This window comes from Lactuca serriola, chromosome 4 (genome assembly GCF_051521515.1).
Source record: "Lactuca serriola cultivar US96UC23 chromosome 4, Lser_US96UC23_V15, whole genome shotgun sequence".
Taxonomy (NCBI): domain Eukaryota; kingdom Viridiplantae; phylum Streptophyta; class Magnoliopsida; order Asterales; family Asteraceae; genus Lactuca; species Lactuca serriola.
Genome location: NC_136411.1, coordinates 36,576,973 through 36,649,061, shown reverse-complemented (window position 1 = coordinate 36,649,061; position 72,089 = coordinate 36,576,973). Strand labels below are relative to the sequence as shown.

The window sequence follows — 72,089 nt, the reverse complement described above, 5'->3', positions numbered from 1 at the left end:
GGCCTTCAGTCGGCCTGGTCCACTCTCCGAGCCTCGGCACGTCTGGTCCGCCCTCTTAGGGTCTACAGCCTATCCGGACCGCTCGTTGGGCCTTCGGGACAACCGGTCTGCCATGGGTATCTTGGCCTACAACACAAAGCAGGACCCGCCTCAACCCAACTCCAGTCCAAACAACCATGTGCACATAAACATACAATCATATAACAATTCACAGTCAACAAGCCGATCAAAAAGATCACATAGCATATCATCATCCTAACCAGGATACCGACCTAACCGGTCACTAGCATAGCATCACCCTACATATCAGGATACCGACCTCAACCAGGTCTCTAACATACACCATCCTAGCTACCAGGATGCAAACATATCAAAGCAATAACATAACAACAATACCCGGATCTCAATTCGATAAAGGGCCGGCCTTGGTGCCTGAGACCCTGTTGATATAGTGAGGATAACTCACCTCGCACTGCCGAAACTCTGAACTGAAGAAGCAGATTCTCGAATCACCGACTCACCGAAAATCCCGAACTAGCCAACATAGCACAAATAAACATTAGGCCAAGCACAATACTCTTCTATGGGTAAATTGACCATTTTACCCCTAACTCAATCCGGCCCAACACTAGGTAAGCTCCTAAGCCCACCAATGGCCCAAAGTCTAGAAGTCCAAAACAAAGCCCATTATTGGCCCAATTTACTAAATTGGGCCCACCTCATGGCCTAAACTCATGATCCATAACAACCAATGGTCCCAAAATACTCTAACCATAATGTCCAGTCACGGCCCAAAATCCAGCAGCCCAAATAACAGCCCAATCCCTAAGGCCAAAAAATGAAAAGCCCAACAGAGGGAGTACGCTGGGCGTACACGCTGATTCGCAACAGGGGATCAGGGCACTGACTCGCTAAGCGGGGCGTACTCACTAGTTACGTGGGGGGTAACTTCACTACTCATTAAGTCCCCATAACTTCTTAATGGCTTAAGCTCTTAAGCCCAAACATCAGATCCCTAGGCCAAACATGCCTAAGATTCATAAAGTCTCAAACTTTATCACTTGGGACGTCCATAAAGCTCTTAATCCAAGGTCTTAATACATTAAGACCCACATATCTCACACATGGAACAACCACAGCCCTTGGAACCTCATTTTTCTCACTCAAGACCTCTCCAAAGGTCTGAAAGGACAAATAATCTTGACCAACTCAAAACATGCATCAAAATGAGGACTTTTGGGACAAGAATGGTGTCAAAGCTTCACAACACATAGATCTACACAATATGAATGTCAAGCAAGAAGCTTTATACCTCAAATAGGCTCCAAAGAATGATGTCTTCCCAGATCTATAAGCTCCAGCCGTTTCTCTCCTTCCTTGACAAATTCTCCTTTCTTCCTTTATGCTCTCCTTTGCTAATCCAAGCTTTCGAAGACCAAACACACCCAATCAAGGAGGTGGGACGGCTATCTTAGGGTTTCTAAGGTTAAGGGAGAGCTTATGGGGGCTAGGGTATGCACCAACATGTTCCTTATATAGTGGCTAACCCTAAATTTAGGGTTTTAGAACTTTGAGAGTACGCTGGGCGTACTCAACCTTGCACCCGCTTCACTTACCCAATTATGCTGGGCGTAATCCCAGCTTACGTTGGGCGTACTCGGCGAGTCCCCAAACTTCATACTTGGCCCTCATTAATCCACTTTTCCCACATGATGATCAAAATACCACTTCTCTTAAATCCCGGGGACTCACAATTAGGTACTATTAGGAACGGGGCGTTACAGTCTTCTGGCTGAGTTAGGCAAACTCGCTTCCATTGGAGGTCGAGTTTAAGTAACATGCCGAGTATTTGGTTGTGTTAGCCAAGTTTTACAACCATGTATGTAATACAATTTAAAGTTTTAACCTTATAAAAGGCGTCACTATTATCATATGTTCTACATAATTATGGTAATATTTATGATAAAAAAAACATTTTTTTTTACTATTTAAGATAAAAAGTTGTCTCTATTATCATATGTTGTACACAATGATAAAATTTAAGATAGATAAAAAGATGTCATTGTTATCGTATTTTATACATAATGATAATATTTAATATAAACGTTTTAATTTAATATGAAATTATTATTTAATAGATAACAATAACGATTTATTTATTTTTAAAAAAAATTTCTATTTTATTCATATAACTTTATATATGCAAAACAACTTCAAGTTCCAACCTTATCTCTTATATTATAATTCAACATAATAACAATACTAAAAATCATTTTTTTATATTTTTTATGAAATTATTGTTTAATTGTTAATAACAACGATTTATATCATTATCATCATTTCATTATCATACATACTTATAAAGCTAGCTTTTTTTCTTGAATCTTATGCATTTGAAACCCCCATTTTTTTTTAACTTTCTCAAACCACATTCATTTGAAACCCCTTTTTTTAACTAATGCAACTCAAAAGTTTTCTTAATTATGATTTAAAACTCAAAAGTTTTATAACTTTTATTATGTTTAATTAGCATTTAGTGAAAAGTTTACTATAAAAAGGTCAATCTTTTGTGTCTTTTGTGTTATATAAAATCTTACATGTAAGAATGATGTAATCACATCAATGTTTTGCTTGGAATATCTTTCAACCAAAACAAATGAAGCTTTTCTATTCTTTCTTTATATTCAGTTTCTCATTTAATCGTTATATGTGATTTGTATGTATTACTCAATCTTGAATGTGACTCTCCAAACATCAATGTTTTGCTTGGAATATCTTTCTGATTCTTCTTTTTCAAGAAAAATATTTTGATTGCAGGTTAGTGAAGAATTGTCATCAAGTTTCTATGGTTGAATGGTGTTAAATGAAGAAAGAAGATTCAGAAAACGGATATAGGTTTTTTTTGTTTGATCAAAGTTGATGAGTATTAGTTTTTTCTTTTGATTTAAATATATGTTTATGTAATATCTATATTTATTTATTCAACCACCCAATGCTCTTATTTATTTGATTATAGTTTTTCTATTCTGATTATGTTTATTTTATATTATTTATTTGTTGGGTTATCCTACACAACATATTTAAAAAATAATATTTAAAAGATAACATAACTTTTAACATTTGATATGTAATTATGATAGACTTATTATGATATATTCTTCATATGAAAGTAATTTATCCACATTACTATAACAAGAATTACATATGACATTTACAAATATATATATATATATATATATATATATATATATATATATATATATATATATATATATATATGATTTGTTTAACATGTATATGCACCTATGTATGTTATAAATTTATAATTAAATATCTTTATGTTTAATAATTGAAGAGATTAAAATGATGCATCAAAACCAATTATTTAGACGGATATAATAATAATAATAATAATAATAATAAATACACATTTCCAAGTACCATATTCATTTGAAACTCAGACTACAACTCAAGAGTTTTCTAATTTATGTATATTTATTAGTTACAACTCAAGAGTTTTTAACTTATGATTATTAATTAGTAATCACTAATAACTTTTTATTTCCATTCTTTTATAAGGTTGTAAAGTTTTGCTCATTAAAAACATTAATGTATTTGAAGAGAATTGTGATTTAAATATGAAAAGTTAATATGAATGTTATAATAGATGTTTTAGTGTTTTTATGTTATTAAAAGTTATAGTGTTTATTTTTTATATTTTTTATTATTCGTTGTATATATATCATTTTTAATACAAATGTTATAATAGATGTTTTTCTATTTTTATGTTTTTAAAAATTACAGTTCATATTTTTGTTCATACGTTTTGTTACTCGTTATATTATCATTCAATTGATATATAATTTACATAATTTTAAACGGTTTATAAAATTATCAAATAGTTGTATATATCACAATGACTTAAAAATTAAGCTATAATGTTTAATAAAACTAACATGATAACTATATGTTTGTTTTACTACTAACATTTTGTTTTAAAATAGAAATATTGAATAATAATTTGGTAAAAGTTATTATTTTAACTATATAATTATATTCTCGCGCAACGCGCGGGGATTCGCCTAGTTAGATATACTAGACAACTAATTTCAAATTTCAAATTAATATTTTCTAATTATATGTTAAATTTGAAGTAATAATAATTTTAAAATTTTGATATATCTTTTAATTAATAGTTTATTTAAAATGACTTATTTAAAATAATTGATTAATAATTATAAATTTTTATTATAATTCCTGCCGGTTATAAACTAGTTTTATTATAAAAAGATGTTCATGAGCTCAACAAAATTAACCAAGCAAATATGGACAATGGAAACGTCAAAGAGGCTCTCGTTGACATCAATTATAATATAGATGCATGGTGTTATATTTACAACCCATATGCATTCAAATACTTCAACCTAGTAGTTATTTAAATGCCGATTATAACTAAGCACGTTCATGAACAAAAATAAATATATGCATCCACTATAAGGTGAACAAGTCAAGATCTGCTCACTGCTCTCTATGCATCTATCGTTTAGCAAACAAACACAAGTTACGCGGTTTAGCACAACACTATAAATCTCTGCGACATCCCTTTTATTTCAATTCATCTCTCAATCTCATTTTTCATCAATGGCTCCCCGACATATTTCTACAACCATCTTCTTTCTACTCTTTCTCTCAGTTACTAATAATACACCCTGCAATGCACAGTTGTCTTCTAACTTCTATAAAGCTACATGTCCCAATGCACTCAGTACAATCAGAACCACCATCAGGACAGCCATCTCTCGCGAACGTCGCATGGCAGCTTCCCTCCTTCGCCTCCATTTCCATGACTGCTTCGTTCAGGGTTGCGACGCATCAATCTTGTTGGAGGATGGGCCTTCGATAGTAGGAGAAAGGAATGCGTTGCCAAATAAGGGTTCTGTAAGAGGTTACGAAGTGATAGACGCTGCCAAGTCAAAGGTTGAGAAACTATGTCCCGGAGTTGTATCTTGTGCAGACATACTCACGGTGGCTGCCCGTGATGCGTCAGAAATGGTTGGTGGTCCGTCGTGGTCGGTTAAGCTCGGAAGAAGAGATTCCACCACCGCTAGCCGTGTTCTAGCGGAGACCAGTCTTCCTAGCTTTAAAGCTCCTCTTGATTCACTTATCTCCACCTTCAAAGATAACGGACTTAGCGCCAGGGACATGGTTGCTTTATCAGGAGCTCATACAATCGGACAAGCTCAATGCTTCTTGTTTCGTGACAGAATATACAGCAATGGATCAGATATTGATGCCGGATTTGCTAGCACACGTAGACGTGGTTGCCCTATAAACGATGGAAATGGAAATCTTGCACCTCTAGATTTGGTGACACCGAATTCGTTTGATTACAACTACTTCAAGAATCTGATACAAAAGAAGGGTCTTCTTGAATCAGATCAGGTGCTTTACAGTGGTGGGTCCACAGACAGCATTGTTTCGGAATATAGCAACAATCCTTCCAAGTTCAAGTCGGATTTGCAGCAGCGATGGTGAAGATGAGTGAGATCAGGCCATTAACGGGTGAAGCAGGAGTGATAAGGAGGATTTGTGGTGCTCTTTCTTAGTGCCTTGCTACTGTTCGTCATATCGGGAGAGAATTGATTTGCGTTCCATTTTTTGATTTCTAGCAAATTGTACTTGTCATCACATCTTTTTTTGTTTATATTTTATTCACTAAAGTGTAAAATCTTGTAAACCTACTTTCGAATATTCCGGAGGGGTAACCAGCCGGTAATTAATATTTAATTTTTTATCACCACGTTGAAGGAGATTTTTAGTTATTAAAATGTTACACGATCAATGCAAATGAAAACCTTAAAGTCTCGAATACTTGTTTTCAATTGTCGATACAAACAACAAATATTGGAAATTCGATCTTTCGACCATAAATTCTAAGGATAATCAATCGGCAATGTTGAATAAATCATTGGCAATTTGTTCGTGATATATGTCAGGTTTTTTTAGAAGAAAGAGAAAGATAAATTGTATAAAATTCAATATGTTTTAAACAATTCATTTTGATATTGTATTATTAGTTAAATTATACAAAAATAAGTATTTTTAAAAAATGATTTTGATACTGTTTTATTCATTGTTACAATTTACTAACTGAGTTTATAATATTTTGCAATGTTAATCATTTGATCGGTAAAACAAGTTATCCGCTAACGTGACATGTTGGCGTATCAGTTTTTGGTGACATAATACTATTTGATACCGTGGCGCGGATATAATATGATGTTATGTCCAAATTAAAAAACATATGGCGCATAAAACAATAAATTTTCACTTTTTTTCAAGTTTGACATTGAGTTTTTTTTTGTTTGACACTTCATTTTCTTTGTTCCATTTTAAACATCATTGTTTTTAATTTCGTTCAATATTGACCATTTCCATTTTGAAACTATATATATTTTTTTACATTTAAAATTGTATAAATACATTTTTTACATTTTAAAATCATTTTTTTTATATAAATACAAGCTTTCTATATTTAAAATGTAATTTTATGTATAAATATATATTATTTATATTATAATCATATTTTTTATTAAATACAAAATTTTAAAACGATTCTAGAGGTGCAGAGAGAACACTCAAATAATTAAGTTAATGTGATCTTAGAAATACGAGGATTTAGGGGTTGCCTTCCTAGTGTGGTTCAAAAGGACATTGCCCCCAGCTAGTTCCAAGGGTCTCGCTAACATCCCAACTGTCGTGTTGGTTCCCAACAGTCACAACTTCTCCGCCCCTAAATAACCAAAAATAACTACCTTTTGTTGTATATATTCATAATTTTTGTTTCTTTAAGATACACTTCTCATTTCCTTAATGCTACTCTACAAAAAAAAATAATCTCAAAGAACATCAAACAAAACATGGTATTATGTGTTTCAGCATTTAAGATATTACATGAAATTCAAATTAAGTTTTCTTGTATTAATACCAAATATTTATCATGTTACTCCATGCAATATGATCGAAATTACAGATTTTGGAAAAAAAAAATTCACACGCGATACTTGAAATATCCAAGTTATAGTTAATATTCACAAACCTTTTCCAACATAAAATAATAATAAAATAAGGGAAATCCAATAATTTTCACAGGATATAAAATGTGAGGTTACATATATATATATATATATATATATATATATATATATATATATATATATATATATAATAATAATAATAATAATACGGAAAATTCACATGACAAATGTTGCATGAAATATGAATTTTAGGTTAAATATTATAATTTATCATAGAAATTGAATAACTTCCAACTACATATAATAAACAGCCTAACCAACTTACAACTAAACAAAAATGTAACAATGAAAAATGTAACTTTACATCTAACTATATGGTTGATTTAATTGCCAATTGCTCAACTAGTAATTAACAAGTTTCTTATCAACCATTAATTATCAAGGTCTCAATTACAAAATATATTGAAATTAATACATTTTTATGTATACATACATATTTTTATTACATTTAACCGTATATAAATACATAGTTTTTATATTTAAATATATTTTCATGTATTTATTTATATTTAAACCGTATTTTTACATTAAAATCAAATATTTATGTGTAACAATATATATTTTATATTCAAATTGCATATTTAATGAAAAATACAATTATAATATAAATAATACATAATAATACATTTTAAATATAAAAACATGTATTGATATAACAAGTGTTGGTTTTAAAAGTAAAAAATATATTTATATTGTTTCAAATGTAAAAAAAATATATATTTATATGGTTTTAAATGGAAATAGTAAACATTAAACGAAATTAGAAGACATGATGTTCCACTTAGAAAAAATGGAGTGTGAAAATTGAAAAAAAAAATGAAAATTTAGAATTAAAATTGAAAAAAGTAAAAAACTAGAGTGTCTTTTATATCATTTTTTCAATTTTGACACGTCATAATGTCACGTTAGCGCCAAATAACGAATTAGATCGCATAAACGTATGAATAAGTTGAACGGTTAAGTTGTCAACATTGCAAAAAATTTAAAAAATTAGTGACTAGATTATTAATAAAATATCATATTGTCAAAATTGTTATTTTTTATTATTTATTTATTTATTTTTTTTTTTTTTTGAAAACACGAATTTTGTACAATTTACTAAAAATAATATACTGATTTTCTTATAGTACTTTAATTCTTTAAAGATTTAAACAAAATATTAAAGATTTTTTTTAAGAAATGGTCGTGAATTTCATAGCTATAATTTGCCAAAATAGCTATTAAGCCACGGAATAGTAAATAGTTAATGAATTACAAAATAGCTATAGCCTATATATAGCCTATATGGGCTAAGAAATAGGCTTGATGGGCCAATGAGTAGTCACCCATACATAAGTAATTTGTTTATTTATTTTACCTTATATGTTTTGTAAAATATTTCTCAACCAATACTTCCTTTTATATTGCATTAGTTTATAACCAGTAAGAATCACAGTTATAAAATTAATTAAACTTTCATATAAAAAGTCAAAATTATTAATTAATTATTTTAAATAAATTATTATTTAAGAAATTTTTTTAGTTATATAAAATTATAATCGTTAATTCAAATAAATACATGAAGTTATATCATCTTATAATATGTATTAAATTTATTTTATTTTTCAATCAAATGTTATTAATTTAATATAATTAGAGTGGGAAAATTTAAAATTGGAAATTTAAATAAAAGAATCAATTATTAGTTTAATGTAATTAGAGTGAAAAAATTTAAAATTTGAAATTTGAAATTAATAATTAATAGATTGACAAGTGGCATAATAATGAATATATAACATTAATGAGGTGTTCTAATTGTATGACACTTGTCAACAGGAGATTAAACCTATTCTTTTATTAGAATAAGGAGATTCATTTCAATGTAAGTATGATCTTTGTGGATTTCTTATGCAAATAAAAAACAAACAAACACCATTTTGGACGGACAAAATATATGATTTTTTAAAAAATTAAAAAAACACACACACACAATTCCGTAAGTCCAACCTATGAAATTTCTAACTTCGTAGACCAGATGTGCAAAATTCTCTGCCAATTTATTATTATTTTTATCATACTCGAAGATTAAAACTACAATTTTTTTTTTTTTTTATGAAATGATCTTTATAGTTTCGTAACACTTTTTTTTGGCATTTTTGTAGGTAAAACTTATATGTTTTTTTTTTTTCTTTTTTATAAAACGACGTAGTTTTGGTGATTTCATATGTATATTGCCAACTTCTTTGGTAGGACCTACGAAATTGGTGGTTATTTTCAAATATGCTTAATTGTTGCTTAATAACCTAAATAGAGGTAGTTTAAAAAATGATTTAGACTATGTTTCACATTAGTTGTTAGTGAAAACTTAGCAAAGCTTGTAGCTAAGAAGTTAGGCCTTGTTCGGCAGCATAAATATGTTAGCTTATTTTAAATTAGCCTTTGGTATGACCACGAAAGCATCTTATAACCTAGTTTTTTGCAAGCTAAATAATAATTATCTTAAATGAAAATTTCTGAATCTCATAATATATTCGTAATATTATAATGGCCGAATCTCGTGATGTGATTCTGGATGGTATAATGACTAAAACTTGGTATTCAATCGACTTACAAGATGACATAAATGATTATTAATGTTTAATCAAATTATCTATATAGTATAAAAAGTTAAAAACACATGGATGTTCATGTTTAAGATAATTATTTATTTTTTACCATGTTAAAAGAGGATATCAATTTAATATGATTTAAAATAATTATTTATTTTTTATCACGTTAATTTAACTTTTTACTAACAATAAAATGAGCATCAACGGATACCCAACCAAATTTCACGAAATCATTCTGGAAACAAAAACCAAAGGTTTTTGGAACGTTATCGATATTGATCACGATGGTTGTTTTGATTTGAGAACCAATCATACACCCCAATAAAAATTGATTCTTATTACAGTTATTTATTTTTAAGGTTTTAAACTGATTGTAAGTTTAACATTTTGAAGAAACCCACATACTCTTCTTTGGTATGCCTAAAGGTTTTCCTTTGAGTTTATAAAGAAAAAGCTAGGGTAAATGGCACAAAAAACATTATTTTTACACAGAAGTTCGATTTTGACACCGTGTTATTTTTTGTGTCAATTTTGACACTGTGTTTTCTAATTCGTTACAATTCTGACCACTTGACCGGTTAACCATGTTACATGTTGACGTGGCACGATGACGTGTCAGTTTTGATGACGTGACATACTGACATGATACGCTGACGTGTCAATATTGATTTTTTTTCCACAAAAAACACTAAGTTTTCACTTTTTTTCGAATTTGACACTAAGTTTAATTTTTTATTTCAATTTTGACACTATGTTTTTTTTGTTCCAATCGAACATCATTTATCAAATTTTGTTCAATTTTGTCTATTTTCCATTTGAAACCGTATAAATATATTTTTTTATTACATTTTAAACCGTATAAACATATTTTTTTCGTTTAAAAACCACATTTTTATTTAAACTAATTGTGAAACCCGTATATTATACGGGTTAATTAAAACATAATGTTAAATAAGAGCGATTAAATGAGAAGTTTATTTGAGTTTGAAATATGAAATAAGTGAAAATTATGAAAAAAAAAACATGCAAAAAATAAATTAATTAAAATTATGTGTTTAATTGTTAGACCCGTGTACTAAATGAGTTATTATAATAAAATGTTAAATACAATGGTTTAAAGTGTAAATTTATTTGAAATTGAAATTGAAATTTCAAATTTCAAATTTGAAATTAATAGTTATTATAGTTGGTTTAATTTATGGAAACTAAATTAATGATATAGTGGAAATGAATATTGATGTAATTGACAAGTGGAAAATAAATATATTTCAAAATTATAACAAAATGACATGTGGCAAATTAAATGAGAGAATGACAAGTGGCAATAACATTTTCATTTATTAGGGTAGATACAAGGTGTTTTTTTTTCTTACATTCAAAGCATTAGTTATATCATGAGAATCAAACTAACCATAAACTTCTAATAAGAAGTAAAAATTTGATGGGTTGCAAACTTGATATCCAAATTTTGATCAACTACACGCCTATAAACCTTCAAACACATTTTAAAGTTGCATATTAATATAAAATACAATTTTTATATAGCTAATACATATTTATACATAAAAATATGGTTTGAGTGTAAAAAAAATGTATTTATACAAAACTATGGTTTTTAAATGAAAAAAAAACATATTTATACGGTTTAAATGTATTAAAAAAATATTTATACGGTTTCAAATAGAAAATTGTCAACATTGAACAAAATTGGAAAAAATGATGTTCGATTTGGAACAAAAAAACATAGTGTCAAAGTTGAAAGAAAAAATTAAACGTAGTGTCAAAATCGAAAAAAAAATAAAAACTTAGTGTTTTTTGTGAGAAAAAAATTCAATTTTGACACGTCAACATATCATGTCAGCATGCCACATCATCAAAACTGACACGTCAGCATGCAACCTGGTTAACCGGTTAAGTGGTCAGAATTGTAACAAATTGAAAAACACAGTGTCAAAATTGACACAAAAAAAAACACAGTGTCAAAATCGAATTTCTGTGTAAAAAGAATGTTTTTTGTGTCATTTATCCAAAAAACTATTGAGTTTGTTCCCTTCATCCATGGGATGGGACAATACTTGATAGAATTGTTTTTAGGCTTGGGTTTTCTACTTATACCACATGAGAGTTGAGTTGGAAATGAATAGAATAAGAAAATTTATAAAAAAAAGATTGAGGACAAGGCTTTCCACCAACACCTTTTTAACTTTTTACCAAAAAACAAACAATTAAGGTGAATAAAGTCATATTCGTTGAAAATTTACAACTTCAAATTACAATTAGTGATAGGTATCGGTAATTTACTGACTCGATAACCTTATGTGTGCCAAATTATGGAATATGTGGAATATGAAAGTGCACTTACATTGTTGTGTCTATGGTGGCTAAAATATAATAGAAATTACTATATTACAATAACTCGGGTACTTCAAAAACACTAGATACGTCAACATTACCACACCGTTTATTCTCACATAATGTACGTTTAATATAATGAGAATACTTCACAATTAGAGACGAGTATGAACGTGCATGTATACATAATGAGAATACCTCACAATTAGGGAGGAGGGAGTCGTTCCCATTGAACCCACCGAACCCACTGAACCCACTGTCACATCAACTTTTCTCTTTGATTTTTCTTCATCTTTCCGAACCCACAACACACGGAAATCCTATCTTTCTCAACCCACTCAATTAAAAAATATATATACAAAATAATCAAGGTAAAATCTTAATTAGCAATAGAGTTACCGCCGGTACCACTCCCTCTTCGGTGGGTTGTTTAATTGGTTTCACGAACCCACTTTATCCTCTCTCTCTACTTTCTCTCTCACATTTTCTCTTGTACCATATGTTTTAAGACTTGTACCTTAGTTGTTTAGTATTTTTTTTAATTGAGTGGGTTGAAAAAGATAGGATTTCCGTGTGTTGTGGGTTCGGAAAGATGAAGAAAAATCAAAGAGAAAAGCTGATGTGGCAGTGGGTTCAGTGGGAACGACTCCCTCCTCCCTTAGAGATGAAAGTATGAACGTGTCTTGAGATTTGAGAAGAGTTGTTAACAAAACGAGTTAGTGAGATTACAAAGATAGTTGCTTTTACAATTTTAGAGAGCCTCTTGTGTAGGGGTGTCAAATCTATCAACCATGTTATGCTTTTATCTAACATGACATCAACATGTATGTAACATAAATACGACACGACAGGATGTCATGTTATATTTAACTAACACAAAAATAGATCTGACAATTCGTGTATTCGTGTCATGAAAACATGTCAGCCACGAATTTGACACGATACGATTACGCGATGAGAAATAAACTTTAAGATGTATTTGTGTCGTGTATTCGTGTCGTGTCGTGTCTCTCGCAGATTCGTGTCTTCGTGTCTGAAATTGTCAGGTCTACACAAAAACATCTCAATTGGAAAACGACTAATACAACAAAGACAACATAAAAATAATCATTAGTTTATTTAACTCATATTTATTCATACAAAACCTGACAAACATATGTTAAAAACGTATCAATTTTGTATCGAATTTTGAGCATTAACACGACGAAACACAATGTCGTATTTTTTGCACTAGACATGAACACAAATTGGAATTTCAGTTTCATCATAATTTTGTTTCATGTCGTATCATCAAATGACACCCCCTACTTTCGAATGGTGTGATAAAAGCAATACATCTACACTTATTGATACGAGAGGGGAAAAAGGTAATTTTAGCCTAAAAATGGTCATCAATGGCTACAAAATAACAGAAAAACAAAATAGTATTGGACGGGATTTTTAACCCGGTTTCATAATGGATATTTTAACCGAATTTTCTTAAACTGGTTTCAACGATGATAATTTCAAATTGTGGATCGTATAAATCCAAACTCAGATCGAATTAATCCGGTTCTTTCCATACCCGGGTTCAAGAACCTACACAAGATATTTCAGTTGAACCTGTTTTTTTCTTTCCATGTTCACATCTATTACAGGGTATAGATTAACAACGACCCAACACAGTATTTTAGTTGGGTCAATTCATTACAAAAGAAGTCATGTCTCAATCCTCGAAATGTTGCACTAATGGACTCGATTGAATCGGTCCATGTGGTCTAGTATTCATCTATGGTTATGAAAATCTAAGTAAAACTTTTCCTCTATAAAATAGAATCCAAACTTTACATTAATGGAACTTTCTATGTTTTGTGATCAATTCTTTGCTCAATAAGAACAAATCATTTGCGTTTCCCTATATTTTTTATGTAAACAAATTTCTATAGTAAAACATACGTCCAATATCAAAAAATCTATTGTAAAAATATATGTACTGTAAAACATATTGATGTTCAATGTAACTAACAATAAATCTTACCAGCTTCTTTTGACCAACTTAGGAAGTCATAAATACCCGCAATAAACAACACAAAATTCCTTATCAAACTTAGAAAGTCATAAATTTTAAACATTCACTCATAACTAACAAGTCTTAAAACATAAACACATTCGTCAAATAATCCACAAGTCATCATTACCCTCTTCCTTAAATTCAACTTTCTTCACCAAATTCACTTGAATACTTTTCCTCTTCTTTGATGCTAAACTTTCACCTTCATCTTCAAGTGCCCCACTAACTCTAATTGCTCTCTTACCATTATTATCATCATCATCATTATCATTTCGATTAGCTATCTATTCATCATTAGAAGACACATTCTCAAAAATGAAACGATCATCTTCCTCTTCTTTTAGTGACTTTTTCTTCAAAAACTTATGATTCAACTTTTTATTGTACATAATGTACATCATACTATTCATTTTTTGGTTCTCAAACGGTTTCTTCTCTTTGTGTGCACTTGATTAAATCTATTCCGATTACATTCACAAACCAAATGCAGAGCACGTAAGACCCAAAAATTTGTTGCAAAAAGTATGAGTTATGGCACTTCATCTCCAAAATTATCCCACCATGTAACTATATAAAATAACAAAAATAAACAAAGTAGTAAATAATATATCTTTTATATAAAATTATTAATGTTCAGTATTTAGCAGGTGAACGTGTCAAGTATAATGTCAAAGATGATCTACATCGAAACAATCCATGTTTAGGCCGAATGGTATGGGGACATTTTGACGCGTGAAACTGAGCTGGCAAGGGGTGTTCACGCATGAACACCGCCCCATCTAGGGTGAGTGTGATGCGGAGTGGTACTGGTTACGGAGACTTACGCTCAATGTAATTGGTTATTCGTTTTTTTGATTGTTTATTCCCATTTATTGACCGTTAACATTTATTAAAAAAACAAAAACTTTTCTTTTTAAAATTAAAACTTCACCTATATATACAAACACAATACACATCAACTATTTTACAACAACTAGAAAAAAACAGTCAACAATAACAATATGAATAATTTTTTGGGTGTCATTTCTTCTATCCGATGATGATGAGTTGATTATGCTTACATTGTTGTCTACGGCACACGACTTTGTATGTTAGGAAGGCGAAAGTTCAAATGCCGAGAAGAAACGAAGAAAGTCGATCAACCGGGATCGTATCGCGGCGAACGAACTTTTGGTACGTGATTACTTTAGCCCTGATAGTTTATACGACCTATCGAAATTTGAGGATCGTTTTCGTATCAGTAGAAATTTATTTGTACGTATAGCTACAGATTTGGAAAACAATTATGAGTTTTCCAATTGAGATGGGATGCTAGAGGTAAAGGTGGTTTTACTACGTTTCAAAAATGCACAACAGCTCTTAGACAATTGCTGTATGGCATAGCCGCAGACGCTTCAGATGAATATTTGAAAATGTCTGCGAGAACCGGTCGAGAATGCACATATCTTTTTTGCGAGTATGTTATAGAGCTTTACGGTGACATATACTTGCGAAATTTGACTAGAACTGATATCGAACAGTTATATGTCGCACAATGGGTGAGCAAAAACCGAACCGATAAAAGAAAAACCGAAAAAACCGCAATAAACCGCAACCGAAAAACCGAAACCGACGCAAAAACCGATGGTGCGGATTTTCTTTTTTTGAAAAACCGAATTTATTGGTGCGGTGCGATTTTTATTCAGAAACTGGACCACCAAAACCGGACCGCACCGCAAGTTTATTAACAATAAAATAAATCACTAATTTATATTATAAAATTATACATATTATTTAAAAAAGTAATAAATTATAATTCATACATATATTATATATTGAACTTAAAGGTAATTAATAATTAAGTATTAGGTTTAATATGTGTTTGTGACTTAATGATTATGTGTAAAGTGTAAACACTATATGGGCTACAACTTGCAAGTTTGTAACTTCTAAGCACAAATTGAATAAAAAAATGAGCTTGTGAATATGGGTTGCAAATGAAGTGATCAAGTAAACAAAATAAAAAACTCAAATTTACAGCTTCTAAATGTGAGGAAACGAAATGACACCATGTCATACAATTATAAATGTTCACATGAACACCACAGTTAAAAAAATCATGTCGGTGAACATAAAAAACCACACCACATGTTTGACTCGGTTTAAAACCGACACCAAACCCATACAAATCGAAACCGCACTAAAAAACCGCAAAACCGAACCTTTGAAAAAACGCACCCAACGGTTTCTAGAATTCAAAAACCGCACCTTGCGGTTTGCGGTTCGGGTTAGCCCTAAAACCGCACCAAACCGCACCATGCTCACCCCTATCGCACATCAGGCTAAACATGGGTTTCTAAGAATGCTAGGTAGCGTTGATTGTACACATTGAGTGTGGGAAAATTGTCCCAATCCATGGCGAGGGCAATTCACTCGAGGTGATCATGGTGTGCCTACTGTTATATTAGAAGCAATTGTTTCACAAGACCTCTGGTTTTTGCATGCATTTTTTGGTATGACAAGGTCAAACAACGACATGAATGTGCTTGGAGCATCTTTGTTATTTAACGACATTTTGTAGGGTAAAGCACCAAACATGTCACACGTTGTAATGGACATGAATACAATTATGGATATTACCTTGGTGATGTGATATATCAAGAGTACGTTGCATTTGTCAAATCATACACATATCCGACTGATGAAAAGCGAAAATTGTTCAAGTTAGCACAGGAATCTGCAAGGAAGGATGTGGAGCGGGCATTCGGAGTCCTCAAACAAAAGTGACACATAATCAAACATCCAGCACGAGCATGGGATAGGGAAAATTGATGAAGGCGATGAAAGCGTGTGTTATTTACATAACATGATAATAGAAGAAGAGGGTAGGGCTATTTGTACATATACTGTGAACGATATGTTCAATCCACCTACAGTAATACAAGTCGGCAGCCTTGCATACTTTACAAGGCTTTTGAAAATACAAAACAGTGAAACACATCACAATCTACATCAAGATTTGACTAAGCACATATGGCAACGAAACTTCGAAGACAACAACGACGACGAGGAGGATGAGGATGTGGACGATGAGAACGAGGCGGTCGGTGAGGACAACGGTGATGACGAGTAGTATTTTTTTATTTCATTGTTTTATTAATGTGTTTTTTATTAGTAAAATGTATGTTGAATTTTAAAAATATTATTTTTGTTTAAGTTAATGTTTTTTATATAAGAAATATTTATGTATCTTTAATAATTGTGTTTTTTATTTAATATAATGTTTAATTTTTTTTTTAAAAGATAAATAATATGGAGTGATAACCATTTCCAAGGGCTAGTGAACATGTAATGGAGGTGATCTGGCGCATAGTAGACATCACTTTTCTAGTGAACATCGTGTGACCATACCCCTTAGCCTTATAGGTAAACTCATCAAATTCGAGATCAACTTCCAAATAAGTGTCCTCATCTTTAAATAATCTTTCAATACATCCATACAAATTGTATTATCAGAACAACTTGAATCACAATCTCTTCTCAAATTTCTCCAACAACATTATCAAGCAATTTGAACAACTTTTTGTTTTGCATTTTTCATATAATCGGATGCATCAACGCTCTTCAAGAAAATCATACCATATTGATTGTTTACAAGAAAGTTTATCATAATTTTATCTCTTATATCTGACCATCCATATGATAATAATGAAACCCATGTATGTTTCCATGTTGCTTTTTATCTCATCTATGTTGTTAGATGTTGTCTTTACTTCTTCTTTTAGGATCTAAGTCTCCATCTCATCCATCGTTGGAGATTCTAGTTCTTCTCCATAGTTTCCAATTGAATCCAACATAGTAATAAATGAAGGACTTGTTGCACAACTCAATGGAATCCCATCTTCAAATAAGAATCTTCCAATATCCAAACAAACTTCATAACGATGCTCTTTAGCACTCATTGGAGTCATATTTTCTCCCCCCATCATTCTTTCTTTTTCATCATTAAGTTTAGGGATTTCTACTCCTATTCACAGAAGTATTCGTCGAATCAATAACCTGTAATGAAGAAATACAAGCCCCACGTGATACGTGTCAATTCAATTTTGCATTTAGTAGAAACTAAAAGAAAGAAAAAAATTAAGTTGTGCATAGAAGACGTTTAAAACTTTCTTGAAATTTTCAAAATGTAGATGCTAAGATTGCAATTATAAGTCATGGAGTCATCAATTTCAAAGGAAATAGTTTAAGAGTGAAAAAATGGGTCTTACCAAAAGAAAACGGCCAGTTGTCTAAATGAACTCACAAGAACCCTAGTAGTTCACTAATTCTTGATTTCGATACTTCAGAATTTATTCATGTAGTTCTTCGTACTTGTTTCATCCTAGCAATGCATAAAATAAAAACAGTAGCACATCACGCACACAAAGATTCACAAGAAGTTAACGTTGTGGGGAGTGGTCACCACCAACCCACCGAAAAAGTGGTGTCACCTATGAGCCACGTCAACTTCACCACCAAACCACTAGACATAGGAAATGGTCACCACTCCACAATTATCTTTTTTTTTATGATTAAATTAAATAAAAATATAATTTAAAACATAATAAAATATTTTATATTAATTGAAACCACAGTACATTAATTTAAAAAACATAGAAAATTAAACCTAAAAAAATAGAAAGCTAAACTTAAATTGCTAAAAAAACATAAAAACACATAGAAAATGTGAAACATCCCAAAATACGGTTTAAAATTTTCGTTTTTAAATCATTCATAATAAAACCATAAGTCATCCATCATTATAAAGAAAACCATAAATCGTGTATGACAAAACATCGTGTCAAATATTATATCAAAATCATATGAGAAAATATCAGAGTCTAAACATCCCAGGCTGAAACTGTGGTGTGTGTCATGCGATCATCCCGAGCCCTTCCCCTTGTTAGTGGAAGTACCTGAAACCAAAACTGAAAACTGTAAGCACGAAGCTTAGTGGGTCTCCCCAAGCTACCACATACCATACACATAACATATAACATATCTTGGGCCCCGCCCCTGTTATATCGAGTCTAGCTCGACATCAGCTTTCCCGGCACCAGGCCCCGCCCGGCATCGAACCCTATTCGGCATCGGTCCCCGCCCGACATCGAGCAGATCTCGGAATACATATGCAGGAAATCTGCGAAAAAGTCCCAATATTTTAGGTCAGTTTACGATTTAGTCCCAAATTAAATTTTGTTTGCAAAAAAGGACAGATTACCGGCTAAAACTTCAGATTAACCCTTCGTGGCCGGTTTCACAGATTTAGCCGATATCTTGTCTTTTTTCGTTAATTAATCCAAATTTTGGGGCTTTTTTCATTAATTAATCAAAATTTTAGGGCTTTTTCATTATTTATTACCAATAAACCAAACTATTTAGACTTTTCTGAAGATTACCTTTAAACTAATATATTATATGATCTAATTTAATATGTACTATTCCATGTCTTCTTTCTTATCCTCTTCTAGGCTCACCGTGTGTTTTTATCGGTGTCGTCAAACCCAACAACAAAAATTTCACTCACAGGCCTCATTAACTCCATCAATTTTCCAAAATTATCCATTCACAACTCTATGATCATCTTTCAATCTCCAAATAAAGAACGGAGAAAATCCTTGTTGATTACGTGGATGTCCATATTACCTAACCATGACTTAAACCATGGTTCCGACACTTGGATGTTCCTATTACCTAACCATGACTTGAACCCATACACTAATGGCGTTGTCCATATTGTTGTTAACACTAGAAGACGAATCTCACATGTTCAACCACTGATACATTGGCTCAAGTCTTACTTGACCCTTGTTTCCTTACAACAATATAGAAGCCCCAACGTAAGATGAATCCCACATGGTTCATCATTTTTTTTGGTCAAAAGTAAAGCGTTTTGGAAGCCCCAAATAGACTAAAACGTAATAATGACAATTATTGTAATATCACAATAATTGTCATTACGACTTAAACGTAACATCACAACAATTGTCATTATTACATTTTTAGTCTATTTGGGGCTTCCAGAATGCATTAGTTTTTGGCAAGACAAAAACCAATAAATGATGAACTTTTGATAAAGATCGGAACACAATCTTATTGATGGATCCAAGATCTCCTTCTCGTCCCAAGCCTTTTTCTCCTCAATCTTCTTCCAAAAAATGCACTACAATATGCAATATTAGCCCCTCTTTCTCTCCTACAAGCATATAGCTCAATTAGGATTTCTCTCAGAGTGTTAAGATGATAAGGGAGGCGGAAATGAAGGCTTAAGGTCCTTTAAATAGGACACAAACCCTGAAAATTAGGGTTTTCACACTCAACTCCTACTTGTCGAATTGGGGTCCTCTCTAGATATTACGCGACCATTAACACTCTCTACTCGGCGAGTTGGGGCCTCCAACTCGTTAAGTTGATCAGACAACAAGAATATAAATTAATTAAATATTATACCTGGTAGTCGGGATGTTACACCTATTGTAAGGAAACAAGGGTCAAGTAAGACTTGAGCCAAGGTATCAGTGGTTAAACCATGTGGGATTCGTATTTTGTTGTTAACAAAACTATGGACAATGCCATTAGTGTATGGGTTCGAAATAAGGTTCAAGTCATGGTTAGGTAATATGAACATCCGAGTGTTGGAACCGTAGCTCGTAGGTATACCAAATTAATATTTTAATAGTTTATGATGGATAGCTTGTTGACATTTTTTTACAATTAGAGTTAACATTCTTCATGGTTTTCAGTACATAATATCGAGTTGATTTTTTTTATCTATGTTAAGTTTTTTAAGCTTAATGGTTCATTCTTCATGGTTTTCAAGCCCTATTGTAAGGAAACAAGGGTCATGTAAGACTTGAGCCAAGGTATCAGTGGTTAAACCATGTGGGATTCGTATTTTGTTGTGAACAACACTATGGACAATGCGAATAGTATATGGGTTCGAAATAGGATTCAAGTTATGGTTAGGTAACAGGAACATCCAAGTGTTGGAACCACGGTTTAAGTCATGGTTAGGTAATAGGGACATCCACGTAATCAACAAGGATTTTATCCGTTCTTTATTTGGAGATTGAAAGATGATCATAGAGTTATGAATGGATAATTTTGGAAAATCGATGGAGTTAAAGAGGCTTGTGAGTGAGATTTTTGTTGTTGGGTTTGACGACACCGATAAAAACACACGGTGAGCCTAAAAGAGAATAAGAAAGAAGACATGGAATAGTACATATTAAATTAGATCATATAATATATATTAGTTTAAAGGTAATCTTCAGAAAAGTCTAAATATTTTGGTTTATTGGTAATAAATAATGAAAAAGCCCTAAAATTTTGATTAATTAATGAAAACCCCCCCAAATTTGGATTAATTAACGAAAAAAGACGAGATACCGGCTAAATCTGTGAAACTGGCCACGAAGGGTTAATCCGAAGTTTTAGCCGGTAATCTGTCCTTTTTTATAAACAAAATTTAATTTGGGACTAAATTGTAAACTGACCTAAAATATTGGGACTTTTTCACAGATTTCCTTACATATGCATATCAACAATTATATAACATAAGCACATAACACTATCATGAAAACATTCCTCGGGAACCGCCCGGGCATCGGACCGGAGTCCGGAACATACTATCATAACATCTGAACTAGACATTCCTCGAGCTTGCCCCGACATCGGACCTAAGCCCGGAACACATAACACATAACAACCACATGCAAGAATCACAGAGACACCAAACATACTAGCATACAAGCATTCCTCGGGACCACCCCGACGTCGGATCGGAATCCGAAAACATATAAATCTACTTCGGGCCCCACCCGGCATCGGACCGTGGTCCGGAACTACTGCTATCTAAACGGGCCAACCTTGGTACCTTAGACCCGTTCCTACTGGAGAAAACTCACCTCACAAAGTTGTGTGCAAAAACTCGCGGTGAGGAATATTTGATAGTTGCTCCAACGACTCCCCGACTATCAATATCACAATAATACTTGATCAAAATCTGATAATCCCTCTTAGGGTAAAATGTCCATTTTACCCCTGGCCAAAGTCAACATCCCGGTCAAAGTCAAAGTCAAGGTCAACTCCTAGTCAACCCCAACTCGTCGAGTTATCTCCCAACTCGGCGAGTTCCTAAACAACTCAGACACGTGGTCAACTAATTCAACTCGTTAAGTCCTTAAACAGACTCGTCGAGTTCTTTTTGTCATAAAGATCGGGTCAGCCCGCTTCAATTCGTCGATTCCTTTCCTGGACTCGCCGAGTTCCCTTGTCTGATTGAGCCATCTTAATAGATTAAAACCCTCTCATCTAAATCGAAGGTCCTTAGTTCGTTTGCTCACTGGAATGGCCTTTCTAAGGGTAAATTGTTCAACTTTACCCGTTCACAACTCTTCTTAAAGGGTTTAGACAAAACCCTATTTCCTTTAGGTCATGGATCTTGTCCAAAAAGCCTTAGAATCTCAAATCCACGCATGCAAACCTAGATCTAGGGTCTATCTATCAAATGATCACTAAAAGTCTCAAGCTTGCTTCCATGCATGGCCTTCTTGGGCTCAAAAGGCCATAAATACTTCTTTAGCACTTGCATGAGGACTCTAAGGGCATAAAGTCTGCACCTTTATGTCCTCACATCCTCTCAAGGCACTTGATCTGGAAGATCAACTCATGGGTCAATCCTTACCCACTAGTTAGCAAATCTTGCACCAAAAACCCTCAAAAGAGGTCATAAATAGATCTAAGAAGAGAATGATCAAGTTTGAGGCTTTTATTACCAGAAAATGCAGCTAAAGGAATGAAACTTCTGGATCTACAGTCTTTCTCTTGAGTCTTCAAACTTCTTCTTCTTCCACAAGCTTCGAAAGGCACAAATAACACTCAAAAGTGGCTCACACACTCAAAAAGCACTCTAGGGTTTCGTAGCTGAGGGTTTGGGACAAGGAGGCTGCAAATGAGGCTAAGAGGTGGGGATTAAGGTGTTTAAATAGGGTGCAAAACCTTGAAATTAGGGTTTAACCCTGACTGAGCTACTCGGCGAGTCAAGGACTTGACTCGCCGAGTAGACAACTTAAACTCCGAGCATTGACTACCTTCTACTTGACGAGTTAGGGCTACCAACTCGTCTAGTCCTCCTCTCAAAATAAATAGTTAATTAAATAAATGTGTACCAGGGAACAAGCGTTACAGAATGAAAACTAAAATACTAAAAAACATAAAAATAACATAGAAAATTAAACCTAAATTACTAAAAAAAACAGAGAATCTAATTGTGATATTTGTCGAGAACTTCTTGTTGAATTTTCATAAATACCCTTAAATTTTTCGGGTCGAGATTTGGTTATGACATCGTGTTTATAATTTGAAGATCGGTAAGTGCCAATTGTCGCCGACGTTGTTCGTCCATTGAATCAAAAAAAATTCTAAAAAATTTAGAGTTTTGTTGATTTTCTCTGCTTGTACGTCCTCATTGGTTGATTTTCCGCTAGAAGATGCCCCTTTCTCGCTTTGTTCCTTCCTGGTGGTCGACGAAGTTGGACGTCCGGTGGACCCTCCCCCTCGGTGGCATCAAACTCATCATTGAGGTCGAGATTAACACCAATATCCGACTCGGACGTTCTCAACCTTTTGTATGAACCGGTGGTAGATCCCGAATGTGCCGTTTCCGGATGAAGGAACCATTTTGGACCATTGCAACAAACTTCCCATGCTTTTTGGTTGGTAAACGGTTTACCATTGTTGGTAATTTTGTATTGGTACAACACGGTTGGTAAAATGTTGAAATCGTTGCTACCACTTCCATGCATATTTTGAAGATCGTCAAATACGCCGTTAAATTTGGTGTAAGCCGCTCGAAGGTCACATCATTTGCATTGACCGAGTCGTATGTCCGGCTCGTTTGCCTTCCTAATAATGCATGGAAGTGGTTTAAAACACAATTCCAAAAGCTTTGACCCGATTGCGCGTTGCCGACATCTCTGTCTTGTGATATGAAAATTGAAGTTTTAGCTAAAGTTTCTTTCTCCTCCTCGGTCCATTGCATATTTTTATTTTTCCTTGGATCTTTTGATTTTTTTTGCCTTCTACAACTTGATTGTGTTTCTTCAACTCGTTCGTCGTCGTTGTCATTGTCGAGGTTTATGGGTTGAGATTGAGATATGAAACTTAAGATGGTTGTGAAGTTTGTTGGCGTAGGGAAGTTTGGGGTTGAAATTGCGGAGAAGGTTGTTGTTGAAAGACTTGAAATTGTGGTTGAACGAATTGTGGTGGTTTTTGTTGTTGGTAGTAGTGTGGGTGGTATGAAAGATTGATGAATAGAGGTTGTTGTTGAACAGAGGATGATAACAATTGCATGTAGCCAATATTCGTTAACGGATCATTTGAAGTGTTTGGGGTGGGTGGAGTATTTTGGTTTAGATCAATAAGGAAAGAATATTTTTTGGTGAATATATGTTTTTGTGTTGAAGATATGTTTGTGTGTTTGAAATGATAAAAAAATGTTGATATATCTAGAGAAGGTGTGGTGTGTTAATTAATTAATTAATTAATTATTATTATTATTATTATTATTATTATTATTATTATTTACAAACGGTAACATTCAATGGTCAAAATCGAATATTCAATCAATTCATACGTCTTGTTCCATCTTTAACATCACGTCACACCCAACCCACCGAAGGTGGGGGCGACGGTGTTCACACGTCTTGGGGGCTGACACGTCAACTCCCACGCGCCTTCTAGCCCTCCACTCTCTACTCTGGGTAACCTAAAGGTGGAAAACGATGTTGTTTCGATCCCTGTGAAAATTTGTCCATGTGGCATTTGGGGTTGAATAATGAATATCCAAAAAAAAAAAAAAAAACTTCATCTTTGGTTGATTCCCAAAAATACACACTTAAGAACTTGATCTGTTGCAATAGCACCTCAAACTTTTACAACTATTAATTCAGGTGAGGTTTGCATTCCAAATAAATAGGACGACTTAGCATATTTTTGGGATAATAATAAAGACTTTTAAAGTGTAAATATTTATATAATTATCTCTAATATCGTTATCAAAATTTAAGATAATAAAAGATATATATTCTTTTGTAAAGAGTTGAGATTAAAAAAAAAAAACCAACCTAGTACACTAAAAGCCTTGTATTTATTGTTTTTTCATAAAACCCTTGTATTATGTTTTATTGTTTAAAACCCATAGCAAATTTTCTGAATAAACTGACAAGATAAAAATGTGACATGACATTTTTTTTTGTAAAGAATACCCTTCTCCAACTATAAACACAAAAATGGTGATGGTTTAATACAAAAATAGTGACTCCAACCAACCTTTAAAATGATGTTTTCTAGAGGTTTTACATTCTTGGCCTCTATGTTTGGTATAAAAATGAACCAACATAAAAATGGTGTGATATTTGAAGGTTGATTAGAGTGAAAATGACTTCTAAAATGGTATTTTAGAGATCCATTAGAGTTGGTCTTAGGGTTCCTTCACATAAAACATGCACGGAAAAAGAAAGGGAAAGAAAACCAAAATAGAGTTTAACATCTTAAAATTTAGTTTGGTTGGTACACCTATAAGCGCACACGGTGGTGGCTGAGGTGGCATCGCAGTGTGCGGTGAGCACAACACTGACCCCTTCGGTTCGACCGCGGTTAGGATACTACATGTGAAGCTATTACCACACCATTTTTCTTTGTTTTTGACTGTTGGAGTATGTGCATTTATGTTGTGTGTGTATGTAGTAAGGTGTGTTATGGCACCCTTTGGTTTTGTGGGGTGAAGGCAAAAATGATGTGGCGATGACGTGTCACTATAATAGTGTGGTGAGTGTGGTATGACACCATATGACTTTAGGGTTAAATTATTTAGAGTTCTAATTCTTCTCAGGGAAATCTTCAGAAATTCCCAAACTTTTTAGAGAAGTTTCAGAAAAATCCTATTATTTTTAAATAAAAAGTCCAAAAAACCAGTTAATGTTTACAATTTAGCCATTTATGACCTTTCCAGCAGGTCACATGCTGTGGTGGAGTGCCAGGGTGGATTTGATAGCTGATGTGGCAGCTGACGTGCATTCCATGTCAGCATTGAGCTGAAAAGAAAATAAATAGCGAAGAAGGTATAATAAAACAAAGGAAAAGAGGCTCAAACTCGAGACCTTGAAATAGCCCACACACGTGACTTACCACTAAGCTGAAACATTTTTTTTAATACTATGTGATCTCGCTAATTAATATCGAAAATTATAAGAATACTCTTATAACATAAGAAAAAGCACGTCAACAAGTATTGAACTCCAAACTTACAGCTCCAAAACCAAGCACCTTAACCACCAAGCTAGCAAAAGCTTTGATGATTTTAGTTTGATTTCTCTTTATAAATAGAATCATTCGTTATTATTATTATTATTATTATTATTATTATTATTGTTATTAAAAACTTAAATAAATATAATATTTTTTAAATTCGTTTTTTATCAATATTATTGTATAATAACATTTTAAACGTATTTATACATACTTTTTTTTATAGTATTCATTATATTAATATTATTAAAAAATGCATGTAAAATTTTATAAATGCATTTAATTTTTTTTATACATGTATTTATTATATTTATACTTATTTGTTACGTATAAATATTTTTTTATACAAATAAATACATACTTAAAATGTATTTATATAACTATTGATAAAAATGAATTAAAAAAAGTAATTTATTTATTAATAATAATAATTAAAAAAACAATAAATCTTATTATTATAGTTATAACAAACAATTACATTTACGTATTATATAGAGAAATCAGAGAACAAAAAAAATAAATTGCTTTATAGTTTAGTGGTTAAGTGTTTGATTTTAGTGTGGGAGGTTGGGGTTCAAAACTTTTGGTCCTCTTTTTTTCAATTTTATTGTTATTTGTTGGCGTTGATTTATATTAACGAAATCATACATAATTTATCAAAAATGTCTGCAGCCTAACCGGTAAGCGTTGCATGTGAAGATCGTTTGGTCTTGAGTTTGATCCCTATTCACCTCATTTTCATCCTTTGCGCGATTTATTTTATTTTCAGCTTAATACGATGACGTCACGTCAGCTGCCACGTCAACCACCATTCCACCTTGGCATTCCAACTTAGCAGGTGATTTGCTGAAAAGGTCACAAATGATCAAATTGTAAACATTAGCTAGCTTTCTAGGTTTTTTCATTCAAAAAAAATTTAAGACATTTCTATTAATTTTGGGAATTTTATGTAGATTTTCCTACTTCTCACATCTGGTATCTCAATTTATTACATTGACTTATTGAGAAGGAAATGTATTACATTGTTCGACTTCAACTAGTCGAGGAGGACAATAAAATATAGGTTTTGGTCAAAACCAATAGCCACATCTCATTCATCTAAGTAAGATCATGAGTTCATGTCATCTTCTTCACCATCTTCCCCAAAATCGAGATGTAAGGTGGTAAATTAATCAAACTAAATGAAGTTTTAGATTACCATAAGGTGTTGTTTGTTTTTTCCGAGACAAAATGTATGCAGTCTGCAGACCATATCTGTAGACCTTTGTAATAGTAGAGGTGGACTAAATGTCTGCTGTCTGAAAGAAAAAGACTGTTTGTTAATTAACATCTACAGACTGGTAGAATAAACTAAAATCTAATTAAACTTATTTAAAAAAAAAAAATTAAACTAGTTATTCAATAATTTTATGACTTTAGTATAGATAATTAACAAATGTAGATCAACTTTTACGTATTATTGTATAAAAATGACAATAAAATGGTACATATTAATGTATGTATTTAATAAAAAAAATAACAAACTTTGGTCGCAAAGTTATATCTAAACATTGTAATTAAGGATAAAAAAAATTAACACATAAAATGGATGAAAATAAACTTTGATTTTAAATAAAAAATTTCAAACTTTTCAGTTTACTATTTTAATTAAATCAATTAAAAACTGAACATAAATATTTTTCCCAAGAAATGAATGATACTACATTGAATAATATTTTGTAAAATATGGCACAAAAATATAAGATAATATTACAAAAAAAATAAGACAATATTAGGAATTTTTATTGTAATTAAATCTTTATTTATAAATTTGTCATAAAGCTCATGATTGTGTCGTCAAACTTTTTTTCTTTAAGTATTGTAACTTTTTTTTTAATTAAAAATTGTTTGTCATATATAAAGTTGGAATAAATCTAAGTTTAAAAGAAAACAAAAAAACGAAAGAAAACAAAAATATACGTGTTTTTTAGGCAATAAGATGTCCGAAGAGGTTTAAAAACGCTGGTCTACATCTGCGCCAAGAAGAGGACACTCTGACCTTTTTAGGTCTGCAGTTTTCAAAAAAAAACAAAAGGTCTGCGAAGTCTAACGTTTGTGTGTGGTCTACGCAGCGCAGACAGAAGAGGACAAAAAGATTTGCGGAGAAAAGCAAACAACACCTAAGTGTGAAGCCAAATCCAAAATATGGACCACAACTACAACTTCGAAAACTTTAACAAGTGGTGGACACAATATTCCATAGTAGGTGTGTCACAGAAAATTTTAGTAGTATTATGATAGTAGAAAAAAAATCAACAAATTTTGCATTATGTCCGGAAAAGTTAGGGGTTGTCAGTGTCAGTACGAGCACCATAGTAGAACCCGCCCTTGATTTTAACATGCAAAGCAATCCATTTAGAGTTACATTTTTAGGTTTATTGGCTCAAATCAACAAAATATTAATAATCCAAGCTTCATTTATAACAGTAGCATGTCAAGAATACTGAAATTATCATTTTTCTAACCAAAATTTAACATATATATATATATATATATATATATATATATATATATATATATATATATATATATATATATATATATATATATATCATGTTTATTCAATTTAGTTTATAACAAATTTCACTTACTTCTTACATGCTTTTAAGCAAAACTATGGTTCATGAAATCTTATATTTTCACTTACTCTATCTTAGTTTAAGGTTCCAATACGACATAAGTATCACATCTTGTTTTTAAGAATGTTATTTTCTATTTTGTCCCCCAACTTCACTTAGTAAAAACATAATTTGTGTTTTTGTCATATTTTTATATGTTTGATTGCATTCTTATTCCATTATCATACAATTGTCTATAATGATACGTATAACCTTCACTCCATCTTTTCTAATCATATAGATCATTATAAAGACTTATACGTTTGTGAATTATATTTTGTCCCTTTTTAAAACACTAAGGTGATGTTTGTTTTTTGGAAAAAAAAAAACATTTTATTGCTGCGCGACGCAGCACACGCGCAACACTTTTCATCTAGCACCTGTTTGTTTTTTAGAAGTCTTTTAAGTCAAAAACCCCTGTGCGTGCTCTGTTTGGCGCAACACTTGTACTACCTCTTCCAACCTCTTCTTCTTCTTTTATTGCTGAAATTTTGATTGTATGTTGTATAAATTTTATTTCACATTTTTTTTTCGTTTATTCTTGATGAATTTATTTTTCGTTTTTTTATATTCAATAATGATAATTTCTTAATGAAATATCAGTATTTTTTACTAAAATATCTTTATTTTTTTGTTGAAATATCATTATTTTTTACTGAAATATCATTAATTTTTACCGAAATGTTATACATTATTAAATTTTACGTATTAAAAAGTTATTTTCAGTTTATAAAATTAGTATGCAGATGTTAAAAAAAAAAAAAAAAACACGTTTCTTATTATACTCTGCAGCCGTTTGGTCCACCTCTTTTACTGTAGAGCGTTGCAGAGGTGGTCTGCAGACTTCATGAATTTTTGCTTCAGAAAATCAAACAGCACTTAAGATATTGTACACCGAAGATTCATTCACCCTTGTTCTTCATCCACATATTATTGCATCTTTCTCTGTGGCATATGTTATAAATAGTACAATACATAAACATTCTTCTCATTATTATTTATTTTTACTCTTAATATCCTAAAATCTTGAAATTGAAATTTTCAGAAAGTTACAAATACATTCAAATTTTTTGTTATTTCATAATATCAATAATCCTTCGTCGTGCTCCGATCTCAAGTAAGTTGTGTCATTTGATGGTGAAATACTGACATAATCATAATCAATTTTATGAAATGTATAAAGCTAAATAATACAGTTTTAACAATAATAGTTTTTTTTATGTGGTATCCATCTAAATACCCACTAACATCCGGTTTTGAGTTATTTGGACTTGTATGTGACTTGTGCTTGCATTTTAGTTTTTTCCGTACTTAAAAACTTAAATCATAAATACGTGTTCGTAATGCTAAATTGAGGAGAGATGAGACATGATAATCGTGCACTTGAACTGTTAATATGGATTTAATCATTTAATATTAAGTTAGAGCTAGATAAACACGTAAAAACTGTTTGGTGAGCCGTATTGTCTATGCATTATACTCCAATATATTTTGTTTTATGTGTCATAGTTTTCTTTTTATTCGTCTTCAATATTGTTTGCAAATCAGGCGTACCTTATTCATTATTGATATACATGACCATTTATATGGAAAGACACAACTATAATTTTCGATATGTCTATTTAGTCTCTTTTCATATTAAAAAACCTTTATGAAGTTGAATGTGAAAGGTGTTAAACATTCGGACTTGTTGGAAAATTAATTTTATTAATTTTCAAAAATGGATTTTCTCCATTTTTGAGCACAAATTTAATACTTTAAATATAATCAAAACGAGTTATTGATTATATATTTGTGTTCTCCTCCGTGATATCTACGTTTCGATATATCACACGTTTAGAACGGATTAAAAATGAATGAGAAATTACTTGTCAAAATAAGGCAATTGAAGAGAAGATAAAAGAGTCAAGTGGGTTTTTAAAACTCATCTCACATTGGTGGAAGAAGGAAAAGAAAATTGGTTTATAACTACAAAGACTAGCTACCTTTGTAGGATTAATTACAACCAAGGTTCTCTCTTATGCGCACATGTAGGAGGGTGCAAATGCGAGCCAAATTGGCTTTGTGTACCTTTGTTTTTGGTTTCTTTTTACAAAAACAAATTAAGAGCTATTAATCATAGATTTCGATTTTGATTCTTTGATTAATTTTCTTATTTAATTGTTACAGTTACGATTCTGTTTTAATGACATCGGTTACATTGAAGTAGTATATATACAATCCTTATGTGACTAGTTAAACACACGGAATGAAACGAAATCAATCTCTTCCTCTCTTACGTTTCTGCTTCATCTTTTCTCTGTTGCTGCAACCAAGGTATAATCCGGGCCAAGTGAGGGTTCGGGCAATCTAGAAGAATTGCTTTCCACTGTTGTATCCTGGGAAACAAACACTCATATAGGGTGAATTTGTTTGAAGGAAACTGTGTTAAACACAGGCCTCAGTCAAGAACTTTATGCTTTTGTTCTTTCGTATAATTTTTGGTTATATTTTCCTAACAGTCTTAAAACAAATCGTTTATGTGAAACGAACTTTTGAGAAAAATATATATATATATTGTCTTTGTTTCGTCTTACAATGCTTATAAAAACGAATTTTTTTTTCCTTCCCTCAGACTTGCAGCATCTATTTTCAGAAATCGTTTTCTAAGACATTTTATGTTTGTATCTATCTGTTTAAGTTTATTGCATCCATAATCTGTTATTGCTTTTAGAAACTGTTTTCTAAAATAGTTTTCAGAATCTTTCTTTGTTCCAAAGCTTTTCATAACTTGTTTTCTGGAAATAGACAATACTTCACAATATTAGTTGTTATTGATTTTAATCTTTAACAATTTTACATTTGCTTCTTTTGTAGCATGACTACTGGTGAAGGTTCCCAACCACCAAAGCCTAATGGTACTCCTAATGCTCAAGGAGCTCAAATGATGACCATGCCTGTCAATAATGCTGAGAAACCTGAGAAGTTCTCTGGACTGAACTTTAAAAGGTGGCAGCAAACGATGCTCTTCTATCTTACCACATTGAATCTTGCTAGATTCTTAACTGAAGAGGCTCCTCGAAAGCCCGAGGGAGAAGGAGATGTGCAAGCTTTAACTGCTATTGATGCTTGGAAACATTCTAATTTCTTGTGTAGAAATTATGTTCTTAATGGACTTGTTGATTCACTTTATAATGCGTATTGTGTAACAAAGACTGCCAAAGAACTATGAGACTCATTGGACAAAAAGTATAAAACTGAAGATGTCCGGACAAAGAAATTTGTGGTTGCTCGGTTTCTTGACTATAAAATGGTCGATGGCAAAACTGTTATGTCCCAAGTCCAAGAACTACAAGTCCTCCTACATGACATGCATGAGAAGCTACCCCCTAGTTGGGTTGATTTCAAGAATTACTTGAAACATAAGAGAAAGGAGATGTCCATTGAGGACCTTATTGTTCGTCTTTCGAATTGAAGAGGACAATAAGATAGCTCAAAAAAGTACTTATACCCCTACTTCTGAGAAAGCTAATGTGGTGGAGCATGGTCAAATTTCTGGGAAGAACAAGTCTGGAAAGGGAAAATTACAAAAGAAAGGAATGGGTTCACACTTTGGAGCCAAAGGTGGAACTTTCAAGAAAAAGTTTCAAGGGAACTGCCATAACTGTGACCAGCGGGGTCATCGGGCTGCAAACTGCAAGCTTCCAAAGAAGGCTAAGGAGGCAAACGTTGTGGAGAATATAACCAAAGATGTGTCTAACATCGATCTTGTAGCGGTTATTTCTGAAGTGAATCTTGTGGAGTCCAATCCAAGGGAGTGGTGGATTGACACGGGAGCTACCCGTCATGTTTGCTCGATTAGAGAATGGTTCAAAAACTTCAAGGGTGTGGATAATGGTGACAAGTTGTTCATGGGAAACTCGGCCACTTCTGAGATCCAAGGTGTTGGAAAGATTGTGTTGAAGATGACGTCAGGAAGAGAGCTGACATTGAATGATGTGTTGTATGTACCCGAAATTCGAAAGAATCTTGTCTCAGGTTGGTTGTTGAACAAGCATGGTTTTCGCTTGGTGTTTGAGTCAGATAAATTTGTGTTAACCAAAACTGGTGTGTATGTGGGTAAGGGGTATGTTGATAGGGGTATGTTCAAACTTTGTGTAATGGCTCTTAAGCCAAGTGACAATAATAATGAAATGAATAACTCTTCTACTTACTTGCTTGAGTCTTCAAATATATGGCATGCTAGATTAGGACATGTTAATTTTGATACTCTTCGTCGTTTAATTAAACTCAATCACATACCACATTTTCACATTGACTCAAAATACAAATGCAACACTTGTGTTGAATCAAAATTAACACAACAATCTTTCAAGTCCATTCAAAGGACAACCGAACCACTTGGATTAATTCACACCGATGTGTGTGACATGAAATCAATTCCATCTAAAGGTGGAAATAAGTATTTTATCACTTTTATTGATGATTGCACTAAATTATGCTATGTCTACTTACTTAAAAGTAAAGATGAAGCAATAGAAAATTTTAAAGTGTATAAAAGTGAAGTTGAGAATCAACTTAATAAGAAAATTAAAGTGCTGAGAAGTGACCGTGGAGCTGAATATGTATCACCATTTGCGGAATTTTGTGCAACTCATGGTATCATACACGAGCTTACTGCACCTTATTCACCACAACAAAATGGCATGGCAGAAAGGAAAAATCGGACCTTAAAGGAAATGATGAATACCATGTTGTTAAGTTCTGGGTTGCCACCCTCAATATGGGGGGAAGCTATACTTTCCGCTAACTACCTTTTAAATAAGGTCCCAAGAAAGAAATCAGAGAAAACACCATACGAGTTATGGTCATGCCTAAAACCTTCCTACAAATACCTTCGAGTGTGGGGGTGCCTTGCAAAGGTGGTGGTACCTGCACCCAAGGTGGTTAAGATAGGACCCAAGACTGTTGATTGCATATTTGTTGGATATGCACAAAACAGTAGTGCGTATCGATTTTTTGTGCATGACTCAAAAATTCAAGAAATTCAAAAAGGCACAATAATGGAGTCAAGAAATGCATCATTCTTTGAAAGTGTGTTTCTATGTCTTCATAAGGTTGAGACAAATGCTTCAAAGTTAATTGAGCACAATGAATCCTCCTATGAAAAAGAAATAGAGGAAGAAGCAGATCCCCGTAGAAGTAAAAGGGCACGAGTGGAGAAGTCATTTGGAGATGATTTTTACACTTACATGGTTGAAAGAGAGCCTCAAACTTTCAAAGAGGCAGTCACCTCTTCCGAAGGACCTCAATGGAAAGAGGCAATTAAAAGCGAAATGGATTCCATCTTGCATAACCATACATGGGAGCTAGTGGATTTACCTCTAGGTTGCAAACCACTAGGCTATAAATGGATTTTCAAGAAGAAAATGAAAGCGAATGGAACCATTGACAAGTACATGGCAAGACTAGTAATAAAAGGATATAAACAGAAAAGTGGCCTTGATTACTTTGATACGTACTCTCCTGTCACACGTATTACATCCATTAGATTGGTACTTGCAATCGCTTCTATAAGAAATCTTGAAGTACATCAAATGGATGTTAAAACAGCTTTTCTAAATGGGGATTTAGAAGAAGAAATCTACATGGAACAACCAGAAGGGTATGTTGCCCCAGGACAAGAATCAAAGGTTTGCAAACTAGTGAAGTCATTATATGGGTTGAAACAAGCCCCAAAACAATGGCATCAAAAGTTTGACCATGTGATGTTAGAAAATGGATACAAAATTAATGAATGTGACAAGTGTGTTTATGTTAAAAACACAAGTGAGGGTTATGTTATCTTGTGCCTTTATGTTGATGATATGCTTATTGTTGGTAGTAACGATAAAATTGTTCAATCAACAAAGGACATGCTAAAGGCAAGATTCGACATGAAAGATATGGGTTTGGCAGACGTCATCCTTGGTGTGAAGATCACAAGGATTGTAAATGGACTTACATTAAATCAAACCCATTATGTGGATAAAATTCTTGAGAAGTTCAACTCCGGTGATACTACTGTCGCTAGGACACCAATTGATACAAGTCATCATCTAAGTAAAAATAGAGGTGAAGGAGGTTCACAAGTCGAATATGCAAGAATTATTGGTAGTCTAATGTATCTTATGAGTTGTACCGGATCTGACTTAGCTTTTTCAATAAGCAGACTAAGTAGATATACCAATAATCCGAGTGATGCACATTGGAAGAGTATTAAAAGAGTATTACAATACTTAAGGTACACTCGCAATTATAGGTTTCACTATGCAAGATATCCCGCAGTCATAGAAGGGTATAGTGATGCCAATTGGATATCCGACATTAAAGATTCCAAGTCAACCAGTAGGTTTTTGTTCACACTTGGAGGTGGAGCTATATCATGGAAATCTTCAAAACAAACAGTTATAGCTAGATCTACCATGGAATCGGAATTTATAGCACTTGATAAATGTGGAGAAGAAGCTGAATGGCTAAGACAATTTCTGGAAGATATACCAGGATGGCCTAAACCAGTTTCTGCAATCTCAATCCATTGTGATAGTCAATCAGCAATTGGACGGGCACAAAGTGCTATGTATAATGGTAAGTCCCGACACATCCGTCGAAGACACAACACCATTTGACAACTACTCTCAACTGGAGTTATCTCAATTGACTACATAAAGTCGAAGGATAACATTGCGGATCCGCTAACCAAAGGGTTAAATAGGGAGTTAGTTGTAAATTCGTCAAAAGGAATGGGATTAAAACCCATGAACGAATAAGTTATTGCGAAGGAAAACCCAACCTAGGTGACTGGAGATCCCAAGATCTAGGTTCAATAGGACAACCTACTTGCATATAACATATGTGGATCACTGTGGGGGTCAACCCCAACCCATTCCTATAAATAACAGTGATGCAGGTTAAGCTTATAGTAGTTGGTGATAAGTTGGAAATCATCAAGCTTTAGCTTTTAATGATTGTTATAATCACCTATGTGAGAGAGACGTGGAGTCGCTTCAAAGGGAATTGAATGGGAAAGTTCCTAAGAGCTCTTACAGAACCAGACAAGTGTTCACGACCAAAACGGACACATCAATGAGAACCTAACTAGGTCAGGGAGAATCATGTGAGACATGTATTGATTATTTACACAAATGACAGAACACTTCAAGGACATCGCGTTACTGGTCCGCTAGTAAAATAAATATGTATCTTAAGGGAAGGTTCAAAGGGTCAAACCTACCTATCATGTGCATGATTCAACTGCTGGATTTTACCTAAAGCAGCTAGCAATTGCGGATGCTGAAGCAATTTTCATTCATGTGGGGGATTGTTGGAAAATTAATTTTATTAATTTCCAAAAATGGATTTTCTCCATTTTTTAGCGCAAATTTAATACTCTAAATATAATCAAAACAAGTTATTGATTATATATTTGTGTACTCCTCCGTGATATCTACGTTTCGATATATCACACGTCCAGAACGGATGAAAAATGAATGGGAAATTACTTGTCAAAGTAAGGCAATTGAAGAGAAGATAAAGGATTCAAGTGGGTTTTTAAAACTCATCCCACATTGGTGGAAGAAGGAAAAGAAAATTGGTTTATAACTACAAAGACTAGCTCCCTTTGTAAGACTAATTAGAACTAAGGCTCTCTCTTGCGTGCGCATGCAAGCGGGTGCAAATGCGAGCCAAATTGGCTTCGGGCCACTGAACTTGTGTGTGAGCGCGCGTCCTGCGGACACGAATGCACCACCGGTCGACCAGAAAAGTTCAAGGACCTGTTTTGCATTTTTTTTCTTTTTTATTAATTCCGTTTTAATGACATCGGTTACATTGAAGTAGTATATATACAATCCCTATGTGACTGGTTAAACACACTGAATGAAACGAAATCAATCTCTTCCTCACTTACGCTTCTGCTTCATCTTTTCTCTCTTGTTGCAACCAAGGTATAATCCAGGCCAAGTGAGGGTTCAGACAATCTAGAAGAATTGCTTTCCACTGTTGTATCCTGGGAAACAAACACCCATATAGGCCGAATTTATTTTAAGGAAACTGTGTTAAACACATGCCTCAGTCAAGAACTTTATGCTTTTATTGTTTCGTACAGTTTTTGGTTATATTCTCCTAACACGACTTATATGTGACAAAAATTGTCCATGTTAAAATTTTTGTCTATTGATAATTAGTTAACTTGCAAATTAATTTGAGTATTGTTTTATTATACCTATCTATCTATTAAAGTCCAATCTAAAGAAGGGTGAAGCTCGGATACAAATGTATTGGTTTCACTTCTTGACGAAACAATCCTGATGATGATCCATCATAATAGCTTCATGCTTCTCATTAAACAAGTATCTTTCATATTCCCCACATTTGAGACGATATATACTTATTCTTGGTATTAGTTAAACTATATTCCATTTACATGTAAAAGAGTTAAATATATGATGACTATGATATAATAGAAGTTGAATGAAGTGTGAGTGATGATATGTAGGAAAATTGAATGGAAAACTTATATGATCATTGAGTGGTTCAATGGATTTAATTTTTTCTTTTTTAATTAAATTTCAAACCAAATATATATGTAATGATATTTTCTTGATATTTTTATATTTAAGTTTTATATTTTTTTAAACTAAGCCACAAATAAAATTAACCATATTTTTAAATATTATATTATCTAAGACTACTCCTATCGGTGGTCTTTTGCAACTAATTGTTCACTAAAAGACAAAAAAATCAATTAAAATAATATAAAAAATAAAGATGACGACCGACCCGGTTGATATGAAGGGCTAAAGTTGTCCTGAATTGCTTCTCTCAATTGGCTATATATCAATTATGATGAAAGAGAAATTATTATTTTAATTAAAGGTTAAGTTGAGTATTGTCATGAATGTGAGTAGTCTAATGTATCATGGTTTTAGGTGTAGTATTTTTTCAAATAAATAAATCAAATGAAATATTTAAAAATAAAAACCCACTCAAAAAAAAAATATAATCATTAAAAATCTAATACAAACTAATTTCGACAAAATATTATAAAAATATTACGCACCATTTCATGTAAAAAAAACATTCATTTTTCTCATTCACTGATACCATTGCTAGTGCCACATCATTTTTCTCATTCATATAATGATTTCTGTAAACATATTCCAATAATAATAAACTGAATATATTAAATTAAAGGTAAATGGTCATTTTTGCAAACTTAGCATACCAAAACAAACGGGTCATCTCCATGGTCCAAATTCAGAATGAAAGTAGGCCAAAAGCATCAAATCCACAGTTCTAAAACTCACTTGATTGGAACCAAAGAAAGTAACAAAGTATTGACCAAATTTACATTTACAATTTCAATATAAAGTTGTCTCCACTTGTTATGTACTCTGATTGTTCAACTTTTAAATTTCCATTTAAATAGATATAATTTCATAATTTGATGTTACACTATGATGCTAATTTAACCTTTCAATAAGGCCATCAACAGAAGCTCTCTTACGAAACTCTCTTTAGAAGCAATAAAATTCCATTCTATTCCTAATTGCTTATTGGTGAAGGGTGTCGAGTATTGTAAAGTCATTGTCGTTATGCATCCTAATCATTCCTATTACATGATTACATCATAGTAATTCTTCATCAACAAAAATCATTAAAATAACTCTTTTAAAATATTGTAATTTGATTAAAAAATAATAATAATAATTACATTGTATTATAATAACTAAGGATTTATTTTGGCGTGGTGTATTATAACATTCCTTTTTCTACCAAACACATTCTCTCTCCGTCCACAGCCGAAACAAAACACACACTCACCATCCGGTGCGTGTATATGGAGGAAAGGAGTGAAAGAGGGTAACAAATCCGCGTGGTCAATAAGCCATATGCATTTTCTTCTACATCACCTTCCTACGAACCCTAATTCCCACAATTTCCCACGCTATTAGAAAACATTATTACACGCATTTGATTTTTCCTCAGATCTGAAAAACAAAATTCAACACCAAACTCCATTACAAAGATTTTATATTTTTGTTTTCTTGTTCGCATTGCATAATTCTGTACCATTTCTTGAGTTTCACGTAGTTTTCATTCGTAATTCAGCTAATCTAATCGTCAATTTTGTTGTTGCCGTATTAATTGATCATCGCACGAATCCTCCTCTGTGCCTTTTTAGTTATTTAATTCGGTAATCCCGTGTTAGATCCGGACATGAGCTGCGAATCTCTGTTGTTTCATTAGAATCGATTTTGTAATAGTTCGTATAAGTCTATATCAGTATTAGCATTTATGGCAATGCCATCGGGGCACATGGTAATTTCGGATAAAATGCAGTTTCCTAATGGCGGTGGGGTTGGGACCGCCGGTGGAGAGATGGCCGGCGGTACGGTTGGGTGGTATCCGGATGAAAGAGACGAGTTCATATCGTGGTTGAGAGGGGAATTTGCAGCTGCAAATGCCATTATTGATTCGTTATGTCATCATTTGAAGAGCGTTAGTGAACCAGGTGAGTATGATGGGGTTATAGGATCTATACAACAGAGAAGGTGTAATTGGAACCCTGTGCTTCATATGCAGCAATACTTTTCTGTGGCGGAGGTCATTTATTCCTTGCAACAGGCCACCTGGCGACGACAACAACAACAACAACAACAGCATCGTGGTGGTTTTTATGATCCAGTGAAGATTAAGAGATCTAATGGTGTTGGATTCAGACAGGGCCATAGGATAGAAATTCCTGTGAAAGAAGGCCATACTTCTACTGCAGATTTCAAAAGTCCTCGTGGTAATGCAAATGGCTCTGCCAATTTGGTGACTAATGAAGTTTCTGTATCTCATGAAAAGGATGTCACACTTGCACAGTATAACGATGGTAAGACATGAGTAAAGTTTATTTCTTATACTAACTGTTTACCAAACATATTATGGATATAACAAGTTTTGATGTTTGTATTATTTGATATGATGGTGATTTTCCCTTATTTATCAGAAGCATACACAAAAGTTCTAAAATTTCTCTTTCTTTTATCTGCATTCTTACAACAATCATGCTAATCAGTTCTTTTATCTCACAAGCATTATATTTATACACTAGTGTTTACTTGAAGCCTTTTGAAATTCCTTATCATATTAAGTTAATGGCTTCTTACATAGTGAAAGATTTTCTTTAGCATATCGATTTTATAGATTCTTGAATTGCTTCTCAGACTATAAAACAGTCTTGAATCACTAGTAAATCTTACTTTTATTGTTGACTCATGATTCTTGACAGTTTGTACAAACAAAAATCTTAATCATCTGCTAAGTGCTAGCATTACAAGCTATTGGTGAAGATTGATATTGATTGTATCTCAATCTTGTCTTATCAAAGGGTAAATTTGAGCATTTGATTATTAGTCATAACCTTCTATTGGAATCAAGTTAAGTCAACTGTTACATTTTTTCTTGGATGAATCATTTATAACAGTGAAACTCTAATCTCCATTAGGGCACAATACACCATACATTTCAATGGTTGAAACTCATATTGAAAATTTAATTTCAAGGAAAAAATCCACTGTATTGTAACTATTTTTCATTTGATATTGAACAGGTTCAAACACAAAACCTGATGTGGACAACAATGAAAACAATCTAAACTTGAAAACAGTTTTGTCAAACAATTCAGAATGTGAGTCAAAGGAGGTGGATAATAAGGGCAATCTAAATTCAAAAGGTACTTTCTACCCATAAAGGGCAATATAAAGAGTAAATTCTCTCATTTGTCTTTTTTTGTTTTTTTTTTTCAAGAAGGATATTCTAATGCACATCTGGAGCATGAATCATCTTCTACACAAATCTCAAATGAAAAGCCAAATATTTTACCCACAGCTAAAACATTTGTTGGCAATGAAACTCTGGATGGAAAAACAGTAACATTTTTGTACCCTATTATTTACTTATTCCATGAATTAATCCAATATAATTTAATTAACAAAAATTCTTTTTAGGTTAATGTTGTTGATGGGTTAAGAATGTATGACAAGTTATTTGATGACACTGAAATTGAAAACATGGTCAACTTGGTAAATAATTTCAGAACTGCAGGAAGACAAGGACAATTTCAAGGCAGGTCACCCACTTTTTTTTTTTTTTTTTATTTTTTTATTTTGGGTATGAATAATTACATTTACAGCAGTAAATAATTTTTTTTTTTCTGATTTGTAACAGGAGGACATACATATGTTGTCTCAAAAAGACCCATGAAAGGTCATGGAAGAGAGATGATTCAGTTAGGCTTCCCCATTGCTGATGACCTCATCAATGGATCCTCCAAAGGCATGTAAAAAATAAAAAATATAAATTATTAGTTATTAGTTATTACCTCTGTTTAAAATAATAAAAAAAATATTTTTTCAGATCGAAAAATAGAACCAATACCGAATTTATTTCAAGATGTCATCGATCGCCTAATCACCATGCAAATTCTCACAGCGAAGCCAGACTCATGCGTTATTGATATTTATAACGAGGTTAGTAAAATGTAAAAAGTAAAAAGTAAAAAGTAAAAAGTAAGAATTGTATTATTTATTGATATTAATTATTAATTGTGGTGTAGGGTGACCATTCACAACCTCATATATGGCCACATTGGGTTGGAAGGCCTGTGTGTGTTTTGTTGTTGACTGAATGTGAGTTGACTTTTGGTAAAGTGATTAGCGTTGACCACCCTGGAGATTACAGAGGCTGTTTGAATCTTTCTCTTTCACCTGGGTACCTTTTATTCTCTTATTGTTAATTACTATAATTAATGTGATATTATTATAATTACTTATTAAAAAGAAAAAAAAATTGAATTGTATTTGTATTTGTAGATCGATGCTAGTTATGGAAGGAAGATCCTCGGACATTGCTAAACATGCGATTCCTTCCATCCGGAAACAACGCGTGCTTGTTACGTTGACCAAGTCAAAGAGAGTCACACATGGACCACGTGGGGGTGTGGGTGTGGGTGTGGGTCCCAAGCACTATGTCGCTACCCCAACAGCAGCACCACCACCTGGAAATGTTTTTGCTCCGGCCATGGCTTTTCCGGCGGCTTCTGGAGTTGGAGGGTGGACGGGGGCTCCTGTGACTCTGAGGCAGCATGCGCCACCTGGCACTGGAGTTTTTCTTCCTCCGGGATCTGGGAACTCCACAGAGGAACAGCAGTTTGAAGAAAAAGAAGGGAAAAAGCATGAAGATGAGAATGGTGGTGACGACCACCACAAGAAACAGAACGGCGGCGGCGATTGAAAGGCGGTGGAGAAAGTTTTGAGAGGGGACCACAAACACAAAAACTGCAGTGAGGTTTGATGCAGATTGCAAAAGGCGGCGGAACAAGAGAGTTGAAACGTGACTTTATTATGAAAAAATTAAAGAAGGAAAAAGAAAGGGGGGAACTTGAAAAAAGTTGGCTTCTATTATTCTATTACAGAAATCTCGTTTTTGTTGTCTTAATTAGTTATTAATTAGTATATCAACTCTTCCTCCCTTTTGTTCTTTATAATCAATTTTAACATATTCTTAATTTACATTCTCTTAATTGTTATAGAAACCAGTCTCGGGTCGGTCTGATCTTTGGCAAATTTGTTATTTTTTTGTTCGGGTTCGAGTTTTTTTTTTTTTTTTTTGGTGGAGTTTTGTTTTTCTTTTTTCTGGTTCGGATAAATGAAAAACTCCTCTTAAACTTCAATATTTTATTAATATAAAAGATTCATAATATTACATAAATTGTAAAACATAAACATTATTGAAACGGCATACCGGAGGAAAATTCCAATAATTATGTGTCGTCGGAGGGGTGGTGGACAATGTAGTTGGGTAATTTGCATTTCATTCCTTAGACTTCTTTAGGATTGGTGTTAGTATATGATAACAGCTTTGTTGACCTTTCCATTCCGTCTTCTGAATACCGTTTTCCATATGGGTTAAAACTGCCTTCCGTAATCCCGTTTTTCATATGAGTTAACCCGTATTGTTCTGTTCTCTCTCCATCAAATCAATATAGGAAAATGATGCAACTGCCTTACAATATTTTTTGATTTTGTGCATTCAGTCCCTAAAGTTTTTTTCGTGTCCTCTAAGGGAACAAAATATGGCCTGTCTATTTAGTCACCATAACTTAATTTAACCGGTAACTAGTGCCACATTTGTAACTTAAGACAAGTAAGCGTCTACGTCGACCTATACAACGTCGTTTTGATAATGAAACTGACACTGGTCAAGAAAGTAATACGACATCGTTTACAGACGTCCCTTTGGGAGCAAGACTCCGACTATTCATGCCCCACTTGGTTATATAAACTAATGTTTGTGCCCTAAAAGGAGCACCATCTTCAACTTTGATAATCTAATCTTGTAAAACAGTGTGTATCGCAAAACTAGACAAAATGTCGTCAATTATGTCTCACTGCCATAATTGGTCGTTCGAAGACTGACGCCACATACAAGCCAATGGAAGTGCTCCAATGGAAGTGCTTCAGCTGATCATGAGGACATCCAGATCACGTTGCTACAACTCCAACTTGAAGTGTCCCTTATAAGGGACGAAATCAATGGTGATCTGCGACAGCTCAGGGAAAGTGTTCGTTGGATGCCCTCAATCGTGACGTAGATGACATCAAGGCTGGCCACATGGAGGTGTCTCATTTGACTGATGGCCTGAGGGGCCATTTCTATTCTCTCCATTCGGCGTATATGAGGGCAACAACTGAACTTGCTAAGGTGAAGAAGCTATTTGTTTTCGGATGTGTTTGGAGTGATCGGTTCTGTGGGGGGTGGCAGCTTGCAAAATGTTCGGATGAAAGGGTAGTTAGGTTTGCATTTGTTTGGGTTTTGTGTTTTTGTAGGTTGTTTTTGGATTTTGGGCGTTTGGATGTTGCTTTATGGTAGTCTAGATTTTGTTTGGTGGATAGTCTCTTTTTGTTTTAAGTGGGTGGCAAATATGGAAGCAACTATAATTGTAGTATGTACTAAGAAGGGATTTACAAAACCTAGATCAATGCAAACGAATATTATGTATATACACTCATTTTCCCTTGATTTTAGTACAGGTGCATTCATATTCTATGTTGTAGGACAAAAAGGTAGAATTTGGTCATGTGTGTTGGTCCCTCTTTTTTAAAAAATATTGTTTGTATTCTATATATCGATTTGGGACCACTTACACATGCTTTAAGTTGAAAACTTTGTTTTGTATGCCAAATTGGTACCACACGTTTTCCTTTTATTTTAGTATGGATATACACATGTTTTTATGCATATGTGTGTTAGTCTCACTTTAGTAAGGAATATTGTTCTATACATAGATTTGGGAGCACATGTTTTAATTGAAAGTGGAAATAAACAAATAATTCTAATAACCAACACAAAGTACATAAATACACTTCTTCATAACAACATTACAACATATTCCATAACTAACCACTACCCAAATAACATGTTACCAGATTACATAAGGGATCCAATTACATAAATGCCCCTCCCCCATACACTACACCCATACTAATCAATATCCATAACATTTGATGCACTACCTTTACCTACCAATTTCTTTCCCAACTTCATTTTAACGATTCTTTCAGACGACTTCCTAAGCCTTGGTTTTTCCACTTTCCCAACCTTCACTGCATAATTATTAACCCCGACATCTTCATCATTATTATCACCAATGATAACATCTTCCCCAACCCTTTCCATGTTGACTGACTCTTGTGTTTGTTTTGCAGCTTCTTTTTTGTCCTAACAGTAGTTTTAGAAAGCCTTTCAACTTGAGGACAAGTGTTCTTGTTGCGTCCTCTCTGTTTGCATATACTGCAACAAAAAGGTTTCCCGGCCTTTGATACAGTATGTCTATGAGGCATTTCAAAAACATCTCTTTTCCTCTTCATAGTAGGTCTGTCAGGCATCCTTCTTTTAATTGGGGGTAAAATAGGGATGTTTTCTGTAGGAGGCCACATGTTCATGCCATTAATCCATTGGATTGGTTGTTTGTAAGTATTGTGGTACAATGTTGTAAAGTATATTTGGTCCACATGTGCATGATAATGTTGAGTGTTTAAGAATGACAATGTTGCAACTGAGTGCACACAACCATACCCATTTAATTGCCACAACCTGCGTGTACATTCCCTCTTCTACACATCAACCACATATGACTGATCCAAGTTTCTTGTTTCAAACTTCATCACCCCACAAGAAATAACTTGCCAATACCTATACTTAGTAAGTTCAATTAATTAGTCCTAACACTTTTGAAATTACTCATTGAATAGGATAGCGACATATCTTTTCTTTATTTTCAACACATTTAACTTTTCCCTAATGCCTAGACAAACATTTAAACGATCCCATCCTTGTCCCTTAAGTTGCATTTTGACCATCCTTTGCATGAGATAGATATGCATATCCTCTAACATACTGATAATGGGTTTCTTCCTAGCATCCATTATAACACTATTGAAGCTTTCTGATAATCCATTCTCCACATATTCACAAGCATGGTGAACTTTGAAGAAAGCCAAAGACCATGTCTTAGGATCCCTCTCCATAAGATGCACAAAGACAGCAGGATTTATGTCTTGAATCTCCTTCATTGCTACATTGAAATGTTCTTCAGTAGTTGCTTTATTGGCCATCCAGAAAATCCTCTTAAATTGTGCTATTGGAAATTGCTTTCTAAAGTTAGCATAGATATGCCTTGCACACTATCTATGTTCTGCTGTTGGTAGTAACTATTTCACTGCCTCAATAAATCCTTACATATGTTGAATCATAAAAAAAAACTTTAGAGTGGCATACCATATATTGAAATACATTAAGAAGTAGTACCATACCTTGTATTGATCAGATATTAGCACAAAACCAAACCCTTTAGAATCAAGGTTCAAGTCTTCTCTAAGATTATCAATAAACCACTTCCAATTGTCTTTGTTCTCCATACATACAACAACCCAAGCAATTGGGAAGATCGCATTATTAGCATCCCTACCCATAACACAAAGTAGCTTACCTTGGTAATAACTCTTCAGAAAACAACCATCAAGGTTAATTATTCTTCTACACCCTCCCCCAACCCTCTTTAACTCCATGAAAACATATGTAAATCCTACTGAAGTAATTTTTACCATCTTACATTGAACCAACAACAAATTTGACAGTTGAACCTGGTTTTAATATTCTTATCTCCTCACCATAAGACCATAACTTAGCATAGATGTCTGCAATTGTACCTTCAACCAGAGTAAATGCATATTTCTTGGCTCTCCTACACCGACTCATACTCACTTCAATGCCAAATGTGTTTTTCACCTCTTCTTTAAGCAGCCTAAAACTCATCCTCAGATTGTTTCAAATTATTGGGTGAAATGGCTTCCTATCCATCTGTAAGTGACAATTGACCTAAATTTAAAATTCCTAGCACAATTGTGGTCAATTATCAGAGACTTGATCTGGAAAGACTTATCATCACTCATCCATGACCCCTAAAGCCTAAAAGTACAGTTTCCATCAAAACATGTAACTAACAACCTTATACTTGAAGGGTTTTGAGCATTCTAACACTCCTATGGTGTACATGCAACCCTAGATACCTTGGATCTATGTTTTCTCTATTATACATGCAAACTTGAACTTTCCAAGGTATTACCCTAACTAGCATACAATCATTGATACTTGGGCTATATAAACAAGTTAGAAGACATACCTTTTCATGTAGCTTGATTCCATGGAGCTTAAGAGCCTAGTGCCTCAAGTGTGACACCTCAAATAGTTCACACAACATCACCAACAACCTGGAATAACTTGAGAGAAAAGGTTCCTATGCTCAAATCGGCTACCCCTCATGTGTACACACACTAGTGCCAATTTCTTGAGCCATGGGGTCCTTATATATGGTGGCTATTAGGGTTACACCATGTAAATCATGTCTTTCCATATTCTTCATGCTCCATGGGTTAAAACCTCCATGGATTATCCATGGGTTACTCCATGGGTTTAGCCCAACATGAAGAACTATGGATCATAAGTCCACATATATAAGAATGAATGATTTACACAATCAATCCCCATATATTTAATTAGTCTCCTTTTGATCACAAAATTAATTCCAAATTAATTATTGATCAATACTGATTAAATAATATGATTTGATATTAATATATTAGAACTTATAATATATTAACAAATCATAAATATCATTTTCTCACAAAAGTCTATCCAAATTGTTCTGATGCCATGCAACCTAAATGAACCATGCCAATCGGGTCAAGTACATACCAATTATAGTTATGGACTTAGACACTAATCCAACAATACTATCACTTTTCTTAAAACATAGTTGATAACCATTAGCAACTTCATAATTTCATAACATGTGTTTGAGTTGTTTGGAATTCTCAAACCTCATACCTAACACAGGCTGCTACTCCTTTCAAGGTTTTTCTTCATTGAACCTATTTGGAAAATTGGTAGCAACATCATCCTCATTATGTTCATTCTCCCCCATGTCAACATCAATAGGTTCACCTTCACTTACATTTTCACCCATGTCACAATCTGGGCCATTGTCACCGGTATGCCCTATGTCATCTGTTTCACCATTATCAACAATTTCTTCTTGGATATGATCAAGCACTTCCTCTCAAGCACTCCTGCATGTTAGCAGTACCAAAATGGTCTACATACAATCGGAGTTCAACACCACATTCATACACAATGGCTATGAAATCGACATAATCAAGTTCGTTTGTAATTAACCTCAAACCTTTTAGAAAATCGATACCAAGAAGACAATAATACAGTTTCTCACATTTTTATCTTGTGAATCTTTCCATGAAAGCGTAGCACTCATTCTTGTCCATGGCGGAAAAATCAATGTCGCCTAGTCTTTGATTAGTACCAGAAACGTATCGTATGGGGTACCTTTCAAAGATGCCTTGAAAGTACTCATGGACAGCGATGTAGATAGCCATGGTTGAAGCAAGAAATTGGAGGATTAGAAATCGAAACAGTCGACAAAGATAGTTGATGGAATGTATTAGAGTTGATGAAGTATTGTCGGTAACTCATTAAAAACCCTAACGCGACACAATCAACATTTAAACGTGGCAATTTTAAATGAAGTGGCACATATGTTACCGGATGACCCCTTCAACTCTTATAAAAGGACCAACTCGACCCGACGAAAACCATTTTGTTCCCTTAGAGGGAACGAAAAAAACTTTAGGGACTGGATGCACAAAATCAAAAAAGATAATAGGGTCGTAGCGTCATTTTCCCAATCAATATTAGTCTTTTATTATCACGGACATTTGAACCGATTTATATGTCAACATATACCTTCTTGCATTTAATATTACGACACTAAGAGAAATAACATTCCAAAGCAATGTTACTAGCTTGGACCGTTAGTAGATCTTTAGCCATTGATGCTTTTACTATATAGATTTAAATGTTCTCTTCGTTTCCATCATTTTGTGCAAATTCTTCAACACTTACATTACAAGCATACTCGGTTGCTTTAAAATTTGAAAAATCACCTAAAGACTTTTGAACTCCCGAACATTTTGATTGAGAATAGTGATCAAAGCATGAGGTGTCATGTTGAATACAATGTTCAAAATTTATTATATTTCCTTTATTGTAGTGTCACTCATTGCATCTTTGAAATTTTAATATGTATTTAATGCCAACAAAATCATAAAAATTAGTGGTAATTATGGGAAATTAAGTAACCTGACCTTTATAAATGACCCTTTTTTAAAGTAACCACATTCTCTGGAACACATTGTTCTGGAGAATGCAACCGGTAATCTCAAAATAAAAAAAACAAAATAAACCTTATATAACTAAAGGGATTAGGTTGAAGTTGTTGGATAAGGTGTCTATGTCCATAACAATATTTGAGATGCACTTGACCCGACCCGACATGGTCCATTTTGGTTGCACTTCACTCGAACGATTTGGATAACCTTTTGAGAATAATACGCTTATGATTTGTTAATATATTATAAGTTATAATATATTAATATGAAATCATACTATTTAATTAGTATTAATCATAAAATTAATTTAGAATTAATTTGGTGATCAAAAAGATGACTAATTAAATATGGGCTCTTGTATTTATATAAGTGTGGGCTAATACTCATTTGGAATGGGCTTGGCATGCATGGGAGTCCATGAAGCTTTTAACCCATGGATCCTTGGAAAAGAAGAGTCATGGGTATTAGGGTTTACATGGGTGTAACCCTAATCCTCCACACTATATAAAGGAGTCCTTGGCACTTGATTTGGGACTAGTTGTGTGTGAACAAGAGTGGTGGCCAAATTCAAGAGTGTGCATTATTCTCTCAAGAGTTTCCAAAGTTTGTGGTGATTTGTGATTTCCATTTGAGGCATCCACACTATTGGTGTTAGGCTCTCAAACTCCAAAGAATCAACCACTACTAAAAGGTATGTCATTCTACTAGTACTTTTATGATTCAAGTTCCCCATGCCATGCTAGTTAGGATGTAAACCTTGGAAATTCTTATTTGCATGTATTTTAGAGAAAACATAGATCCAAGGTTTATAGGGTTGCATGTACACCATAGGAGTGTTAGAATGCTCAAAACCCAATAGAAGTAATATTAAAATGTTCAAATCATCTTATTCCTTGTACCCCAAACTATTTCCGCCAATCGTTTACGATATGACATACCCCATGGACCGGTTTTACCATTTATTGAATACGACTTCCCAGTGATCAATGCTTCTAGGAACAACACAAAAACACCCTTCAATCCCCTCTACTCTTAAATTATTGCGGTACTTATGGCACCTTTTTGAGGGTGATGTTGAAACTCTCAGGTGTGATTACATTACTTGGTTTGGTACCCCAGTAGTTGGTACCCACTAGCAGTCTGTGGATGCGGGCTCGCATATCGATAAACCTATTCATGGTTTCTGAATAGTAGCCGCTCTTCCAAAGACTATTGTATATTGTCATTTCGAATGTCTTCAAATTCAAAGCACCCAAAAAAACCAGTGAACAATTGGTATATTAATTGAGATGTAAAGCAACAAAAAGGTTAGAAATTACTAAAAATCAAATAACATAACATTATAGTACATACATACTTAGGTAATGTAATTCAAATACAACATATCATATCATAGTCTACCCAAGCTGGGTAAATGGGTCGGTCATCCATGTCACTCCAGTCAAATGAGTGTTGAAAGTTGTCGGTACAACCATCCACCAAGCGTCATCCTGTCTAGGCTTTACCAACAACAAGATCCACAACATGATGTGATGCTAATTTTAAAATATTTACGGTTAAGTAAGTGTTGTTAATAGAAGCGTATTACATAAATAAGGAGGCTAATAATGTAACTTACATTACATTCCAGCTATCATGTGTGACTATCCGCATATAAGCGCGTACAAACTTCAATCGTTAGAATAGAGGTCAAAAAACGGTGAGTGAACAACACCGAACCATCTCGTTTTTTATAAAGAGTGTGTTTGGCAGGTTTTAAGATATTATCCAACGGTGCTGGTTGTTTTCGTATAACACCTTTTCTCTTCATTTATACCATGAGGACTTATACCATATAGACATAACTTTTTGGCGCATAGAACGCTGAAGTGCTGGCAGGAGCGTTTGTATTGATCCTGTAGTATCTCTTTTATATCCGACAAATGAATAATTGAGGACGGCTGCTCAGGGCCGTCATGCAGCGGCTTTTCGGGTGTGCGTGACCTATAATCATGGTCACATAAGTCATTTTCATTGTACTCTGTGGTACCAAAATCGTATCTGGGAGTTTTATTGATAAGTTTTAGAAGCTTGGCCAAAGGAGCGTTATGCTCTGCTAAACGCTCATCGTGTGACCTCAACTGCTCGCGACATTCACTAGGCTTATTTTTCAACTGACGGATCTCGTTTTGCAAGTGAGTAATAATTTGGTCCTTATCAGTCTATGGGTCAGCAACCGACAGTGGTAGTGGTGGCGGGTGAGATGAATTAAGATTTACCGAGTATAATGATGACTTAAGAGTTGTCGGGTATAGTGATGCCAACTTTCAGACAGACAGGGACAACTTCCATTCTCAGTCTGGTTGGGTGTTTACCCTTAATGGAGGAACAGTGACTTGGAAAAGTTCCAAGCAAGAGACCGTAGCTCATTCTACATGTGAATCGGAGTATATAGTTGCGAATGAAGCGTCAAAGGAAGCTATACGATTGAAGAACTTCATTGGAAACCTTGGAGTAGTACCAGCCATAAAAGAGCCCATGGAAATTTTCTGCGATAATGAAGGAGCGGTTGCCTTGACCAAGGAACCAAGAGATCATGGTAGATCTAGACATATTGACAGAAAATATCACTTTATCAGACACCGAGTAAATGAAGGACACCTCATCGTAAAGAGGGTATCATCAGAACAGAATCTTGTCGATCGCCTCACAAAGGGTCTAAGTAGAATTAAGCATGTTTAGCATGCGAGGAGCATTGGTCTAAAGGATGATATTAGTTTTAGTGATTAGATAGATACCTAGAAACTTGTAACAATATAAATGTAATGACATTTGATGATCAAGTAATGGAGATTTATTTATGAGTATTGTTTACTATCTTTTGTCAATTGTTTATCATTGTGGTTCTTTTTTGCATGTTTTATTTCCCAAATAAATGGATTATTCAAGACATCCATAGTCGATCATACTTTTGAAGTAAGTAGTGAACTAAGATTGTCGTGAATTGGATTGTAGATTGTCTAAGGGTTTAGACATAGCAATGCTTTGCTACAACATTCACGAGTACTTTTGAAATAAGGATTTAAGTATTGGATTAACCCACGCTCAGAGAATTACTTCATGGAATTTACCACGAGTAATTGTGAGACGATAATATCGTATAATCTTTAAACTGAGATATATGAGTTGTTGTTTAAGATTGATTGTGCATTGATAATGCGTAAACACATCAGTAATTTAATGTTATAAAACGTATTGTTGTGTACGATTTGATGAGTAAATAGTACAAGCATATAAGTCAAAGTTTATATGTTCCTTTTTCCCTAAGGGGAAAAAGCGATATCTTGGGCCCCTCGAAGATTTGGTGTCGACTTAGGTGTCAGGCTCGGTCAGGACTGAATTGATGTGTTCAATTAAGTTCTTTGTCATTACAAATCAGAAATCGGGAAACAAACTGATGGACAATGAGAATGGTTTTGTTCCATTTCATTTGTCCACATGATATATTGTAGAATGGAGGATTATATGATCCCTTATCTTAGGACATATAACTGAATGGGTCAGAGTTCGATAGCGGCTTTGAGAGTTATAATTGATAGTCAAAATAAAAGGTCATATTTTCAATCATAGTTATTAGACTTATCCAAATGGGAGACTATTGGATTAGGTGTCTAAGCCCATAACTATAATTGGCACGTACTTGATTTGATAGTAGCATGGTCCTTTTGGGCTATCTTTACACTGGCAACTAGACAGGATGACTATTGGAGAGAGTGGTTGAATTTATTATTTGGAAAAATAAATTGGTATATAAAATGATTTATTAATATGTTATGAGAATAATATATTAATTATAAATCATATTATCAATTAGTATTTAATCAAAAATTAATTCGGAATTAATTTTTGGATTAAAGGAACTGATTAAATGTACAGGGGCTGTTTTGAAATTATTTGTTAGTTATGGTTTTGGGCTCTTGGATCACCCTTATTGGGGAGGGCCAAAAATCCGTAGAATATTCTAGAGGATTTCGTCCAAGCATTAAGGAATGGATTTCATGGGCTTCTTAGGCCCTAAGCTAAGGGATTAGGGTTTTCCACCTCAAAACCCTAGTTGCCCCAACTATAAATAAACCCCCCAGCCCTCATGATTTCGTACACCTCCAAGCAACCTTAGAAGAGCCAAAATTCTGAGCAAGTATCTCCTCTCTCCTCTCTCTCATAATCATCCTCTTGCCCTAGTGTGTTTGTGAGCCATTAGAGGTACTACACTTGTGGTATTTGTTCTCAAAGCTCAAGATCATCAAGGAATCATTGTTATGACTATATAGCAATAAAGGTATGTGATCTAATCTTTCTTATGTTGATTTCTAAATTATTAGATGCATGTTAGGGTTTCTATTTTTTGTGTGTTTAATGCTTGTATCTCTAATAGTGAAAACATAGATCCTCAAATTGGGGTTGCATGCACACATATGATTGTTTGCTATGTAGAAAACCCATCAAAAAAATCCCTGCTACAACAGGTGGGCCTGAGGCCCAACCTAAACAAGTACAAATCCCAACCAACACATGAGCCCAAAAGTCTTACAAGCCCACAGACAACGTACGCGTGACGTACATAACTTGTACACCCAACGTACGCTGATGACAATCTGGAATCGGAGCACTGTCCCAGTACGTGCAACGTACTCTAGAGTACTGGTCAGTCAACCCATTTTCTCCCATGATTTAATTCATTCAGATTTAACATCCAAAACTTATATCCAAGCTTATAATGGCCTATTAAGCCATAAAGTTGCAAACATTATGCTTTTCATGCCTCGTTGGGGCTTAAACTATGAATTAAGCCCATCAACTCACTTATGTGGTCACTAACACATGCATGGTTGAGTCTTAACCCCCAAGATATGATTTTTATGACTTCATAAACTTCCAAGAGTCCAAAAGGACAACTCAAATGGCCTGGAGTAGCTTATACTCCAAGAAACCAAGTTATGGGAGCAAAAGATGCTAAAATCTACCCTAAACCTAGATCTAATCTTATAATGATCAATGTTCAAACTTTATACCTTCAATAAGCTAGAAATGGTGCACAAAATCTGGATCTACAAGCTCCTTCTTATCCTTTGCTTCTTCCCAAACTTCCTTCTTCTTCAAAACCACCAAAGAACACCCAAACACTCAAGGTAAGCTCAAAAATGCACTCAAGAAGGTTAGGGTTCGAGATTGGCACTAAAAGGGCATTGCATGCTGAATGGGTAATGAACTTGAGGTACTTAAGGTCTTTAAATAGGGTGCAAACCCTAAATAGGGTTTGCCCTTGGCTTGAGTACGCCCAGTGTACGTCGGGATCACCATGATGGCACGCATGCAAGGAATACATTGTGCATACCTAGTGTACGACCAACATACTCACAAACCCTCCATTACCTTTTAATTGAGTTAAAATATATTAAATCATTAACTTCATACCTGAGTATCCAAGACTTTTCCCAAGACTTTTCCGATGTACCACAATTAATTTCTCGAGAGTTGTAGAATTTCATGTCAATTTTGATGAAAATTTGAAATGGATAAACCAGTTTGCTATCAATACCTGCAACTAACATGTTGTCTAATAGGAAGTCCCAAGACTGAAGTAGGTGTAGGAAGAGCAAACCTGAACTTGGCCACATTATGGCTAAGTTGTATGCGCTTAACAAGCTTGAATTGCTTAAAATTTCCAGGATCTATGGACCCTGTTTGTTCACAAAAACACATAAACTTATGATTTAGTCTTTCAGATAAACCAGATGGAACCCATGAGCCAAAATGGAACTTGGAATAAAAATAATAAAATGAAGTGAGTTTATGGAGTATGATGAACCTTTGGTTTTCTTGGAGGAGAAAAGGATGAAAGCAACAAGGGTAACAATGACAACAACAAAACTAATGCCAATTTGGATCTCACGCACTTGCAAGAACTCCATTGCTCAGCAAATAAGCAAACAACCTAAATGGGGAACAGTTTTAAAAATTATATCACCAATAGATGCTATTTGTAATAGCTTCATATTTTCAAATTTCTTTGATAAAACCAAAAGCATATTATCTATCATTAGTTCTCCATAAATGCAATGTGCTTATCGTTATGCATTTTTTTACAAGTTTCTTTGCATGATAACATGACAACAAATCAATTTTATGTCACAAACACACCATCAAGTTGGAATGATGCTTATAGAAAAAGTTGTGTATGTAAAGAATGAAAGAGAACATCAAGATTTGATATAATATAGTAGTTAATGAAGGATTTAAACCTGGATATTAACTTGGTGCAAAAAGAAGGATTTAAAAGAGACTTTGATCATCTGGTATGTTTTAGTTAGTACATTACTCAACCTGTAGAGTTTGAGACGGAAAATAAAACTTTATTCAACACAACCCTGGCTAACAAAATCCCAAATACAACAAACAGAATCTCAAATCTCAAATACTGAATAGGAGGTTTTGAATTTAAAATTGGAATAACATATCTAATTCGTATCCCAAAGCTTCAAGATGAGCAACCATCGCCTTGTTCATTGGTGGTGGTCCACATCGTAAAATCTGTTCACACAACAAACACATAATATGTATTTTAGCCTTTTTTTACCACTGTTGAATAAATATTTGAAAACATGTTTGAATGAAAGGAGTAAAATTAGAATAAGATACCTTGATATCAGATGAAGGTGAAGGTAAATGGTCTTCGATCATTTCTTTTGATACAAACCCAACGCCACCTATCCATCCCTCCGGTGGCTTCACAATTACAAAACCAGGCCCTTTATTTTAATTTATATTTTATAATAAACCCAAAAATTATTAGGTTTAATTCAATGAAACAAACAACAACCTACTTTCATTGATTTGTTTATCATAGGCTTTTTGTTACTAAGAATAATACCTACCTGATTCAATATATAGTAAACTTTGAAGCGATTAGGGTAATTAGAAGTAAGTCCCTCCAGTTCTTCCTGTAAGTGTAATTAATCCCTCATCAAATTATTTAAATTATCCTTGATTAAATACTTATAAGAAACTAAAAAGGTGTATATATAATTAATTAATTAATTACTTGCCTTAAGAAGGATGTCATCAAATGTGACATTAGCATAGATGAGATGCATCTTTGTCTTGTCTGAACGGTTTTCAAGAACAACTCTAGCAACCTAACATAGAATATAAATTACCATCTTGTTTTATTTTATTTTAAAAAAAGGACTTGATAAGGTTTAAAATAAATAAATAAACACCTGAAACATCAGAGTGATGCCAGATCCACCAGCTATCATTCCAAAGGCTCTAACCTAACCTGGTTGATACCTAAAGCGTCCCTGTAAATGTAATTTAAAATATTTAAAGCTCAAGTCCATTCACCTCTGAATAGAAGAATGTAATTAGTTGGATTACTAAAGGTGAGGATGCAGAAAACTGCTTTGATTCTGAATTACTATCCTAAATGTGCACACAGATCATGAGGCTTTTTCGTAATAACTTCTGAATCAAAATCAAATTTCTTAAGCGTTGATACATCAAATCCAGTTATCAAATTATCCAACAGAAACCATAGAGGAGTAGCATTACCTCAAATTTCTCCACCAGTTAAAACAATAATAAGTTTTGTAACAGATCTGCGAAGAATCAGAACAGGTGGAAGAAGGACGTAACATACCAGAAGGTATGGGAATGAAGTGGGGAAGAAAGAAGCCAGAAATAGAGTAGATGATGAATCCAAAGGGTCAAAGATGGGGGGTTTTGGAGTCAAACTCGACTGATTTGCGTTTCTTGCAGACAACATTTGATTGTACCGATAACGACCCCGCTCTAGGGATCCCGTATCTTCCCTCCCTTTACATACATTAAAATAAATAAATCAAAATTTGAAACAAAAAACAAGTCATTAAAAGAAAGATATTTACAGAATTACCTGACAGCTGGATTAAGAGGGGAAGAAGCAAAGGGAAGATTAGTTCCATGAACGGAATTGGAAGAACCAGGAGCTGAAGGAGCGGGACCGGGACCAGATCCAGGAAGCATAGGTGGTCCAGTACTGTGATTCAAAACTGGTAACCCACTCGGACCTTGAAAACAAATCGGAACAACATCTGGGTTCGATGAGATTAGTTCGGATAGTTCTAGAGGCCTATTTCTCTGCCGAACATGAAGGCATACCTAAGAAGGGGATGATTAGGAAGAAAAACATCGGGAAAGTCGGTGTGGGTTGAGGTGGGTATCAGGCGGGGTTTTAGGGTTTGTTTTGATCGATGAAGATTTTAGGAACTTCAAGTATGAAATTATCGATGTTCTACATACAATGCTTTTAAGGTTTCTTTTGATTGAAGAGGATTTTACATACGAAGAAGAAGAAGGGCAAGAGTATCAAGGCAGGGTTTTTATTTTTTGGATTTCATTGCCCCCTTGGCAATTAAAAAATTGGAGAACGCGCGTTCATAAAGAAAAATATAAAGCGACAGTTTTAGACGACACACTTTTTTATGATAGGTGTTCTCCGTGTTTTTAATTTTTTTTGTTGGACACTATTTTTAGGGCACCCACAAATGCATGTCCTCTATCCTTCAAATTTTGAAAAACTAACATTATTTTTTAGGGCACGCACAAATGCGCGTCCTCTATCAACGAGTGTCATTGTTTGCGCGTCATTAAAGGACTGTTTTCTAGTAGTGTGGTGGTTGTCGAGGCCAACAAAATAAATACCCTAAATATTACACACTAAAATAGTGTATAGTGGTAAAGGGAACATATCCACGGAGATTGGTTCAATTTGTTACTTCTATGATAATCTTAGTGTACAAACACTTGTAAAACTAAAATAAAATAAACTTGGGGGATTTTGATCTTTCAAGATGTTTAAAATAAAACTAGAATTACATTAACCTTTAAAAACACAATTCAACAAAAGAAAAGTTTGATGTAAAATCAATAGGGGAAAGATGGTTGACTTTAGACTTTCATTACTTGAACATTTGGTTAAATAATCATTAGAATACCAAGGTGCAATACTTGTGTTTATAATCTAATTTGACTATAGCAATTTATAAGCATAACTTGCCTCAACTCTTCTTTTGTATTAAAATGACTAGAGAAGCTCATAGCACATTTCCTAAATCAAAGTCACAAAACTAATGAAGCATGTAATTTTGTGAAAATCAATTAACATTGGGCTTCAAGAGTCACCAAATCCAAAGAGTAATCTATTGCTTTCATTACCACTATGGAGAAAATATTTTCTTAGTCTAAATGAAATGAAAACAAACATTTAAACTAATTGTTGCTTGTTAAATTGAAGACCCATTACTTAGCCAAGAATTTAACCAACAAAGATAACATTCATATATCAATATTCATGACTAGAGATATATAAACATGAAGGAAGTTTTCATAGAAAATATAATCATAGATGTTCAACACAAGTTCATGGAGTTCTTCAAAATAACCAAAACATTCAAGCAATTACATCCAAGTCAACCAAATGAAAATCTAGCCAAGCATGGCTAAGATTAAACAAAAACAAGAGGGATTAGAGATACCAAACATTGTCTTAGATGCAAGATAAAAGGAAATTACACTAATCTTCCAAATATTCTTCAAATCTTCCCAAAGCTACTTAGAGAGAAAAAAGTGGAGTATGTTCTTCAAGTCCCCGAAATGAGCCTCCAATCTCCAGCTAAAGAGAGCCAATTTCCGGATTCAAAAAGAGACCAAAAGCTACCCACCAAACTTCTACAAATAGAGTCAACAAGTCAAAACCCGGAAACAACTCAGCACAATACACGCGGACCGCGTATGGACCCACGCGGACCGCGTGGGTCACGCTGAATGTGAAACTTGGGCCATTTAACATGCATTTAAGCCCAATCTTCATTTCTTTAACTTCAGCCCATAATCATAACTCTTTAAGACCCATTTGCCATTCCAAAGCCTTCTAATGATTGACCCAATACTCCTCAAATTTTCTTGTAGCTCGATTCCGCGCCGCTTCATCATCATCTTTGCCCATGAATTAGATCCAAATTGATTTCTTCTTTTACGCAAGCACCTAGCCCAATCGCACCACTTCAAGTCCGCAAGCAAATCACATGCCTCCATGAGTCCCGCATCCTTCTAAGCCTCCAATAACAAATAGTCTTCGGAAAATCCTGCAATTAAGCTCAAAAGACTACACAGCACCCGGTAAAGGAGAAAAATGACAAAAAATAGAAAATATGCATGAAGATTGACTAAAATGAGATGGTTTGGACTAAAAATAAATTATGAAAAGAAGTAATAAAAACGAAACTATCATAGTGTATATTCCGGAATTTAATTTCAAATTCCCGATCTGGAACACGGACGGATAGCCCGTAATGAGAATTTCGGAGGCATGGTAATGGGCCAACCCACCTGAAAATGAGTCCGAAATATGTTCCGGAATGCCACATTTTGGAATAAGTGGTCATTTTTTTTAAAGTTATATTTTTTAAAAACACCCAACAAAAAGTTAGATTAGTAATTTCCGGTAATTAATCACAATATTTTATAAGTGTTATTACATTTGAGCAAAAATTACTCTCCAATTAGCTATCTAACAATTTAAAACTAGACAATGTTTTTGATATTGCACAAATACAAATCAAAGTAACATTAAAACTTGGAAAATAAGCTTGTGATCACATAAACATTACTTGATATAATATTCTTAAAGTTGTATGTAACTTTTTAAGAAGAGTCTTAATCGAGTTAATCGACCGTGGGTATGTCGTGTTAGGACCATGGGAAAGTTTTTTTCTATGATATTCGATTAATAGTTCTTGTTGTTTTAACAAACGTTCAACCATTATGTAAAGAGAATCAACCTAGTCGTCCTATCCACGACCATTTCGAAAGTTATTTTTCCTTTCCTTTTGCAAAAATGTTTATATTTCTCAAGTTCAATCGCTTCACTTCTAAAAACTTTCTCATTTAATATTCTAAATTTTGAAAGACAAGTTCCATTACTGAAAACACTATTTTGAACGATCAAGTTAAAATATGACAACAATATAGGGATGAGCAAAAACCGAACCGATAAACGAAAAACCGCAAAAATCGCAATAAATCACAACCGAAAAACCGAAACTGACAAAAAAACCGATGGTGCGAATTTTATTTTTTTGAAAAATCGAATATATTGGTGCGGTGCGGTTTTTATCTAGAAACCGATCCACCAAAACCGAACCGTACCGCAAATTTATTAACAATAAAATAAATCACTAATTTATATTATACAATTATACATATTATTTCAAAAAACTAACAAATTCTAATTTATACATATATTATATATTGAACTTGAAGGAAATTAGTAATTAGATATTAGGTTTAATATGTGAGTTTGTCACTTTGTGTTTATGACTCAATGAGTTTGTGTAAAATGTAAACATTATGTGGGTTACAATTTGCAAGCTTGAAACTTCTAAACACAAATTAAATAAAAAAATGAGCTTTGGAATATATGAGATGCAAATGAAGTGATCAAGTAAACAACATAAAAAAACTCAACATTACAACTTCTATATATGAGGAAATGAAATGACAGCATGTCATACAATCATAAATCTTCACATAAACACCACGGTTAAAAAAATCGTATCGGTGAACATAAAAAACCGCACCATATGTTTGACGCGGTTTAAAACCAATACTGAACCGGTACAAACCAAAACCGCGCTCAAAAACCTTAAAACCGAACCATTGAAAAATTGCACTCAACAGTTTCTAGAATTCAAAAACCGCACCTTGCGGTTTGCGGTTCGGTTTGGATCTAAAACCACACCAAACCGCATAATGTTCACCCCTACAACAATATATGTAAGGAAAAAGAAAACTAGTTTTATTTAATTAATGGTGTAATTATTATTATTATTATTAGAACATCTTTAATGGTTAAACTAATAAAATAATTAAAAAAAAAAAAAAAAAAAAAAAAAAAAAAAAAAACTTATTTTTTTGCCATAGAATCTACCCATTAACTTTATTTAAGTAAAAAAAATTTAGTAGAAACATTTTCCAATGGTTAACCATTTTAAAAACTTTTTTTTAGTTTAACTAATTTATCTTTTATCTCTATTAAATATTTTATTAAAGCCCTCACATAATTTATAATTTATCATTATCTTTTATACATATATCAAAGATTATAAAACTACAAAAAATAAAAAGATAAAATATTATTTAATCAAAATGTTTTATAATATTCGATATTTTTTAATTTTAACACTTTTGACAACTACTTTTAATATATATAAGTTTTTTTTTTCTAAACTATATAATTTGTTTTTATTGTTTTCTTAAATCAAATGATTAACTAATAAAAAATATAATATCCAAATATCATTGGATATAAAATATAATACATAATATTAATTAATATGGGGATCAAATGATAAGCGTTTCCAATAAGAAAATTACACACAAATCTAATATTAGCCTATTTAATAGCAGCCTATCTAATATCCATATACACCTCCTTGATCTACAAAAATCAATGAATTTCTTTTACAAGAAAAAGACCACGCTCTTAAGAAGCCACATAGCTTTTAAACCTTTTCCTATTATTTATTTATTTATTTTACAAACTAATCCTCAAGGACATCAAACTCTTAATTTAAACCTTTAAGTTTTATGATATTTATATTAAACCTTGCCGTTAAATTACTTTTATTTACTATAAGCTTAATAATAAATATAAGCTTAATAATATTTTCCAATGACTTTTAATTAATTTATTTTATATTAAAGCAAAATACAAATAAAATATTTTGTAACATCAACTAAGTTTTAATTAATATGTCATTTAACATTTATATTTTTAAACATAGAGTTGTAACTAAAATATAAAGATAAACAAACCAAATATATATATCCGAACATTCATAAACTATAAAAAAATAAATTTATTGTTTATTTGATAAACAAACGATTCTAAGCATGATTTTTTTTCGTTTAAATAAGCAAACAAACATGAACAATGATTTTTTTTTCTTCTATCATTAAGAATGATGATTTATATTCATTCATTTAGTATCTCAACGAACAAACATAAAATATATTGTTCCTCGTATCATAAACAATATATATATATATATATATATATATATATATATATATATATATATATATATATATATATATGTTTAGAATATAGTAAGGTCCGTACATGTAACTTATTTATATTAATCAATATAAAAAATTAAAATAAAATATCATATATAAAATAAAGGACTGTATATGTAAAATTACTAATATATGATGGGTTTATTTATACTAAAAAATACTGAAAGATCAAACTAGAAAATAATGTATAAAATAAGAGACCTGATATGTAAAATTTGTTTATATATCCTATTGATACGTGGGTTCGATAAAAATGATGAAGTTAAACATTGAAATAATGAAAGTAATAAAAATAATATAGTAATTAAATAATAAAGTTGTAATGAAATGATCAGGTTGTAAGAGAATTATTGTTAAATATAATGATTAGGCTAAATGATATTCCAAAATGACTTAAAAGATAAGTCTAATGGTGTATGAGGGTGATGTAGATTGATGTGTCCTTAGTAGCATTGTCTAGGGCTATATACAACAGACTTATCAAAAACGTTTTATCTTTTATATTAAAAAAGTTTATTAATCTTTATTAAAATATCATAAATTTATGTCTAAATTTATTCACCCTTGTGCAATGTGTAGGTGTGGACAATTTTCAAAAACAAGAATTTGACCGTTTGCATAAACCACGTTTATAAACGGTACAATATATTATGATGCAAAGAAATAACAGTAAATCAGTATCATATTGAGTAGTATAAATGTCGCCAGTTACTACACATTACCTGAAAATTTATTTAAAACTTAATGAATTTTTTGAAATTTCTCTCACAGAGTCACGATTTAGAGTAATAATCTTACTTGACAAAAATCAGTTGTAAAGCTGTTACATTGAAAGAATTACTTTCTTATGCAACACATCTTATAGATAAGTTGCATGCTATTTGTGTATCATAGTACCATATTTGATCCTCATGAGTCATGACCTTGTTTTGAAGTAGACCTGGACCAAGAGGGGGGTAAGCTAATGGCTTAGGCATCCTTATTCTTGGGGCCCAATTTTAAATCAGGTAATATATATATATATATATATATATATATATATATATATATATATATATATATATATATATATATATATATATATATATATAGTCTGTGACGAAATTGGAAAACAATCTAATAGTAGCCTAATTGGTAAAGCGTCCAACACCTTCTGAAAAAAAAATCGGTGCTCGATCCTTATGTGAGGTTTTGTATTTTTTTTTTTTTTTTTATCTTTGCTGATAATTATGAATATTTAATAACCTAATACATAAGTTACTTGGCAATACCACATGAAATCTATTTTATCTGTGTCTAAATGATTTTTTTTTCATATTTAACTTTTTTTATATTTATCTAAGCATATTTAAAAGTTTAATTAAATATTATATATGTTTCTAGAGATTTTGTGTTTATAAAATTGATAAAAAGTCAAATCCAAGCATCAGCAATTTTTTGTAATATTTAAGTTAAATTTGTTGATATTTGTTTATATATAAATCCATTTCTTATAAAGAAATAATAGTTTTTTAGTCTGCCTTCTTAAAACCGTTGCATATCTTAATAATGACATAGCAAAACTAATAACAAGAGTAAATTACCTAAATGGTCCTTATGGTTTAGGGTAATTTACGCGTTTGGTCTTTAATTTATTTTTTTTAACTTGAAATGTTCCTATTATTTGTTTTTATTACACAGTTGGTCCCTGTCTTATCAAAAAAAGACTATTTTCCCTTGATTTTTTAATTTATTTAAATAAACATACCCCAACATCATCCTCTCACCTTACATTACCTACTCCACAAATTTCCCTATTCAAATAATAGTTTTTTTAGATAAGACATGGACCAAGCACGGAACAAAAACAAATAGTAGGGATCAAACACGAAACAAAAATGAACAGCAGGGACCTTCCGAATTAAAAAAATATGTTAGGGACCAACATACAAATTACCCCAAACCATACGGAACATTTGTGTAATTTACTCAATATACAATTATCCAAATTAAATTTATTAATCATTTTAAACTCAAAAAAAATTTCTTATAAAAAAATTATAATCTAATAGTCAGAAACACTCATTCCTTATTTGTGCTCGTTTGGTCACTTAACTCTTTTTAAGTTTTAAAAGGTTATCAAACTTTTGACTTTGTGCTCATTTAGTCACTTAATTTTTAGATTTGTGCTCATTTAGTCACCTAACTTTTAAAATTGTGCTCATTTAATCACTAAACTTTTGAAAAAATTTAAAAGTTTAGTGACTAAATGACTAAATGAGCACAATTTTAAAAGTTACGTGACTAAATGTGACCGAACCAAAAGTTAAGTGACTAAATGAGTACAAAGCGAATAGTTTGATGACCATTTAAAACTTAAAAAGAATTAACTGATCAAATGAGCACAAAACCAAAAGTTAAATGACCAAAAATGACCTAAACCTTATATTAAATTTAGCTCAAATTTAAAGGTTATATGAGGTTTTGGTGTATCGAGGGCCCTTTGTCATATAAAAATGACCTAAACCCTATATTAAATTTAGCTCAAATTTAATGATTATATGTGGTTTTGGTGTATCTTTGTTTTTTATGAGGTTATATGAGGTTTTGGTGAAAGCGAGCCGATATCTTAACGCTAACATGCCCTAAAAACATGGTTCACAACAGGTGAGTTTTTCTATGATTAAGAGCATTGGGTGTGGGCAACAAGATGCAACACCACCTCACATGCCACATAAGCAAGTGGTGTTACAACACCAAGTGGGGAAATGGGCAACAAGATGCAACACCAAGTTTTTGAAAATAAATAATTTTTTCTTTTTTTTTTTTACTATTTCGTTTTTTTTATACTTTTTTTTTTCATTTTATAATTTATTTTTTATTTATTTCGATTTTTATAAATTGATATAAATATTTTTTATATATGAATAATAAATAAAATATAATGTTTAAAAATTAAAAAAAAAATTAAAATTTTTTAAAGATTAAAATTAACATAAAGGCTAAATTACACATAATATCCAAAAACAAAAAAGAAATAACATCTAAATTCAAAAAAAAAAAAAAAAAAGACAACGCTATTCGTTATCGTTATTGTTACCATAGAAGATATAATCCGCCAAATCCTCTCGAAGTTGTTTGTGTTTATTTGCGTCATGAATGTCAACAACGCGATGCAAATAATCTGCTGTTCCTGGTTGAAACTGAACGTGTCTAGGCTCTGTTGGGATATAGTTTGCAATATTTCTCCCTTTATCTTCTATTACCATGTTATGCATTATGATACATGCATACATGATATATCGTAAAGTTTCTAAATCCAATGGTCGTGCTGCATGTTCAACTATATGCCACTTCGCCTTCAGCACTCCAAAAGCACGTTCCACATCCTTACGTGCTCCTTCTTGTCTTCTCTTAAAAAATTTGTCTCGTTCTTCAACCGGGTGGCGGAATGTCTTCACGAATGTGGAATACTGAGGATATATTCCATCTGTAAGGTAATAGCCATATTTGTATTCGTTTCCATTCACCGTGAAAGGAGCATCCGGGGCTTTTCCGTTCAAAAGATCGTCGAATATTGGCGACTGATCAAGAACGTTGACGTCGTTGTTGGAACCCGCAACCCCAAAAAATGCATGCCAAATCCATAAATCTTGAGAAGCGACAACCTCTAACACCAATGAAGGTGATCCGTGATGACCACTTGCGTATTGCCCTTTCCATGCTACCGGACAATTTTTCCATTTCCAGTGTGTGCAATCAATGCTTCCGATCATTCCGGGAAGCCCATGACGTTCTTCATGCGCCGCATACAATTCTTGCAAATCATGCAACGAAGGTTTCCGCAAATACACATCTCCAAAAGTTTTCAACAACACCCCTTGACAATGTATACAAACTCTCTCTTGCGGTTCTTTCGGACATTCTCATATAGTCGTCCATGGTGTCGGGTGACTCCCCCATAGCCATCAAACGAATGGCCGCAGCACATTTCTGCAACGTTGTAAACCCCCGTCTACCTCTAGCATCATATCTTAATTGAAAAAATTCGTACCTAAACATAAATTAACTATAGTTTAAAAATATATTGCATATGTTGTAAAATTAAAGAAACATGTAGTACATTTTTATTTATTTGGTATAAAAATATAGTAAACAAATGATATCGGCTTTCCAAGGCGTTGGCGATTCGTAAGAACACATCTCTACTCAAACGAAATCTTCTTTTGAAGTCCTTCGCCCCGTATACACAATGATCCACAAAGTAATCGTGATATAGATGTTCGTGTCCTTCCTCGCGATTTCTGTTTAACATCGCACGTCTTGTTAGTAGCGGGACTGGGTCTGGTTGTAGCAGGTCGGTAGTGTAATAATGATACATCATCCTAAAGAAAATATCGTCATCTGAATCATCGGACGAGTCGAAAGGATCCATATTTTTTTTGAAGATAATTGAAAGTATGTAGAGAGGATAAGAGAAAATATGTTAAAATTTTAAATAAAATGAGAGTATTTATAGGATAAAATGTTTTATTTTTTAGTAATTAACTTTTTTTTTTTAAACCGTTGCAAATAAACGGTTATTTTTTTTAATTTAAAACGGTCATTTTTTTTAATTCCATTCGTTTCTTCCCGTCGCCGAGATTCAACTCGACGAGAAGCAACGAGCAGGGGGCGGTGTTCCCCGTGTTATAACGGCGTTGAGGGGTGCCACCTCACCCCCGTCGCTTCTTGTTGGACCCATACCGACTACCCTAAGAAACTTGAAAGAGCATTAGGCTCAATAAGTGATCTTAAATAATAGTTTTGCCCAAATTCAAGTTCAAACATTGGCACGGTTAAATTTTCTGTTTTCTGTGCAACTTTGATTTTCCAGTGTAGATTGGTGTTTAGTTTTTGTAATTATCTATAAAGATGAAAATCAGACCAAAGACGAACCTCAAGTCCATGAAAACTTCATTCAAAGACCCAAAAGTAATTTTGTCATTTGTTATTCCAAATGTGTAATTGTTGTTTTTCACTTTCACTCGGTTATCTTCAATTCGATTGACTTGAAGAAATTCAAAAACGTGTTTTCTGATTTGCATCAATTTTAATCTGGATTTTTTTTAATCATGATTCCGAAATGTAATTATGGGTTTATGTGAAACCTGATTGAAAAAGTTGGCAACTTTAAATCTTATGCACAATAAGTGTTTGATGAAATGCTTGTGTGACTTTCTTTATCACATTATGATTTTTTTTTCTTGTAGGAACCGATTTTGTGTTGTTCCTTACTTACTTTTTTTCTTTATAAATATTATACATAAACGCAAATGGAGGTCGAGAAATTAAAGTGTTTGTCTTTGGTATACATTTCTCAACAGGCTAGCATGAGAAACTTTTATAGCTCCAGTAGTGAATTATTGGTGCCCATGATTTCTACACATAGAACAACATCCATAGGTTTAATTTTTAATTATTTTTTACACATGAAACATCATCCATATGTTGAAAGCTGCAACAATGTCTTATGATTCTCAAATGTTATCTGTTGACTTACCTCATCAGGTTGCTGAGGTTCCAAACTATTTTGGTTAATATCTCGAATCAACAACAAACTAATCAACTCAAGAATAAGGTTGCTGATGTTCAATTTGGGAATCAAAACAAGAATAAGGAATGAAATTGTATTGTGCCGTTTTTTTTTTTTTTTTTTTGAAATAAACATGTATCACAAGTTACTTTTTATTTTTCCGCATTAATTGAATGTATAATTTTAAGTGTTACTTGAGTGATTTTTTGAATTAAACCCAATTTTTATTTTCCTCCGCTTATTGAGTGATTTTTCTATACTTTAATGCAGTTTTTTTCTTTAATATTGAGTGATATTAAGGGTTAAAACATTATTTTTTTTCTGTGTGAAATAGCAATTTACATTAATACATTTTTATACAGATATTTAGTATTAATATTGAGTGATTTAGGCGTTAAAAACAACGGTATGAACTATCTGTGATGTGTGTATGTTTGTGGGCTGTTTGAGTGCCCCTGAATTTACGTACAATTTCAAAGTCCTATTGCTTAAATCTATTTTTATTCCTATTTGTTTTCAAGCAGTTGGAAATTTACAAATAAAAAACATACCGTCTGTTCCACCCGGAGAGTGGACACACCCGCTAGTTTTAAGTTAAATTATAGTAAAACCAAACCTAAGTTACTACTTTACATTAACTTATAATTAGTTATTTTAATATTTTAATTTAGTTTATAACTAATAATATTAGGGATTGATTTGAACTGATTTATAGCAGTTGAGGGCCAAACCAAGACAGATTTAGATCACCGGATTTATATAAATGAAAACCTGCTCTCCATACCACTAAACTAAACCGTCAAGTCACAGAGCATCTATAATTGTGAGTTCAATGTGAGAGTTAAACGACGTGGCAAACCAATGTGAACTCTATTGTTGTGAAATGTCATCTTGACATTAAATGAATTTGAAGTTTAATGGGCATTGAATTTTTCAATGAAAAGAAGGAAAGTTTTTAATTTTTAAATATTTATTATAAATTACATTTTGTAAAATTTTATTGAATTTTATAGATTTTAATACATTTTAGAAATAAAAAGAATAAAATTTATGGATCGTAGATATATTATGGATAAAAAAATAAAGTAATAAAATTGTATGGAATGTAGATATTAGGCTGAAAGGAGTCGGTCGCTACAAACGCTTGTTAGGAGCTCATTAAGCACGCTATACACCACCCCGTAGCGCACGTTAGGAAGCTCGCTACCAGTGAATCACTAGGTGTATAGCGAGAGGAGAGAGAGAGTTTGGCTTGCTGTGATTGGTGCTTCTAATCGGATCCCATTTCATATTTGACAAATTCATAAAATAATCCCTCTGATTTTGACAATTGGGAGGTGTGGAAGCTTCGATTTTTATTGCTAAGATTTTCCTTGCTAAATCTTAGAATTTGGGAAGAAGATAAAGAATTTACATATTTTGCCCCCAAAGTTTCAGTAGCTTGTTATTTTTGTCCTAAAGTTTAAGCGACTTGGTATTTTTTGTCCAAAATAGAAACCTTTTTATTTAGTATTATGTTTTAAATTAGTGTAGCCTTTTTTATTTAAATACTAAATGTTTTTATTTAAAAAAATAGAATTTTTTGTAATATTAAATGTTTATGTATTAAAAAAAATATAATTTAAGTAAATTTGAAAAAGAAAAAAAAATGAATGCTTTGAAATGCTAAGAATTAAGTGTTAAGACAAAAAAATGATGTGGCACTTAAAAATTTGACATGCCAAAGTGCTAAAAGTCAAGGTTGTAGAACTCATTACTCGGTACCTGTTCGGCCGACTACCGAGTAGCAAGTACCAAGTACTTGGGAGTACTCGGATTTGGAAATTTGTGTAGAAATATTTTTAGGGAAATTATATATGTCAAAATCATAAGATAAAATCATAAGTTGATTGAAATATATAACAAAATTGAATACATGTAAATACACAAAAAATGAAAAAACATAATGGTCTCATTTCGTGAATAATTACTGAAAATTTAAGATATATATGTAGTAATAATCACATGTGTTTGTGTTAAATAATAAATCATTAAGTATATTATACGTATTAATCACCGAGTTGATCGAATTTCACAACACTACTCAGTTCGTAATGGGGCCGACCGAGGAGTATTCGGGATTATGTAACTCGCCTCGGCAAGAGGAAGTAGCGAGTACTTGGAGGACTCCGAGTAATCGACAAACTCGACAAGTTTTACGACACTGCTAGTGTCTAAAAGTACTCCCACCCCCTATTGAACCCGTCTTAAACCGTCTATTTTAAGGAGCCCCAGAATTGAAAGAGTCCTAGCTCCTAACTCTGAAATTAAAAGTCACGTATACACGTGTCACCATATATCCTCCACGTGTCAATCCATAAACGCCACGAAAGCCATTCAAAAGCCCCCACTCCTTGCTGTGTCAACTGTGTGTGTAATTAGAGAGGGCGATGGGGTTGAAGAGCACCGGCCGGAAGTGGTTGACGGAAGGATACAAGAAGGTGGTGGGTGGTCTGGTGAACCGAAAACAGCAGAGGTTCGGAGTTCTTGAAGGCCACCCGGTTGGTCAAGACCATGCTCAAGCAGCAGCCGAATATCATCAAACCCTAAAAGACAACATCAAAACTCTCAAAAAAGAGTTCAAAGTCTACAGATGGAACCCCGATCATCCCTCCCAAAAACCCTTCCTCCAATCCTACTTCCTCGATCTCACCACATGTGGCCCCATGGTATATCGATCGTAATTTCACCTTAATAGGATCAATCAACTTGACATTTGATTAACTTGTTGCATATAGGTTTTGGACGCACTACAGAAGATAAAATCAGAAGATGATTCAACATTGAGTTACAGAAGGTCATGCAGAGAAGGAATATGTGGTTCGTGTGCCATGAACATCGATGGAACCAACACAGTCGCATGCCTTAAGCCAATCGATACAGACACCAGTAAGGCTACATATATCACTCCTTTACCACACATGTATGTCATCAAAGATCTGGTTGTCGATCTTACCAACTTCTATCATCAGTACAAGTAAGATATATAAGATCCTTAATTTTGTACTTGTTCATATGTAGAGACGATGATTGTGTTGGCTAGTATAAAAGGTTGAAACTGTACATAGGTCGATTGAGCCATGGTTGAAGACGAAGAAGCCTCCACCAGATGGAAGAGAATACAGACAAACACCAGCACAAAGAAAGAAACTAGATGGATTATACGAGTGCATACTGTGTGCTTGTTGTAGCACGTCTTGTCCGTCTTACTGGTGGAACCCGGAGGAGTTTGACGGACCTGCGGCGTTGTTACACGCTCACCGTTGGATCTCCGACAGGTGATGATTTAGGGTTGCAGGCGTGAACCCAATTAATTAAGCCGTTTGATTGATCATCTTCTTGATCTGAGATTTTGTTTTGTTGATCATAGTCGCGATGACTACACGGAGGAGAGATTGCAGGCGTTGACGGAGAATGACAAACGGTTGTACAGATGTAGAATTATAAAGAATTGTACAGCAACATGTCCTAAAAGCTTGAATCCTGCGCTTGCTATTCGTCAAATGGAGGCTATGAAGTCTGGGAATCGATTTTCTGCAAGTATAGCAGAGACTAAAATATGAGCTTGATTGCGAAATGAATGTGGGATTCTAGTTGTTTTGATGTGAGACAATTGGAATGTATTTGATAGCCATGTGTAGTTGTGTATATATGGACAGAGAGTTATGGACAGTCGTTGCTCATGATTAACATCGATCGAGGGCCTCTATGCATGTTTAATGTTTGGTTTTTCACTTTTGGTTTATTTTCTTCATTTCTTGTAGCTTGTTAAGTTAAATTGGAATCACTTCTTGCTATTAATCAGAGATTAAGTCTTTGTTTTCTATCCGATTCGAGGCATTTTCAATCAAAAGCATTTTGACGGGATGTCTAAAGTCACAGACAAAGTAAAGAATGACGAAAAAGAAAAATTGAATCTATTATATAAAAAATACAGTTTTAATGAAAAAAAATGAGAAATTTTTGATAAAATATCAATATTTTAAATCATTTTACGGTTTAGTTTTAATATTTATTTTTTGAATAGAAAAATTCTAATTATTTAATTTTATATAATAATTTGTCATTTTCTGTTGAAAAAAAAGTTATTTTGTTAATTTGAGTAAAATATAGAATAATTAGGATTTTTCTGTTTAAAAAATAAAAATTGTAATTAAACCCTAACTCAAAATATTTAGACTTAATCCGAGGTTTTTTCTAAAAAAATTATATTTATATGGGTTGTCAATGTAAAAGCGCGTATAGTTTCTATGTAATAACATGTATCTATGCATAGTAAATATATAATTATTTATAAAAAAATTATTTATATGTAAACAATTATATGTATATAATGCATGTTAATATAAAATAATACATACAAATGCTTCTTAAGGCGGTTCTTAGGGATTTTGAGGATCTACTATATGTCATCGTTTAGGCTTTCGGTTGGTGTTGCTCAATCTTTGGAGTG

At 33.1% G+C, this 72,089-nt stretch overlaps 4 protein-coding genes and 2 pseudogenes across 5 annotated transcripts; 3 read left to right on the top strand and 3 right to left on the bottom strand.

Annotated features, from left to right (window-relative positions):
• The first annotated feature begins 4,606 nt into the window (after positions 1–4,606).
• LOC145100049 (lignin-forming anionic peroxidase pseudogene) lies at positions 4,607–5,835 on the top strand (annotated as a pseudogene).
• Positions 5,836–38,873: 33,038 nt separating this feature from the next.
• LOC145101322 (RNA demethylase ALKBH10B-like) lies at positions 38,874–42,715 on the top strand. Of its 2 annotated transcripts, none has more exons than XM_079038520.1 (8): positions 38,874–39,974; positions 40,695–40,817; positions 40,895–41,013; positions 41,092–41,209; positions 41,312–41,419; positions 41,501–41,613; positions 41,700–41,854; positions 41,956–42,715. In XM_079038520.1, the coding sequence occupies exons 1-8, from the start codon at positions 39,392–39,394 to the stop codon at positions 42,374–42,376; spliced, it is 1,740 nt and encodes a 579-aa protein (XP_078894646.1). In that variant the 5' UTR covers positions 38,874–39,391; the 3' UTR covers positions 42,377–42,715. The 2 variants fall into 2 exon arrangements, with proteins under 2 accessions (XP_078894646.1, XP_078894644.1); XM_079038518.1 differs by having other exon boundaries at positions 40,892–41,013.
• A 3,537-nt stretch (positions 42,716–46,252) lies between these two features.
• On the bottom strand, positions 46,253–54,836 carry LOC145098220 (NADH--cytochrome b5 reductase 1-like). Its single transcript, XM_079035882.1, has 3 exons — positions 54,734–54,836; positions 54,464–54,605; positions 46,253–46,448 (listed from the first exon to the last, which is right to left on the bottom strand). Exons 1-3 carry the CDS (start codon positions 54,834–54,836, stop codon positions 46,253–46,255), a joined length of 441 nt encoding a protein of 146 aa, XP_078892008.1.
• A 526-nt stretch (positions 54,837–55,362) lies between these two features.
• LOC145098219 (NADH--cytochrome b5 reductase 1-like) lies at positions 55,363–58,757 on the bottom strand (annotated as a pseudogene).
• A 6,342-nt stretch (positions 58,758–65,099) lies between these two features.
• Positions 65,100–65,798, bottom strand: LOC145098218 (uncharacterized). The gene has a single exon (XM_079035880.1). It carries the CDS (start codon positions 65,796–65,798, stop codon positions 65,100–65,102), a length of 699 nt encoding a protein of 232 aa, XP_078892006.1.
• Positions 65,799–69,915: 4,117 nt separating this feature from the next.
• On the top strand, positions 69,916–71,412 carry SDH2-3 (succinate dehydrogenase 2-3). Its single transcript, XM_079038517.1, has 4 exons — positions 69,916–70,305; positions 70,375–70,613; positions 70,705–70,914; positions 71,007–71,412. The coding sequence occupies exons 1-4, from the start codon at positions 70,027–70,029 to the stop codon at positions 71,197–71,199; spliced, it is 921 nt and encodes a 306-aa protein (XP_078894643.1). The 5' UTR covers positions 69,916–70,026; the 3' UTR covers positions 71,200–71,412.
• Positions 71,413–72,089: the final 677 nt, after the last annotated feature.

What these genes read in the sequence shown, in the direction of transcription:
- LOC145101322 (XM_079038518.1), top strand. Translation starts at nt 39,392, where the DNA reads ATGGCAATGCCATCGGGGCACATGGTAATTTCGGATAAAATGCAGTTT. An exon ending in ACTTGCACAGTATAACGATG is followed by an intron (nt 39,975 to 40,694) that starts GTAAGACATGAG and finishes GATATTGAACAG; the next exon opens with GTTCAAACACAAAACCTGAT. An exon ending in TTATTGATATTTATAACGAG is followed by an intron (nt 41,614 to 41,699) that starts GTTAGTAAAATG and finishes ATTGTGGTGTAG; the next exon opens with GGTGACCATTCACAACCTCA.
- LOC145098220 (XM_079035882.1), bottom strand. Translation starts at nt 54,836, where the DNA reads ATGGAGTTCTTGCAAGTGCGTGAGATCCAAATTGGCATTAGTTTTGTT. An exon ending in CTCCTCCAAGAAAACCAAAG is followed by an intron (nt 54,606 to 54,733) that starts GTTCATCATACT and finishes GTGAACAAACAG; the next exon opens with GGTCCATAGATCCTGGAAAT. An exon ending in AGACAACATGTTAGTTGCAG is followed by an intron (nt 46,449 to 54,463) that starts GTATTGATAGCA and finishes GATGAGTTTTAG; the next exon opens with GCTGCTTAAAGAAGAGGTGA.
- LOC145098218 (XM_079035880.1), bottom strand. Translation starts at nt 65,798, where the DNA reads ATGATCGGAAGCATTGATTGCACACACTGGAAATGGAAAAATTGTCCG.
- SDH2-3 (XM_079038517.1), top strand. Translation starts at nt 70,027, where the DNA reads ATGGGGTTGAAGAGCACCGGCCGGAAGTGGTTGACGGAAGGATACAAG. An exon ending in TCACCACATGTGGCCCCATG is followed by an intron (nt 70,306 to 70,374) that starts GTATATCGATCG and finishes TGTTGCATATAG; the next exon opens with GTTTTGGACGCACTACAGAA. An exon ending in AACTTCTATCATCAGTACAA is followed by an intron (nt 70,614 to 70,704) that starts GTAAGATATATA and finishes AACTGTACATAG; the next exon opens with GTCGATTGAGCCATGGTTGA.